Here is a 71,142-nt window from a genome sequence, read left to right as displayed (position 1 = left end):
GGCAGCTGGCACTGCAAGATACAGAGCCAGAGGCCCAGAAAGGTTAAGTGATTTGTTCAAGGTCACAGGGCTAACTTGTGCCTTCCCTCCCTCCCTCCAGTCTTCCAAGAAACCCCCTCTGACAAAGCCAGCCCCACCCCTGCATCAGGCCCTGGGGTGACTTTAGAACACAGGTCAGAAAACTTTCCCTGTAAATGCTGTTGTTACCAAAAAGCAACCATAGATAATAGGTAAATGAACATGTTGATGTTCCAATAAAGCTTTATTTACAAAACTGGCAGCCTACCCTGCTTTAGAACACAGAAATGAGTACGACACAGTCCTAGATTTTGAGAATATACTGCCTTAGTTGGGGCGGTAATACAAGTTTAGAAGAAAACAGAATACACGAGGGAACATGCTAAATGGTACAGGAGAGGTAGAAACAGAATTTGTAGAAGATCACTTCTGCGGCTCAGGAAGGAGAGAAATCAAGTTCAGGTTCTCAGAAAGGGCCACCCGCACTCCTCTTTGACCTTGGCCTGTTATTCTCTATCTAAACACCTTCTTTCCTTCCCAGCATACATATTACACTTTGTGATTATTCTTTCATTTAAATTTTTATTTGTTTAATGCCTATCTCCCTCCAGCAGGCTATAAACTCCATAATGGCTATGGATTATTTTTGCCAGCTTAAATTTATTCTCTCCTTTTTTGCTAACAGTATTTCAATTTTTCTTTGAAAAACCACCTCTTTCCCATTCTCAGTCCCAACTCAGAAGCAGCCATTGTCATGTGACCCAGACCTGGCTAAGTGATTGGCTTAGGGATGGACCAGTGAAAATCAGCCCTGGGATTTTGCTGGAATTATTGGGGAAGAGACTTGCTTTTTCCCCGGGATGGAAGCCTACAGTTGCTGGGTGCTCTCTTTCCAGCCATGTTTGCACAGCCTGCTGAGAAGCCAACATGGATAAGAAGAGACTTAGATGGATTGGAGACCAATTCTTTTGTTTTTTTCTTTCGATGCAGGGGAGCGGGGCGCGGGCCTCTCACCGCTGCGGCCTCTCCCATTGCGGAGCACAGGCTCCGGACGCGCAGGCTCAACGGCCATGGCTCACGGGCCCAGTCGCTCCGCGGTATGCGGGATCTTCCCGGACCGGGACACGAACCCGTGTCCCCTGCATCGGCAGGCAGACTCTCAACCACTGCGCCACCAGGGAAGCCCGAGACCAATTCTTGATGACATATTTAAGCCCCAGATCCAGCCCTGCCTGAAGCCCTACCTAACCCGACTTTTCAATTACATTTTTTTTTGATTAAGTCCATTTGAACTGCATTTTTCTCACCCACAACCAAAGGAATCCTAAACCAATAGATACACAAGTGCTTCTCACGCATCCTGCACAATGCCTGGCATATAGTAACATGCAGTAAATGTTTGTCACACAGACAACAGGTGGCATTGAAGGAGGACCTCAAAACATGCACATATACCCACATGAAGTTAGAAGGACCAGAGAAGCCTAGAAAGGAAACTAACTTTGAATCCAATAGGATTGTCCCAGGAATAGGAGGGAATGACTGAATCAAATTTCGGTCAGTATTTCAAGGAACAAAAAGGGATGTGTAAACATACCCACAGCATAAGAGATAAAAGAAAATTGATCTATTCAGTGGGAATTCTAGACATGTTGAAGACTGATTCAACACTATCTTTTTTTTTTTTTTATTTTTGCGGCCACACTTTGTGGCATGCAGGATCTTAGTTCCCCATCCAGGGATCGAACCTATGCCCCCTGCATTGGGAGCGCAGAGTCTTAACCACTGGACCGCCAGGGAAGTCCCCCAACATTATCTTATCCCCACCTTTCTTTCTGTTCTCACATGCCCCTGGCAGGGCGATCATGCACTGCGTCTTCGGTACGAACAGTCGGGTCTACAGACTCTGAGAAGAAATGCTGGCCAAGGTAAGGGGCCCCACGGATCACACAGGCCTTGGAAAGACTCAGGCACGGGCCTTAGGTAGCAATTAGTGAAATACAATGCTCTATGTTTAGAAGCTGTTTGATTCCATGTGCATTACCTGGTGGATGTGAAAGATGATATGGAATTGGCCAATATAACATTATTCTCTCAAAGACAGTGTCTGTCTACCAGGCCATGGTGGGCAATTATGGTGGAGACCAGCCCTGCTGCAGAGCAAAAATGGAGCAGACAGGGTGTGAAGGAACACCTCAAGTGCCTAATCCAATTGCACCTCCTCGCTGTGAATGGAAGGCCAGAAGTCACTTCTTCCTGGCCCAGGAACTATGGGGATGGTAGCAGGCAGGTAGAGGTAAGGAAGGTGGGAGGAGATTGGAGGGGGTACACCTGGGAGACACTTGCCTTGTATGGGAGAACCCTCTGATCAATCACCATAAGATCATGCAAGTTCGCTCATTCATTCACTCAACAATTGTTTACTAACACTAAACTGCAATAAAAATTAATAATAACAGCAATGGTTAACTCGTACCGAACACATGCTGAGTACCAGGGATTGCTGAGTGCTTCATATAGAATTGTCACAGGAATTCCCTGGAGGTCCAGTGGTTAGGACTCTGAGCTCTCGCTGCCGAGGGCCCAAGTTCAATCCCTGGTTGGGGAACTAAGATCCCACAAGCTGCACAGTGCGGCCAAAAAAGAAAGAAAGAAATAGAATTGTTACTCTGGTTGTTATGAGGCTCCCCAAATTATGGATCAGGAAGTTGAAGCCCAGAGAAATTCATTCCCCCAAGGGCACACAGCTTGAATCATCATCGAGCTAGGATTTGAATGTAGGCAGTCGGGCTGCAGAGCCTGCTCTCTTAAGCATTCCTGTCTCTCTGTGGGCCAGGCCTGGCATCCACAGAAAAACTCATAAGCTAGTCTTCAGAGTGTTTTGTGCAAGGAAGTTATGAACATCAGGTTTCTGGAGCACAGAGGAGGGAGCAGGCAGTGCTGCCTGATGGGGGTGTGGGTGGTGGAGGGAGGGAGAAGCTGGGCCTTGAAGGGTGATGAGAGAGAGGCTGCAGGCAGACAAGAGGGAGAAGGGAGTGCAAAGCAGAGGAATCAGCTTGGGCAGAAGTGTGGAGCAGGACCCAGGAAGGATGGTGTATTTGGGGAATGCAAGAAGGTGGGTGTGGTGTGAGCAGAGGGTACCATGGACAGAGAACAGGGGGAGCTGAAGGTGGAGAGGTTGGCTGACGTCTTGAAGGTCAGGCTGAGGAGTTTGGACTTTATTCTGGGGGCAGTGAGAACCATGCAAGGGTTTTTGGAAGGGGATGATTAGCATGAGCAGATTATGCTTGAGACAGATGGCTTAGGTTCCCTGCAGAGAAGGGACTGGAAGGGGACAGCTGGAGGCAGGGAGGCCAGTGCAGAGGCTCAGACTCTGAGGAAAGACCAAAGCAACAGCAACAAAGTCATCCCTCTGATCTTACCTCCCCAGCTCCCCTGCTTTCACTCTGCTCTGGCCACACTGGCCACCTGGCTGTTTCTTGACTGCCCCAAACATGTTCTTGCCCCAGGGCCTTAGCATGTGCTGTTTTCTCCACCAGAAACACTCTCCCCTGCCAAAGTCCACATGCCTCCCTCTCTCCCTTCCTGCAGGTTTCTGCTTAATTGGCACCTTCTTGGTGAGGCCTTTTCTGACCATCCTGGTTAAACACCCCGCACCCGAACACTCCCGCCCCCTTCCCTGCTAACCTTTCTCCGCGTCACCTGCTACAACCAAAATATTGCATATTTATTTCATCTTGTCATCTCATCCATGAATACTTCACTATGTATCTCTAAAATATAAATATTTCCAAACATAATCACAATAGCAATTATTACACCTAAAAAATAGCATTCATTCCGCCATAACATCAAATATCCAGTTAGCATTCATCTTCCTCTGACTGTCTCATGATTTGTTTTTCACAGTTTCTCAGCCCCAGGAAGTATATGTATTTGTTTCTTTTTTGAATGGTCTTAATCTCTCTATTCACTGGAATCCCAGTGCCATGAGGGCTGGAATCTTTGTTTTGTTCTCTGTGCTGTGTCCCCAACACCTAGGACCTGGCTCGGCACACAGTAGGTGCTCAATAAATCTTGTTGAATAAATGAATACAACCAATCCTAATAATAACAGCTGCTATTGAGCTTGTGGGTGTTATCTGTTTATTGTTATTTACTATATTACATCATCTAATCCTCACAACCTCTTTATAATGTAAGGGCTGTGATTGGGCCCATTTTCCAGATGGGGAAACTGAGCCACTTGGCTCAAGGACTCACAGCTAGAAAGTGGCCAGGGCCTAAGACCCATCACATGGACTGGGCATCTGTGGCTGCTGGTGGAGGCTGAGGTTTTGTGGTTGCCCAGGAACCGCCCCACATCCCACATGTATCCCCAATCCAGCCACCTTTCACTGACTTACTTCCCTCTTCCAAGCTGCCATCTTTTCTCTCTCTCTTCTTTTTTTGTGTTTTTTGGCCATGCCGTGTGGCTTGGGGGATCTTAGTTCCCCAACCAGGGATCAAACCCGGGACCCGGCAGTGAGAGTGCCGAGTCCTAACCACTGGACCACCAGGGAGTCCCCCGCCATCTTCTCTTGACTGCAGTGCTGCAACATCCTCCTGGCAGCTGCTCATCTTTTATTTCTCTAATGCCCACTCTTCATGCAACACCTAGGGGGTGGAGGCCAGGGATGCTGCTAAACATCTTATAATACACAGGACAGCCTCCTACAACAGAGAATTATCCTTCCTCAAATGTCAACAGCGCTGAGGTTGAAAAGCCAGAGATGTCCTGCACCCAGAGCATGGCAGAAGCAGATGAAAGTCAGACTTCTAGAAATGTGTTGGTGATAATAATGAGAGTCCCAAAGTTTGTAAACAAAGCTCAAAGGCCTAAACGCAAGGCCTGAAAGTATAAAACTCTTAGAAGAAGTCATGGGGAAAACACTTCATGACATTGGATTTGGCAATGACTTCTTGGATCTGACACCAAAAGCACAGGCGACAAAAGAAAACATAGACAAGTTGGACTTCATCAAAATTTAAAACTTCTGTGCCTCCAAGGACACAGTCAACAGAGTACAAAGGCAACCTACCAAATGGGAAAACATATCTGTAGATCATATATCTGATAAGGGGTTGATATCCAGAATATATAAAGAAACTGCTACAACTCAAGAATAAAAAACAAACAACCCGATTAGAAGATGGGCAACTTAGTTAGATATTTCTCCAAAGAAGATATGCACATGGCCAACAAGCATGTGAAAAGCTATTCAGCATCACTAACCATTAGGGAAATGCAAGTCAAAATCACAATGAGATACCACCTCATATCCGTTAAGATGGCTACGATAAACAAGACAAAACCAAAACCACGCAGGAAATAACAAGTGTTGGTGAGGGTGTGGAGAAACTGGAACCCTTGTGCACTGTTGGTAGGAATGTAAAATGGTGTAGCTGCCATGAAAGACAGTATGGAGATTCCTCAAAAAATTAAAAATAGAATTACCACGTAATCCAGCAATTCCACTGCCGGATATACACCCAAAAGAACTGAAAGCAGGGTCTCGAAGAGATATTTGTACAGCCACATTCCTAGCAGTATTATTCACAAAATAGCCGAAAGGTGGAAGCAACCCAAGTGTCCATTGATAGGTGAACGGATAAATAAAATGTGGTATATACACAAAATGTAGTATTATTCAGCCTTAAAAAGGAAGGAAATTCTGACACATGCAACAACACGGGGGACCCTTGAGGATATTACACTAAGCGAAATAAGTCAGTCATGAAAAGACAAATACTGGACCAAGAGTAGTCAAATTCATAAAGACAGAGAGTAGAAGAGTGGATGCCAGGGGCTGAGGGGTGGGAATGGAGTTATTGCTTCACAGGTACAGAGTTTCAATTTTGCAAAATAAAAAGTTCTGGAGGTCGGTTGCACAACCATGTGAATATACTTAACACGACTGAACTGTCCACTTAGACATGGTTACGATGGTAAATTTCATGTTATGTATACCTTACCACAAATAAAAAAGAAATCAGCCAGAGATGGTTTCAATTGTGGGGTCCAGGTATGGGTGTTTGTCGAAGCTCAGGTGACCCAAATGTTCAGACAGTGGTGAGCACCCTGCTCTGTGAAGTGTGCCCTATTTATTATTCCCATTCCCAGCACGGGGGAGGTGACTTGTGGGCTTATACCGCCAGGAAGCAGTGGGGGTGGAATTGGAACCCAGGCCATACCCGTACCCGCAGGAATATGTCTCACGTGGTAACATTACGTCTTATTTGCTATTTATGTCATCAGGGAAATTTTAAAGGAGAACTGGTGCTCTGGATACGAACATGTGAATTCCGGCTCCCACCCCACCCGCCTCCAATTTGGGGGCAGGGGTGTGCCTCTGTCCCTGCCCCCATCCGGTCAAGCCCACCTCTACCAGAGACACCAAAATCAAGAATATCCCACATCAGGGAGAGGGTAAGGCCTTATCTTAATATTTAAATTATCTATTAAAATAATGCTTAATGCTAACCCTGTGTCTCCAATAGTCCCATCCTGTAGTCTTTGGGGCCAGGAACACTCCCAAGTTAGGAGGGAGACGCTGAAGGCCTCTCACCTCCACAGCACTTCAGTTCCCCAAGGTGAAGAGGCATCCTGGAGCTCTTTTCTCACTTCCTGAAGGTCATTCACTTGGCACAGAGGCCAGATCGTGGGCTCGCAGTCCTCCCGTTCGCTGTGTGACCCTGAGCTAGCCACTTCACCTCTCGGGGCCTCAGTTTCCACAGCTGTAAGATGAGGATAATTATCCCTCCCCCGTGAGGTGACTGTGGGAATCAGATACCACAGTGCATTTAAATGCTCCTTGCGCCGCGTCAGGCACAGTGGTAGCTGCGGCTGCTCTTGTTTTTATTTTCTCCAGGAGCTGGAAATGAGGCTGACCGAGCCCAACCAGCCCTGGAATTTTTTCTTGCAAGATGATCCCCGATAGGAGTTTGAGGTTTCCCACAGGTCTTTTGTTGCATCCCTAGAAGCAGATCCTAAGATAAAGATCTGAGTAAAGTGGCTTATGTAGGAAGTGATCCTAGAAAACACTGGTAGGGGAGAGGAGACATGAGACAGGGAAGGGAAAGAGGCCAAACAGAGTGTACTAGCAAGCAAGGAACCACTGTGGGCACCTGGGGCTGAATTCTGCTGAGGAACTCTGGGGCCAGTGTGGACCATGAACCTCTGAGTTATATCCCCATCCAGGGGGAGGGAGCTGAAGTATTATACACCTTCCCCATCAGTCATCAGTTGAGGGCTGCTCCCTCCAGGTAGGGCCTTAACTCCCTCTCTTTACTGGACTCCAGACAGACCAGAGGAAGCTTCTAGGCAAAGAACTGCAGGTGCTGGCAGCTGGGAGTTGGGCTAGTGGCACTGAAAATGTAAGAGCTAAAAGGATATGGGTGGGACACTGACCATATCTTCCCCATCAGGACTGGGTCCCCGTTCTGCTCCAATTGCCTATGTGACGTTGAGCAAAGTTATGTAACCTCACCTTATAATGAGCATGTATCTTTGTATAAGAATAATGAATTTTTGAAAAGGATCTTATTTATCTGGCAGGAGAGTCCGGAGGGTTAAATGAAATGACAATTAAAAACGAAACAAAAAAAACCCCGCTAACAGTTACTGAGGGCTTTCTACGTGTCAAACCCTATTTGAAATGCTTTGCATGCATTAATTCATTTAATTCTGGTGGCGATTCAATGAGGCAGCCCCTGCTATTGCCCCCATTTTATGATTGAAGGAACCGGGGCACAAGGAGGTGCAGTAGTTTGTCACACGTCACATGGTGAGTAACAGGGGAGTCAAATTTTGAACTTAGTCCCATCCACGACAGGTTGAACTTGGGCAACCCTAAAATCAGGGCTCCCATCCAGGACACTGTCAAGTATAGGACGTACACATAGTGCTGGGTATGGAGTTGGTGCTTAATGTGTGCTTGTTCTCTTTCAGTTAATTAAGCTTTGGCCAAACTGCTCATTTGGCCAGCACTTGTCCTTCCTAAACATTTTCACAATCTCTAGCTTTTTGTAGCCTTTCAAAAACCCTTGGGAGACCAGCTGCCTAGGTATGATACTGGTCAAGCATCCTGGAGGAATGGAAATACCCCTGAACCTCAGTGAGGGTAATGGGGCGTGGGGGGCGAGGGAGGGGCAGAAAGGCCTGAAAATGGCCCCTGATCTTTCCCCAACTTGTTGGGTGACCCAGGCAAGTCCTTGAAGTATCCTCCGTGTTTCCCCTTATCAAATCAGGATACTGGATTTATGAAGTGTGGCTTCCGAGCTTTCCATGCACGATCATACTTAATCCTCCAGGCAACCCTGGGAGGTAGCTTTTATTATCATCCTCATTTACAGATTAGGAAATGGAAGCTACGAGAAATGAAATGATTTGTCCAAAGTCCAGAGCTAGGAAATGTCAGGGCTGGGAATCAAACCCAGGTCTGTGTGACCCCACAGCTGGGATTCTGAATCTCTGGCATATTGGGTTGGCCAAAAAGTTCGTTCGGGGTTTCCATAACAAAAACCTGAGTGAACTTTTGGCCAACCCAATACAAACATCCAGGATGACTGACCCGGGCCAGCAGGAGCCTCAGCCAGACGATTCATAGCACTGGAGGGGCCCCATGGATTCTGAGCTGGTTTCCCTCATTTTTCTTGATGATAAAACATGAATCCGTCCTGGCTCAAATTAAGGAAGTAGAAGCATCATCACAGTAAAGGCATGAAATCCCAGGGGGGCAGGCGGGGATCCTACAATCAACAACACGGTAACAGGGGATGTTGCCAACCAGGGGAGTAGCTAGAAGAGAGGAATTCGGTGATAATACCAATCATCACTGTGGTCACATATAGAACATTTATTACCTGCCGGGCACTGGGTTAAGCTCTTTATGCAGATTATCTCCTAATGGCCCTAAGAGGCGGGCTCCATTATAATTCCCATTTTTTAGAGGAGGAAACTAACACTCAGAGGAGGAAAGGAACTTACCCAAGGTCATATTCCTGGCAAGCAATGTAGAAATGAACCACATCTGTTGGACTCCAGAGCTGAATCTTTGTTTTTTTTTGGGGGGGGGGAAGGCTTTTAAAAAATATATATATTTATTTACTTATTTATGTTGCCTGCACCGGGTATTAGTTGTGGCATGTGAACTCTTAGTTGAGGCACGCGTGCAAGATCTAGTTCCCCGACCGGGGACTGAAACCAGGCCCCCTGCATTGGGAGCACAGGGTCTTATCCACTTGGACCATCAGGGAAGTCCCCAGAGCTGATTTAAAAATCTGATTTAAAATTCTGTAGTGGGCAAAGTACGGACCAAAGTCTCTAAATAAAGAATACTCTCACACTGGAATATAATAATAATAATTCATATGTATAAAGTACTTTCCATTTGCAAATTACATTCACCATCTGAAATCTCACTGAATTATCAAAATAGTCCCGAGAGGTGGGCACTTATACCGTCACCATTTGGCAGATGAGCTCACTGAAGCTCAGAGAGCTTGAATGAGCTGTCCAAGATTCCAGATTGAAGAAGCACAGGTTTGGGAACCAGACCAACCTGGGTTCAAACCCTTGCTCTGCCATTTTCATTCCTTCAACAAATATTGACTGAGCACTTAGCTGTGTGAGCTCTGGCAAGTGACTGCCCCTCTCAGAACTTCCATTTCCTCTTTATAAAAGAATATTAATACCACTCATCAAATCCATTCCCTCCCTCATCTGAAAATGCCAGACACGCTTTTCCAGGCTTCCCTGCAGATAGAGCATGAGCATGTGACCTGATGCCTGCCACTTCTTTAAAAAGAAGTCTGCCAGGGGGCTGCTGGGAAAGGTTTGCCTTGCAGAAAAAAGAAAGTGGCACATAAGAGGGCACGCTCTCCTTCACTGGTCAGATATCATGTGTCTGCACTTGAAGGCTGGAACTAGGTAGCCATTTTATGAGATGAGGCATCCAGCCTGAGGACCAAGCCACCTGCAGGAGTTGGAGGAGCAGAAGGACAGAAAGAATCTAGAGTCCTAATGGCATCATGGAACCATTAACACAAAACCAGCTAGGTGGAACTTTCTGTTAAGTGAGAAGATGCATCTTCCTCCTTACAGAAGCCACTCCCAGGTTTCTATCTGTGACTTGTAGCCCAAACTGGCAGATTACCTTGATTGAATTGTTGAAGGGATTTCAATGAGATAGTGCATATAAAGTATCACTAATCAGTGCCTGGCACAATGAACAGCAGCTACTCTGGAAATTATCTCAGGCTTTAGCCCTGAGACTTTTCCGGGGACCACAGACACTCCTGGCCTGGCAAATTAGTTCCCTGTTTCTCCTACTGAGAAAAGCCTGTAGTTTTCCCAGAAAGCAGAAACTCAGTGGTGGCCCAGCACTGCAATCATGTCACTCTGATGAAGCTGACCCCAGCTTCCAAACAAGAATCAACCTGTTGCCTAATGGATTTTGATTTTCACTCCCCTGATGGGGAAGACGAGGGCCTGTGCTTTGGTTTGTCTCTGTGTTGCCAGAACATCCATCAATTATTAACAGTGGCAGCTTGGTCTTCCAATACTGCTATCAGAAGGAAAGGGCTTGCTGCAAACTCAGCCCACCCAGCCATAGAGAAAGGACTCTGCTCCCTATTATTTATAACAATAAGCCCTATGTACTGTGGGTTAGGCACTGTGCTAAATTTTGACAAACATGATTTCATGATGACCCTGCAAGGTGGGCCTTTTATCTATGCTTTAGGAGGCTAGCTGGTGGGAGGCTAGAGCTTGGAGAGGTGAAGAACTTGCCTAAGGCCAGAAACTGGGGAGGGGGTGAACATGGGCTTAGAACCCAGGTTTGTCCTTGCTCTTAAATATATGAGATATGGTCATTTCTGTATCTCACAATCACCCAGCAATGATCCTCCACTTGACTTCTTATTCTGTGACCTCTGAGAAATTTCTACAGGCCTTGCTGTTCTGACAAGCAAAGCATCCAAGTTGGGGGGCTGGATGGGGGTGGGGAGGGCAAAGGACAAATGATTGAAGGAGGCCAGAGGCACAGAGAACTGGGCTGCAGGTGGGCTGGGAGGAAGGAATGACAGATTCCCAGACCCTGAGACACAGTGACTGACTGACTGCCTGCTCCATTCGTTCATTCCACGTGTAGTTATCTGGAGATCCTCTGTGTCAGGCACCACGCTGGGTGCTGGAAACAGGGCAGTGGATACCACTCTTGACTTTCATACTCTTGTGGGGGAGAAACCGAGAAACACAAGGAAGCAAGTATAATTTCAGATGGTGCTTAAACCCTACGCAGGAAAGACACTACAAGATGTGACAGAGTGTAAGGGGAGGGAGGCTGTTTTAAACAGGGGTCAGGAAAGGTCTCTCAGAGGAGGGGACATCTGAACAGGGACCAGCTCCTATGAGGAATGAGAAGGAGTGGCCAGCCGTGGGACAATATAGGGAAGAGAATTCTAGGTGGCAGGAACAGCAAGTGCAAAGGTCCTGAGTTAGGATAAAGCCTGATCTGTTTAGGGAACAGCAAGGAGGCCAGTGGGGCTGAAACTGAGTGAACAGAGGAGAGAAGAGATGAGCTCAGAGAGGTCATGAAGCTGGATTCGTGGTGAAGCGTTTGGACTTTATTCTGAGTGCGATGGGAAACCTCTCTGGAGCATTTCGAGCACGTGAATAATGTGATCCAATATACATTTAGAAAAGCTCGTTCCGGCTGCCAATGGGGAATGGATTGCAGGGGGCAAAGGTGGAAGCAGGGAGACTGCGGAGGAGGCTATGGTACTTAATCACTATGGAAAGAACAGTGCCTTCAAAATCACACTTGAGTTTGAATTTCTGGCTACTCCTGTTTGCCTGTCACACGACCTTAGGTGAGTTACTTAACCTCTCTGATCTTCCCTCTTTGTGAAAGGTGGGATAATAGTAGAGAGTTGGTATACGGCTAAATGTGTTGTTATACTCCAGACACAGTAGATATGTGAACAATGGCAGGATTTCTACACTGAGGGCCAACGAGCCTGCCTGCCTCACCATTTCAGCCTTGGCTGCAGAATATCCTAGGCCGTCGTCCATCTGCTAGGACTAGCCGGCAGCCCCAGCCTAGGATCACAGAGAGGTCATGAACCTCGTCCCTGTGAGCGGATTAACCCGAGGGAGAGATGAAGCTGTTGATTCCCAAACAGCACCTTTTGCAAGCCTGAGCTACTTGCCTAGCTGTCAGGCACCAACCCAAACACAGCCTTTTGCCTGCTTCTTCTGGGGACGTGACCCTCCCCTCCTCTGCCCCTCACTCTCTTGTCTTAGGGACAGGGCAGGAAGGAGGGGGAGTCATATCTGGGTCTACACCAGGTGTGGAGGGGAAGAACCCGTGTCAGGCCTGGAAATAGCAAATAAGTCTGTTGATCCTTAAGCCGGTTGAGGGTGAATGACTATGTCTTAAGGGAGAGGCTTTTTGGACATGAAACCTGGGGCAGGATGATGGCCAGAGGCAGCCCACAGAAGAGGAAACAGGCCTAGGAATCTCTCTGTCCTCTTTAGAGTCGACGTGGAAGAGAGAAAACCTTTGGGCCTCTCTCCACCCTCCAACCAGCCACTCAGTCCTACATTCACTCGCAAAGGCCTCTCCTTGGGCAGACAGATCTGGAGAAAGGACCCCACAAAACCCGCTCCAGACCCAGCCCTGTAGGTGGGCCTTTAGTGGGGGGCAGTTGAGCCAGGGAGCACCCACAATGAGAGGACAGGCTGGACAGGAGGCAGCCCTAGCTAATACATCATGGCTGGTATGTAGACTTCCTCTTCTCTTTTTCCTTTCGCCATGAATACATTTACCTGCCCCCCCTTCTTTGGCCCTGCACTCAGAGAATGAGTTATGTTCAACACGTCTTTCCCAACTTGGTTTTCCTGGATTTTGACATCAACACCTCTCTGTTCTGGGCTCCCCCCGGGTCCCGCATGGCCTCTTTTATAGCACTGCACACACTGTGTTGTCATTTACTCCCAAATCCCAGCACGCTGGCCTCGTGAAGACAGGCCCCCACCTCTCTGAGGCAACCCCGAGTCCCAACCTGACACAGAGAAGTTGCTCATCAACAAATGACCTCCTGGCCTGGCCTGGCCCCCACCCCAATCCTTTCTTAGTCCCTTACAGCCTCTGCTTTTTTACGTGAGAGCAGACAGGACTCCCTGGCCTACCCAGTGTGATTGAACCCATTCCTGCCTCTTTCTCCTGCTTTATTTTTCACATTGCCTCATTTTTTTTCCTCCTATTTCGAAATTTACATCCTCTTCCGACAGCCAAAGCATCTTTAGAAGCTGCATCAAACCATTCTTGGAATCGACTCACCAAATTAAGAAAGACCAAACCAGGGGTGACCCCTCGCCCACAAGCATCCACAGCCAGCTGCATGCGTCATGCACGCACACACCCACCCCCCAGAGTCCCTTTGCCTCGTTTCTCTCACTTATGCTAAAACCGCCTGACAGTATCTCAATGTCCTCCACGTATGTCTGTAAGCTGCCTTCATTCCCTTCTTGGGGCAAAATGAGGTTATAAATATAGGGATAAGTATTAAAATTGCAGGGTGACCCCCCTCCAGCCCGGGTCTGGGCCTCCACAAGGGAGCATTATGTAGAATAGACCAAACTCAACTCTACTCCATCCCAAAGCTTTATTGTCTCTCCGTGCCCTTTTTATTTGCAGTGTCCATTCTCTTGCTGTGGGTTTTCATAAGTCTCTGTAAATCCTTTTCTCCAACAAAGTTGGGGTATAAATTATTGAATGATAAAAGGATGAGGTGGCCAGTGCCACATAGGAACAGTCTGAAGGGGTTGTTGGTCCTCACCTCTGAGATCTCAGCCATAGCCCTTCCTCTTTTCTGGTCTTCACATTTGGGAACTAAGCCAGAGTCCCCCAGCCGTGGTCCTCGATCTGGGGACACAGGCAGAATGCCCCAGCCCAGCAGCCCCTAGATTTCACACTCACCTTGGCAGCCACAGAGGAATTGGGCTTCTCCAGTAAGTCCCAGAGCTTTTTCCTCTTCTCAGCGCAGCACGTGTTATCGAACTCCTCGCCCTCCCGCTCCCGTAGGGTTTCTGCCTCGCGCTTGAGCTCCTCATTCATCTGCTCCTTCTTCTGGTGGTAGCGGGCCTGGCAGCAGGACTCCAGGTAGATTTCGTCGATGCCCCAGTAGTCGAGCTCTTGGCTGAAGCTGAGCGCGCACATCTCCTCCATCATGTGCAGCCGTCCGGTGCGGTAGAAGTTGAGGATGGAGGTGAAGGCGCCCGGGTGGCGGTCGAAGAAGTACTCATTGTCGTCGAGGCTGTAGTCATCGCACACCTCCAGCAGCGAGTCGTGCGTGTTGCAGTCACGCAGCTTGCCCAGCCGCGTGCGGGGCAGGCGGTCCAGGGTGCGCCAGAGCACCTCGTGCGCCAGCCCACCGACGTTGAGGCGGACGCGCCTCGAGCACGCCTTGCTGCGCACGATCTCCATGGGCTCGGGTGGCAGCGAGCTGGTGGAGCGTGAGCCATGCTTCGTCATGCCCGCCGGCATCGCTGGTCCGGCCGCCCCCGCCCCCCCTGCCCCCCCAGGCCGCTGTCACTGGAGGGCAAGGCCAGCCGCCGCGGGGGAGGGGGGCAGGGAGCGCTGTGGGCTGCTGGGGGTGCAGGGGGCCGCGCGGGCGCGCGTCACGGCCGTCTTCTCACCTCCATCCCGACGGCTGCGAGGCAGAAAGCAGACGCAGGTCAGCAAACAGGGAGCTGTGCGCGGCCCCTCCCCACCCCTCCACCCGGGCCCCAGCCGGCCTTGACCTTCCCGGCGCTTAAGCCGCTCAGGCCTGCAGAAAGGCTGGGCGCTGTCCTTCGCGCCGGTGCTGAAGCCCGCCCCACCCCGTGGCTGGAGGGAGGGGCCGCCCTTCGGGGCGGGGAGAGGGTCCCCAAGAGGCGCCCCGGGGGCCCAGGAGGCCCTACCCCGGGCTTCTGCTGCCGGGACCCGACCCGGCCGCCTGGGGCGCTGTCCGCCCCTTCGAGTGCTGAAACTCGCTTCTCCCTAGGTCTCCCCGTCCAGTCCCCGACCTGGCCACGCGATGGGGAGAAGAGGGGAGCTGCATGAGAAAACTTTTTTTTTTTAACTGCTCATCTTTTCCTTCCCCCGCTCCGAGATAATTAGGATTTGAGGGCTTGGGGGTGGCAGCGGGATTGCTTTTTCTAAACCTTTAAAGATCGGGAGGAATTCCGGAGGGTTTCAGGTGCCCACCTGTCGGTCACAACAGACGGGGTGGTCATGAAACCCCGCTGTCCTGAAGCAACCCCTCTCCCCAAGCCACGGGAGCATCTCTTGAGGTCTCTCCGGCAACGAGGTGAACCCTGAAGACGCAAAGCCAAGCTCTGCGCGGGGTCCCCCCCCCCCCCCCTGCGCCCCCTGCCCCACGGCAGGAAGGGGGAGCAGCGTCCTGGGGATGCACCTGGTTCGTCCTCCCCTCGCTCCTTCCCCGCCCCCCCCCTCCTCTTCCTCCTCCTCCGCCGCCTCCTCCTCGCTCCTCTCCTGCGGTGGCTTTTTATAACTCCGGGTTCTGCGCCTTTCCCGGGGCTTGGAAGGGAAGGGGTGGGGGAGGTGGGAGGCGGGGAAGTGAGCTGAATTTTCTGGCCTTTTCAAAACGAGCCCTCCTCCCTCCGCGCACTGGGGATTTCAGGGGTTCCTCTGAGCCCCCAGGCATGTGAAGCTCACGCCCTAACCCCTCACCCCAGAATGCGGATCGCGCACCTCCCCGGGCCCAGGCCCTTCACCCACCCCACCCCCCAGCCTGAAACCGCGGAGCCTGCGTGGACCAACAGGCCGAACCGCGGCAGGCGAGCCCCCCTCCTGTGTCCCCCTGCGCCCCCGCCGCGCGCCCCAACACTCACCCCCAGGGTGGCCGCCTCCCGGGGCCAGGGACCGCGCATCGCCGCGGTCGCCCGGGCGCCCCCGCCCGCGGGCAGCGGCGGACCCGGGGCCGGGCTGGGCCCGGCCTACGCCGGACGGGCAGGCGACGCGCCGGAGCAGCAGGCGCTGCGGGGCCGGAGCGCGCTCTCCGAGGCTGGGGGCGCGGACGGGCGCTGGGGGCGCGGGTGGCAAGACCGGGATCGGGCGGCGGCGCCTCCTCCTCCTTCTCCTGCTCCCGCTGCAGCGGTGGCGGCTGCTTGGGCGAGATCAACAAGTCGGGGCTGAGCTTCGGCTCCGCGCTCGCTGCGATTCTGTCCCGCACTTCTGAGCGCCCAGAGTCGGGCACCGAGGCGGGACGGCGCCACCTGCGGGTCGGAAGCGTGCGCGCCGCTTAACTCCTGCCTGCCCGGGCCAGCCAGTTTGTGAGGCTCGGGGCGGGCTGGGGTCTTGGGCGGTTTGGCCCTTCCCACCTGGGCTACCTCCACTGCCTGCCTCTCAACCCCGGCTTCCTTCATCCGGTCAACAACGTGGCTTGAGCGCCTACTGTGTGCAAGGCACAAAGATAAGCATCCGAGATACAGCTGTGAACCAAACGCAAACGTCCAGCCCTTGTGGAGCTGGTTGGAAACAGACCAAAACCAAGAAAGTCAAAGAATATGTCAGACGGTGATAAGCGCAGTGGGGATAATGAAGCAGAGGAGAGGGATAGAGGCAGGGGTAGGGGGAGAAGATTGCAATTTTAAATAGCCCTTGCTTTCATGAGCTTCCATTCTAGATTCTAAAATCTAATTCTAGAATGGAAGTCTAGATTCTAGTAGGGGAAGGTGAGCAATGGATACATCAACAAATAAATATCCAGTGTGGCAGTTGCTGATAACTGCTAAGAAGAAAAATAAAGCAAGGTGACAGGAAGAGAGAGTGAAGGGTGAGCTAGCTTATAAAGCCTGGTGATTCAATCATTCATTCATGTCACTTTGGACAGCTGGTTATTGAGAGCTTCCTGTGTGCCAGACCCTGTGCCAGGGTCAACAAAGAATACATCCTCCCCTGGAGCTCCCTGTCCAGTGGGGGAGACAGAATCGATCAAATAAACTCCAGAAATGAATAAAAAACGGAAGGATTTACCTAGAGAAGTGAGCAAGGCCTCCCTAAGGATGCTATAGTTGGGCCCCATGTTTACTCATTTATGCTTTCACATACATATTTACTGCATGATAAGTAAATAGGTGCTGTGGACACAGCAGTGAGCCCCTGTTCTGGAGGAGAAAAACTGAGCAAGCCACAGTGCCCTAAGGTAAGATCCTTCCCCATCTGGCCCTTTCCTTCATTTCTAAAATTAAGGAATTCATTTCCATGGAGCTGCACATAATATTATTATATATTTTAATCTGTTCATTTCTCGTCACCTCCATCATCATGATCCGTGTCCAAGATGCCATCATCTTGTAGGTAGAGGCCAGGGATGCTGCTAAACATCCTCCAATGCACAGGTTGGAGCCCCACAATAAAGAATTCTCCAGCCCTGAATGCCAATGATGCCAAGGTTGAGAAACCTTAGATTAATTTAATAGAAGGCAAAGGTATTTCCCAGTCTGGAAATGCTATTCTCTCAACCCGTAATTAGTGAGCACCTACTATGTGCCAGGTACTACTCTGAACACTGGAAATACAGTGAGAATAAAACAGGCCGTCACTACACTCATGGACTTATATTCTGGTGGGGGATACAGTTAATAAACAAGTAAAAAAACAAACCAGATCATTTGAATTGTGTTAAATGCCATGAAGAAAAGTAAGTGAGAGGAAGTGATACAGCATGACTGGGAGAGGCATCAGCAACTTTAGATAGGGTGGTCAGGCAGGAAAGGCTTCCTGGAGGAGGTGATATATCTAAGGCAAGAATCTGAGGGCAGGGAGAAGACAACCATGTGAAGTCCTGAGGATGCAGGTACAGGCAGGGGAAACAAAACAAGCAAAAGCCCTAAGATAGAAATGAGCTTGGGAAAGGAAGTTAGAGAAGTGGATGGAACCAGGCCAGGCAGAGCCCTTTGGGGATTTTATTCTCAAGGTTAAGGAATGTTTTTGACTTTTTTTTCTTAATTGTGATGGGAAGCCATGATAGAGTTTTAAGCAGAGAAGTTCCATGTGCTGGTATATGTTTCAAAGTGATTCTTCCAGCTGCTGTGTGCATTATGGGATTTGGGGGACAAAAGGGATCGGGCGGCGGCGAAGGAAGCAGCAGGAAGACCCATCATGAGACCTCTGCAATTGTCCAGGCCAGAGATAACGGGGTTTTGACTGGGATGATAGTGGTGGGAATAGCTGGGCAATTTCATAGCTACAGGGCTCTGACAGGGGAGAGTCCTCCCCAATTCCGAGGCCAGTGCTAGATATTCCATGTCATTCAGATTTGTCACTCCAGGTGGCCCAATTCCTGCAAAGTTCTGGCTCTGGCTCCAGATTCAGATAAAGAACATCTGTGTACAATTGGATGTTAGAAATGCAGATGGTGCAAACAGTTCTGTAACTTTTAAGCAAAAGCCCTGTTGCTACTACTTGTTCATACATTTACTCAGTGCAAAGGATTCAGTGCAAACTTAAGAAGGAAGTAAGTGTTGCCAGTGGCTCAAAGAGTGAGTTCTGGAGTAAGAATGATTGGTGCCAGTTTTTGCAAAATGACCTTGGGCAAGTGGTTAAACCTCTCTGAGGCTCAATTTTTTTCTTCTGTGTAAAAGGAGGATGGAAATTATTATAAGGAATTTATAGAAAGCATTTACTCATGGCTAGCTCTCATTATCTGATAGATTGTAGGTTACCCAAGGGCAGGAGGTGGTCTGTCTTGCTCATCTCAAGTAACAGAATACTTTACTAACAGGAGCTTAAAGAATAAGGATATTTAATTATCTCACATAAAAATTTAGGATGAGGGTGGTAGGAGAGTTGATTAAGCAGCTCAGCTATGTTGTTAAGGACCCAGGCTTCTTCCATTTTTTTTTCTCTGTCTTCTTCAATATATTGGCTTTTTGTCCCAAGCTTGTTGCCTCATATTCACAAAATAGTTGCCACCACTCCAGGCATAAGCCTCCATAAAACCATATTCAAAGGCAGAAAGAAGGAGATGGCCAAGGTGGCCAAAAATAATTCCCCTTTTATGCTTTTATCCGCCCCCGCCCCCCCCTAAAATCTCTGCCAAGTTCCATATCATGGGTCACATGGCCACTCCTATATCAATCACTGTCAAAGAAAACAGGATTCACCCCTTAGGGTTAGGCTAATTACTGCCCTTACAAAATTGAAATTTATTTAACAAGGAAGAAGTGAAGATTAAAGTTGGGTAGGCAACCAACAGTGTCTGCCACACTGTTCCCATAGTGCCCAGCACAATGCCAGGTACAGAGTAAATGCTCAATAAATATTTATTGAATGAATGAATAAATCCTCTTATATGAAGGTATATAAGAAACTTATGAATAAGACACACCTCTGACTCCAGGAGTATCCAATCCTATTGGTGAGGGTGGGGGCAAGGTATATAAGAAATAAAACTGGCAAAGAGTTCTCTTATGGGCCCCCTCTCTGACTTCAAGCCTTTCATGAGGAGACCCTCTGAGATGCTTCACAGTCTCAAGTCAGCTAAACTGATATTTGTATACATCTTTTTAAAAGAAATCGTTAGTATGTAAGCAGTGTTCAAGTCCTCTGGGCAATCCCCTGAGCTAAATAGCAGAGGTCATGAGCTGGTTATCTGCAGACTTTTGTTGTGTGGCCATCACAGATTTTTTTTTTTTAGTTAATATTTAAATATCAGAGGGATTTCCGTGAAAATCTGGATTTCTGTTTTCTCTTGAAAAATTAGAGGAACTGATTAACACTGGCCCACATTCCTGTGTAACATGGCAATTACAGCTGGCTCAAGAGGAGTGGCTGGCCTTGAACCACAGCCACCCCCTTCAGGCAGGATGTGCTCTCTATTATGCTACAGTCTCCACCTCTGCCTAATATTCCTCACTCAAGACACTTTTCTTATTTATGTTACTTTCCTGGCCTTGGTATAAATTTAAGTTCATGCTTGTTGCACACAAAGGCCAAGGAAGTCCAAAGAAGATGTCTTGCCGCTCTCTGTTTCCCCAGGCTCTGCATAGTGCCCAATTTAGAAATTTTATGTTCTAAATGAAAAGACTATAAATTATTTGAAAGCACCTGGTCTTCATTTCTTAGAATTTTCCACCGTCATAAGCAGAGAGACTATCTAGAAATAAAGCCAATAGAAGGGATTGTAGAGCCCAGAGATTGAGATACTGAGTCCTGTCAATGTCATTAGAGCTCCTGGATCCAGCCATGCCTGAAGGCAGTGCCTCTGGGTTTCCCACTTATGGGAACTAGTAAATACCCCTTCTTACCTAAGCCAGATTGTGTTGTGATTTTGTCATTTAAGTCCCAAAGAGCCCAACTGATTCAATTCTCTCTCCACTAACCAGAATTTTACCATCTCCTTATAATGTACTTATAGGAAACAGTGCAAAAAGAGTAATAAAACTTAGAATGTTCTACGGAGAAGGAGCCCTGCATTGAGTTCAAGTATAACCATCTCATTCTACAGACGGGAAAACTAAAAAGCTCGTCAGGAGGTGCAGTAAGTATCCTGATGGTCAACCAGTAAGTAGGCAGCCAAGTACCAGCACTAGGTCACAAACCATCTTCTGCTCAGGCCCTCTCGGCAGACTTCCCACTGAGAGGTGTTGAGAGTTTTCTCCGAGGCTGAATGAGGTCAAGTCAGCCCAATTCATCCATGTAAATACAAGTGAATCCCCATCTAAGCTGGGCTGGCAAGAGACATGTCCACCTGAAGTCAGACTTTTTTTCTTGGACTCCATAATACCAGGTATCACTTATTTATAATCCCACTGAGTATCCTACTCAGGTGTCTCAGCACTTCTGGGCACAGACCCTTGGGAAGGAATAATTGTTTTCGGTTATGAGGGTACCCAAAGGCTCAAGGGATATAATTGACATCTCTGAGTGGCTGTCACTCAGGACAACTGCTCTATGCGGTGGCCTTGCCCAGATACAGTTCCAGTAGCCCCAGGGATTTTTCTAGCAGCTTGGAGTCCAGTCTTTTTGCCCGTTTCTCTTTTGCCCCAATAATAATAATCATAGTCATGAGTAAAATGGGGTTAATGATAGAGTCTACCTCCCAGGGTTGCTGGTGGGACTAATGAGATAAGGCATGTGAAGTGCTTAGCACCATACCTAACACTAGCAAGTACACATTAATATAACTTTAGTAACTATACTGACAACCACAGTAACAACAGCTAACGTGGATTAAACAGTTACTATATGCCAGGCACTGTACCTATTAGCTGTTGGATGGTCTTTGAGTGACCAGATGTCTGATTCTAGTGCTTTTTCAATCTAGCCTGATTACCTTTATCAAGCCCTGGGGTTCCTGGTCCAGGTTCCTGAAAGTGGGTGAGCTTGATTTTCTGACCAACCCAAACATTTTTCCATTTTTATTTTCATCTTTTGCTCACCACCTACCCATCAACCCAACCACCCATTCATCCATCCATATACTCAGCCACCAAACTATCCATCTATACTTATCTACCCACTCACCCGTCAATCCATGCACTTATTCACTCACTCATCCTTCTTTCCATTCATTCACATATTCTATCCACTATCCATCTTTCTACCCACTTATTCACCCATCTATCATTATCCAGCCATCTACCCATCCATATACCATCTGTCTTTCCATCCACCTGTCTATCTACCCATTCACTCGTCCATCTATCCATCCATCGATCGATCAATCTATCCATCCATCCATCCATATGCCCAATCACTTACCCACCTAGTCACTCATCCACCTACTATCTACCCACCCATGCATCTACATACTCATTCATCCCACCACCCAATCGCTCATCCAGCCCAAATATTCATGCATCTACTCACCACTCACCCATCCACCCAGCCACCCTACCCACTTTCTCAGCCATTCCCACCCATCTACCACCTAACATTTTGGGGTGTTTCCTACACACAATGCTCTGTGCTAAGCTGTGGCATGGTCTCTTGAGCTCCCTCCCTGGGAGGAAATGTGGACACGACCAGAGGGTCCCCACAGAGGGAGATAGGTAAACCTGCACATAGTCCGTTGAGCCCCTTCATGGCCTGGACTTTGCCAAAGCCACTGGCTTCCAGGGTCTGTTGTCAAACAATGATGAAATACAGGGTGAGGATGGACTGAGGCATGAGCTTCCAACAGAGCAATTAGAGGTAAACTAATACCTCTTCCCCACAGAAAAGCCTGGGAACTCCAAGACGCAGTAGAAAAGGAGTGAGTCAGCAAAAGGAGGAAATAAAAGCCACAGAGATCAAGGGCTAATTAACCGATTCTCCTAAGATATCATTAAGTCCAGCCCTCCTGCCCTTTGGAGACTGATCACTCTCCTACTTCCTTTCCATCGCCCTTGTCCACTCTGTCCTGACCTCATCTGCCTCCTCTCTCATCTCCCTTCCCTCATTTTATACTTCCTTGAATCCAACGTCCCTGCTGCAACCAGGGTTGACCTTTAAAGGCACAAGTCTGACCACATCGCTCCCCTACTTATAATGCTTTATGACTCCTCGCTGTCCAAGATAAATGACAATGTCTCCCAAGATGAGAAAAAGGCCATTCTTTCACTTATTAGCACATATTTCCCAAGCACCTATTAGGTGCCAAGCTTAGGTTGCATGTTGGGAATCCAACAGTGGTGAAACCAACCTGCTGTCCTGGAGCTCCCATTCAAATGGGAGACATAACCAGAGACATTTAAAAATAATCTAATATTGATACTCACTGTGAAGGAAATAAGTAAAAGTGTGAGAATAAGGATAATGGGGAGGAGAGGCAGCGACTTCAGCTCAAGAACTTCCTGAGAGAGTGATGGTGCTGATGAGTCTTAAGTCAGAGTGACCACCAAGCCATAAATATAGAAGGGAGAGCAGGTGCAAAGGCCCTGGGGCAGGTGGGAGGGTTGAAGGAGATGGAAGACAGCAGGTGTGGCCAGGGCAGAGTGTATGAGGGCAAGAATGGGCTGAAAAGGAGTAGGAAAGAAAAACAGAGGAGGAGAGAAAAACCGTGTAGGTGAGGGTTGTCTGGAGGTTTTTGGATTTCATAGCAAGAGCATTGACGGGTTTTAAGCAAAGAAGTAGTTGACCTGATTTTTAACTTCAGGATATAAAAGGCTGTTTTAGAACCTCTGAGGTCTCCGTTTCTGCTGTGCTCAGAGCCTCCAAACTGGGCACAATACATGACAAGCCCCTCATACCTTTTAGTAGTCACTCTTTATTTCTCCCCATACCTCCCGCCCCTTAACCCCTCGAAACTGCTAACCTACTTTCTGTCATTATTGATTTACCGATTCTGACATTTCACATAAATGGAACCATACAATACGTAGCTTTTTGTTACTGGCTTCTTTCGCTCAGAATATGTTTTCAAGATTCACCTGTATTGTACCATGTACCAGTACCTCATTCCTTTTTGTTGACAAACAGTATTCCATTGTATGAATGTACCACATTGTGTTTATCCACTCATCAGTTGATGGACATTTGGGTTGTTTCCACTTTCGAGCTATTTAATACCAACTCTTGAGTGGTTGTATTAATTCTGATATGGAACCTACCTTTCTGTGTTAGGGGTATTCAAATGTCCTTTCATAGATTGACAGTGGAAGCAAATGACAAATGTATTTCTTAATGTCCTTACCTGGCAAAATAAAACTCTGGAGTCTTTCTCTTGACTTTTATAGTACAGGGGTCTGAAGGGTCAAAGTCCTGGAGCTGCAGACCTCTGATAGAAAGTCAATGGCTCAGAGAAGCCAAGTGTTGTCCCTTTGGCCCTGCATGTGGCTCAGACCATGACTGGTAAACAGAAGAGCATAACGCAGCACTTGTCAAGCTGGGGTGCAGTGCCCTTCTGCAGGCACATATTGGTCTCCTGGAGAGAAAGACTACATTTCCCAGCCTCCTATGCAGTAAGGAGTATCATGTGACTAAATTGTGACCAATGGGATAGAAACAGGTTTTCCCCCTCTTTCCTTCTCTCCCCTTCCTGCTGGCTGGAATGTGGACAAAATGGCTGGAGCTCAAGCAGCCACACTGGTCCCTGAGGTGGAAAGCACTGGTTACAGATGCTGGAGGGACCAAAGGAAGAGGCCTGGTGACTGTGGAGATGCCACACCACCTCTGATCTCCTGCATCTGCATGAGAGAGAAAGAAATGTCTGCTGTGTTGAATGTAAACATTTTAACGTATAAAATGTTGCTGTGTTACTTTGTGCCTCCATGGCCCTCCACAGATGAAGGACATTTGCCTCTGGACACTTTTTTTTTTTTTTTTGGCCAAGCTGAGCGGCAGGTGGGATCTTAGTTCCCAGACCAGGGATGGAACCTGTGCCCCCTGCAGTGGAAGCACAGAGTCTTAACCGCTGGACCACCAGGGAAGTACCAGGACATTATTTTTACTCAAAGATTTGAGAGAAAAAAATGATTTTCCCTTTTCAATTTTTCCCAAAGCTAATATAATTCATTTCTTCCTGGGAATTCCCTGGTGGGCCAGTGGTTAGGACTCCGAGCTTCCACTGCCGGGGGCTTGGGTTCTATCCCTAGTCAGGGAACTAAGATCCTGCATGCTGTGCGGTGTGGCACAAAAAAAAAACAAAAAAAAACTTCTCTTCTTTTTAATATTAAAATAAATGCATATATCTGCATGAAGGATAGGTAACATTTAGTGAACTTGTAAGACACTTTTTTGCTTGCCTTACTTTGGGCTGTGAGCCTCTTCCCCAAAATCCGCTAAGGGTACCCGGTCCCTCCTCTGCCATCAGGAGGATTGTTGATAGAAAGATCCTGAACACGGTCTCAGGAAGCAGGGAGGCCTGCATTTGAATCCCGTGTCTACTACTTATTAACCACAAGATCCTGGGCCAGCCACTTCACTTTCTGACCCTCAGTTTCCTCCTTTGTAAAAATGGAGATAATAATATATGGTCTGGAGGGTGGCTGGAGGTGCGACTTGATTCTGTCCACGAAAGGCCCTGTCCCAGAGCCAGGCACATACGGACTCTGTGCTCCCTTCCCAGGCACTAACCTCGCTATTCTGGACACAGCCAACTCTCAATCTGAAACACACTCAGAGGCAGTTCCACAAACAAGGGTGATTTAATGTATTTCAGCACATTTCGACTCGACAATATTATATAAAAATAGAATTCTTTGTTAAAACAGCAAGGTGGAAAAATCACTGCTACTCACGAAACACCGTCTTTAAGAAACAACAAACATACAAATCAGTGACGCTGAGCCAGACGATTCATCTCTCCAAGCTTGTTTTTCCATCTGGAGAATGGGCAGGTGGGATGTCCCCAGCTCACTGTGGGCGGGACCCACTGGTGGCAGGAGATGACCCTGGGCAGCCCTCGCACCAGGCGTAATGCACGCCCATGTGGTGGGCAGCTTACTCCTCTTTCTCTCCCTTCCCCCCACCCCGTGACTGTCATGGACAGAGTCTCAGGGTGGTGCTGGTGTGGCCTTAACGCCACTCAAACATGTGTTTGTTTCATTTTGTAACAGAGAAGAGACAGAGCTCAGGCTCCAAGCCTTGGTGACGCCAGCGCAGAGGACCCCTCCCCAGCGGATTTCTTTCTCAGTCACTTTCTATTTCTGGCAGCAAGCGATACATGTTGTTACCGGCAGAGGAAAAAAAGTCCCCTTTTTAAACAAATTTAAGTTTAAAAAATGAGACTGTTTAAAGGAAAATACCTGGTAAATAACAATACAAAATATAGCAAAAAATAATCATCACGATGATGGTAAAGAAACACTCCATTAGGTCAACCTAAGAATATTTCTGACATAGGTCCTGCAATTTCGTGATTCTAAAACAAGGTATGAAGAAATACAATGACATCTGGGTACCTTCCTAAATAACCTGTAGCAAGGAGCTAACCCACTCATCTCTCCCTCTTTTCTCTATAGCTTATATTTTTTAAAAAGAAGAAAGAAAAAATAATAAAGATTGAAACAAAGGTGGGTTTAAAGCATTGTCTCCCAAGCTGTACTTCAATATCTCTGATACCAGCTGGAGCTGCCTGGCGGGAGAATCGTCTCTTCCTAATGATTGTGGCTCCAAGGTGTCACCTTTAAAGGGAAAAGGCCCTTTTTTGAACACAGGTGAGAATCTAGTCTCAGTGACAAAGCAGCCCTGATTTGGAAGGGGGAAATCAGAAGGGCTTTTCCCCAGCACACCAGGGTAGCAGCCACGTACAAGAGATCTTCCTGGAGCTATTTCTGCGGCCTCCTCCCTTCCCTTCCAAGCCAGGAAGGAAGAGGCAGCCGAGGGTTGCCATGGAAACTGGCTCCGTCCTCCCACAGGAGGCTGCCAGCCCTGATTTCCTGCAGAGTTAAGAAGCAGGAGGCAGTGGGGGTCACCCAGGCGTGAAGATGGGTTTCCCTGGGGATATCCCGCCTCCTGCCAATCACAGTGCCTGTCTGGGAATCCTAGGGCCGCCTGGAGACTGAGGGCCAGGGAAGCCCCCAAGCCCCGGTGCCGCCCTGAGAAGAGACTAGCCCCTGGAACATTCCGAGATCTCAGGTCCTCTCTTCTCGCTCCAGCTAAAGCTACAGGGACCTAGCTATATGTGTGTATGCGTGTCCACATCTCATGAGATGCATCCACCCATGGGTGTCTCTGGCTCTGTCAGCTCTCTGATGCCAAACAGAACTGCCGGTCCACCACCCCATTGAGCCCAAAGAGCACAGAGCCACCCACCTAGCATTTGCTACTGGGACAGTAAGTCTGTTTGCAAAATTCTATCAGCTTACAAGCTGTGCGACTCTGGGCAAGTCACTTCACCTCTCTGAGCCCATTTCCTCAACTATAAAGAGGGCATAACCATCCTCTCTTTGCAGAGATGCCGTGAAAAGTAAAAATACTATATCTACTGTTCCTGTCACAGGCATTTAGAGGGTCCTCAATAAACAGGACCTAATATTAATACTTGTCATCATAATAAAAGTTTCCAGGCAATTTTTCTTTTTGATCTTTTTTTTTTTTTTCCTAAAGCTGATGCAAAGGCAAGTTTTCATCACTGATCTGTTTGATCAAAGGGTGGTGCACCCAGGATAGGATGGACCATTGGTCTGAGAATCAATCAGCAGGTTCCCACCACCTCCTACAATATCACCTCTAAGAGTAGGAACAGGGTTCTCAAACTTGGGTGTCTTCGGGGGACAGGAGGTGCTGTGACTAGAAAAGCAGACCAAGTAGAAATCCTGGTGAACCAGAGCCCACAGGCCCCCGATAGGGAGGCAGCTGCTACTGAGGTCTGGCCAGTGGTTGCCCTTGGGAATATGGGCCCAGTGTGGACAGATCTTTCAAGTTTTCAAGAGAAGCTGGACATTTTGAATCAACTTTCCCAAAGATGACAAGATAACACTAATGTATTTTTTTTTTTAATGTAGGACAAACAAAACAGGCCTGCAATCTGGACGGTGCCCACAGCTGGAGCTTCTAAGCTAGAATGTAGGAAACCAACACTTCCTCTTCTTCGGCTTGACCAGTCCCAGGAGCCCTGGCCACTTCCTTTCACTGGGGCCATCCAGTCGGGGCTGTGTCTTGCTAACTCCCTGCCTGAGTCCCAGCGCTGGGAACACCCACCCCGTCTGGAGCCCATAACTGTAGCGCACAGAAGCCTGGTCCTCAGAGCCCATCATCTGGAGGCTGCCCCCACTCCACACTGGGGATGCACGAGCATCGGGAAACCCTCCAGCATTTTCTCAAGGATCGGTGTGAACGGAGAGATGGGGGAAGTGTCTAGCAAGTGGGGTGCCTAGGAAACCAGATATTGTAAGAGACTCTTCGGCTTTAGGTAGTTTAATAAAAATTTGCGGACAGAGTTTATTTCAACAGACGCACTGCTAGGCCCAAATGGCCTTTTAGTGGCCAGCATCTGCTCTGACTGGTTAGGGTCTGGACGGCACCACCGTCAGGGCCTTCCTTGGACGGCAGCCCGTGGGGGCTGGGGGCAGAGCAGTGGGGTCTCCTAGTTGTGCCCCGTCTGCCCGAGCTTTAGTGGGTATCCTAAAGGTGAGAGGGGCAAGAGGGGCTGGGAGCGGAAAGAGCCTCATTTTGGAACTTAACCTTTGCAGCAGATAATCCGCAGAGCTTTTGGTGTCTTTTCTTCACTCCCCTTCTTTCCCCTCCCCCAGACACAGCCTTCTAGGAAAAACAGTAGGGAAGGGATAACGCTTGGCACCGTTGGGTGTTCAAAGCTCTGTACCCAGGCCGAACGCAGGCACAGAACGTTGGGCGGCTAGGGTCAGGCTGGGTGCGTGGAGTCCCATCTGCCCCGGAGCTCAAGGCCGGATGCGGTAACGGACAGGCACGTCGTGTTCTGGCTGCATCAGCCCGAAGCCGTACCTGCTGAGGTCAAACAAGGGCATCTCCACGTCCGGGCTGATCAGCTCCAGGTCAAAGCGCGCCAGCACGAGGAACACGAATCTGCAGAGAGACAGTGTTGAAGGCGTGAAGGGGGAGAGCAGGAGGCCTGTTTGGAGTCAGGCGGGAAAGCGATGGCGTCCTCCTGGGTCTCACCCCAGCTCTCACTTTGGTTAAAGTGGGAAAGGAGGGCGAGAGAGCAGAGCACAGGCATTTTCTGCTCACCAGTCCAGGAGCTCCCGAGTCCTGGCTGACGGCCTGTGAGCAGGAGTGACGTGGGTCAATTCCACATCAAAGCATTTCCGAGCCAGTGCCTGACTCTCCAGCTTTCTCTACTGCCTGGCAGCTGTGTGGGTTCCATGCTGAGATGATGGAGTGGGAAGATGGGAAGATCCTGGCCCCTGAGTCCCTGCACGGAGGGGAAGAGCCCCCCCAAACCCACAGCCAACGTTGTGTGAGTGGGAACTAAACCTTTGTTATACGAGCCACTGAGACTTGGAGGTCATTTGACACAGCAGAGCACAGCCTAGCTTGTGATTAACACGGACAGTGACCCTTCCTGATTCTTCCCACCATACGCAGCCCAGACCCCCACCAAACTCCTGGAACCATCTGCCTCGTCTGGGCTGCCGCTGAGCCACAGCTGCCTTTGTGAGATCAGAAGCAGGCACCCCTCCCTCCAGATATCTTACTGCTGTCTGGGGAAAACTGTTAGAATATACCAACTTTGCAAGAGCAGGCAGGCACTCTTTACTGCCACCTTCTGGAAAGCTGTCCTAATAAGTACACAAACCACGTGATGATGTAATCAGTGGGCCCCTAAATGTGGTGGCAGCCCCACCTGATGTGAACTGGTTCCACCTGCCTTATCTTACCACCACCTGTGTTAATAAAGGTCAGGCTGGATCCTCTACTACTTTGGACCTTACCACCCGCTCCCACGGCGAACCAGATGCCCAATGCCAGACAGAATGCATGGCAGGGATTCTTTAATCTTATTGAACGAGTGAAAAAGAGGGAAGATGAGGACACAGCAATGTCAATGTTCTGGGCAGGAGAGCTGGGCGCACACCTGGGCTCTGCCTTTTGTTTTTTGGCCATGGGATCTTAGTTCCCCTACCAGGGATCGAACCCATGCCCCCTGCAGTGGAAGCACAGAGTCTTAACCACTGGACCACCAGGGAAGTCCCTGGGCTCTGCCTCTTAAGGGCGTGTGATTCTTCCCACTCGGGGCCTCAGTTTCCCCATCTGGTCAAAGAAGGTCAACAAAGTGGGATGTATCCATTCCAGCTCTGAAGCTGCAGGATGGTAGAGGGTGAGTTTATATGGGTGGGGTGGGGGGGTGGAAGGTATCTGTACCCACACCTGGATTTGGATCCTGGCACCTCCACTCACCAGGTGCCTGACCGTGAGGAATGATTTGACCTCTGGAGTCAGTGATAGACTGACCAGCTGGCAGGTATCATGACAATTAACTGAGATTAAAATAATAACAAATTAGCTCAATTATTGAACACTATGTTCCAGACACAGTGCTAAGCATTTCATATCCATTATCTCTTTTTATCTGTCCAAAAACTTTATGGAGTGGGAACTTCAGTTGGTTCTGCTGCAACACTTGTTTTGAACATGTGCATTTGTTCCAGTGGGGTTGATCTATTAGGGCAAGAATGAAGCGTAACACAAATTTCACATTTGCTTGTGGTCATTTCATCTGCAAGAAACACTGGGAGAATGAAAAACTGCACCCAGCTGAACCAAGCTGAGCAGGAATTCACAAAACGCACACACCAGTGGGTGGTGACCCACACCATTCTCTTCAGGCGTCCGACCTCAGATAACCCTCCTCCCAAGCTTCATCGTAACTCACAGCTCCATCCAATGCCCACTTGCATGGCAAACATCAGGTCGTTTTCAAAGTAAAGCACCATATTTATTGGAGCACTTAGGTATTTCTGTTTATTCCATTTAACATGTGTACACCTATACTACCGTATTTTCCTAGGTGCATATCTTTTTGTGTGTGTGTCACTGATGAAGTTTTTGAGGGTTGGGCCCCAGCCCTATTTCCCCCATAATCCTGTGGTTTTTACTTTGTGACTTCCCATGGTGCGGGGATTTTTAGCAATGCACATGAAGCGTTAGAGCAGAACCAACTGTATTATTATCTCCATTTTACTGTTGAGAAAGCTGAGGCCAAAAGCTTAATGTAATGTGCCCATTCACTAGCATAATGCCTAAACATTAATAATAGTAATATTAGTAATCACAAATAATAACTTTTATCAAATACCTACAATGAGCCAGGCAGTGGCTAAAGTACGTAGAAAGGTCCACTTCATTTGTCCCGACACCCCTGAGATGTAGTATGGTCAGTACTCCTATTTTACAGTTGAGGAAACAGAGGCACAGAAGGTTACCCAGCTGGACAGAAGGACAGGCGGATGTCATAACCCCTGGTCCAATCTGTTTGTGATCCGAGGGCCAAGGCTCTTGGGGCCCAGGGAGGAGAATTTATGAGGCGCTCGGCTCCCCGTGCCCGGTACTCACTGTTTGATGCTGCTGATGGCATAACCCCTCCCCAGGCACTGGTTGTGCCCTGCTCCCCATGGCATGCTGTAATTCTTCAGTCGCTTCCCATCCTTGTAAAAGTCTTTCTTCTCTGATCCATCAGGGTTCAGGAATCGGTTGTATTTAAATACCTGAAATAGGAAGAAGGTCCCTTTCTGATGCCACCCCCAAAATAGGCATGGACAAAGAAAAATGTATGAGGATGTTCATCACAGTCTTGTTTATAAGAGAGAAAAACTGGAAATAATGTAAAGCCCAACTGATAGGGGATTGGTTAAAAATTATGGCAGCTCTTTATAATGTTGAGCTTGGTCTGTGTGTGCTGACATGGAAAGAACTTTTAAGACTGGTTGTTGAGGGCTTCCCTAGTGGCGCAGTGGTTAAGAATCTGCCTGCCAATGCAGGGAACACGGGTTCGAGCCCTGCTCCAGGAAGATCCCACATGCCGTGGACCAACTAAGCCCGTGCGCCACAGCTACTGAGCCTGCGCGCCACAACTACTGAAGCCCTCACGCCTAGAGCCTGTGCTCTACAACAAGAGAAGCCACGACAATGAGAAGCCCACGCACTGCAATGAAGACGCAATACAGCCAAAAATAAAAACAAATAAATTAATTAATTAAAAAAAATAACAAAAGGACTGGTTGTTGAATGAAAAAAGAAAGTGTTGGAATAACATGTATTGTGTGATCCTATACTACACACCTGCCTATTCATATGTGTGTGAGTGTGTTGTGTATATGTCTGTAAAGGCATAAATATTATCTAAAGGACACACTCCCAACCACTGTTAGAGAACCCTGTGGAACTGGAGAGGAAGTGGAATAAAGACAAATTTTTACTTTTAAATATATATGTCTATATTTCTATCTTATAAGTATATATTACTTTTGCAATTTAAAATAAAAGAAATTAAAATTATTTTTAAAAAAGAGAATGCCAATTTCCTTTGGTTACATTGTAGAGTGGTAATGTGAAGATTGTGTCTGAGCATAGGGCTTTGTTGTACAGAGTAGGTGCTAAATGAAGGATGGGTGGAAGGATAGGTGAATGGACCAGTGGATAGACAGGTGGAAGAGTGAGGTGATGGATGGATGGATGCATGGATGGATAGATGGATGGATGGATGTTGGGTGGATGGATGGATGGATGCATGGATGGATGTATGGATGGATGGTTGGATGGATGGATGGATGGATGCATGGATGGATGTATGGATGGATGGTTGGATGGATGTATGGATGCACAGCACAGAACCTGGCACACAGTAAACATCCAAATCTGTTAGAAATTGTAAAAGTTTGCTCCATCTCAAATTCCAGGGAGAGGTAAAAGTGCTGGGAAGCTGACATTATAACATTCTGAAAACAGGAAAAATTGCTCAGCTGTCCCCTGCAAAGCGCTTAGTGTGTGCCAGGTGCTATGAAGATCTTGGTTACATGATCACATTTAATCTTCCTGACAACCCTGTGAGGCAGGTGCTATTCTGAGATCCATTTCACAGGTGAGGAAACAGAGATACAGAGAGATGAAGTGATCGGGGCAAGGTTCCACAGCAAACAAAGAGCAGAATTGGCTGCCACTCAGGTAGGACAGATCCTGAAGCCACTCATCTTCCCCCACAGCCCCTGGTATGCCTTTTACCTCTGGGTCTGTGTAGATCTCCGGGTCCTTCTGGGGACTCAGGAAGGGGAAGAGGAGGAGGCGGTCGCCACATCGCAGGGTGAATTCCCGTCCATCTGCCATGGGCAAGGCCATGTCCACCACGACCTCGCGGGTGATGAAGGGTGCAGCGGTGAGCCTGAGGCTCTCACTCAGCACGCTGTCTGCACAGGGCAGGTAAAAGGGGGGTTCAGCACCGTCCTCTTCCCCACTCGAATGCCACCCCCAGCTCTCATTTTACAGAGGCAAGTGGGAAGGCTCAGAGAGGGTGCATGACTTGCCCACCATCACAAAGCTAGACCCAAAATGGCCAAGTGATGAGATGTGATTGCTGCAGTCTTCAGAGACTTTGGACATGAAGGTTTGGGTCTGACCCTAAAAGAAGCTGTGAGGGAAGGTATCTTCCAGGGAGATACCAGAGGAGGCTAGGGAAAGAGCAGGGCCATCCATATTGGTTGTGTCTGCCTGTCCAGCACACATTCCCTTTCTGGAAACAGTTCCCTGCTTTCTTCTGGGGACCATCCCCTCCCCCACTCTCAGGGGTTGGGTTGTTGATTTCACTCCCAACACCTGGGATTGGGCTGGGATTGGCTAATCAGAGCACCCATGATTGGCTCCAGATGGGCACACGACCCAAAGAGAGCCAAAGAGACACATTCCCGGGGCTCTGGGTAGGAACGTTGCAGAGAAGCACACCCTCCCAGAGCCGGGAACACATCAGCCCGGAGCCACTGGCAGCCATCTTGCCAGCCTGAGACTGGAGTCAACCCAGTGGAAAATGAGGCTGAGGATGGACAAAGACCTGATGGCATTGCTAAAGCACCTGGATCTACCTGTGCCTGAAGCCAGTCCCTCTAGACTTTTTAGTTACCTGCCCCACATGAAGTCCCTTTTCTGCTTCAGCCCATTTAAGTTAGGTGCTTTGCCACTTGCAACAAAAAATCTCCCACTGAGACCATGAAACATGGGTAGTGGAGACCAGGGCATGGAGATGCCAGGTCTATGAAGATAGGAGGCCCAGGGGGACCCTAGGTCAGAGGACACTGATGGACCCTGGATGCTGGGAACCCATGACGGGGAGGGCGGGCTTGGGGTCCCATGATGCCCTGGCCTTTGGGGCTGTCTTGGGGGGTCTGACTGTCTCACCAAGCACAGGCATGCTGTCCAAAACCTTCTGTGGGAGGGCGGTCATCTGCGAAATGGGCTGCTCTACTTGCAAGAGCATAGGCTCAAGCTCTCCGCGGACAGCAGCCAGGGCCTCGGGGGTCCTGAGAAGGAAGAGCAGGACCCAGAAGGCGGCAGGACCCATGTTCCCCTGAAACGAGAAGGCGCCCCCGTTACAGCATCAAGAGCGCAAAGCTGGGCTGGGAGCTCACCAGTCTGTGCCACGGACACAGCCTGGGCCAAGGCACTGGGGCCGGGAGGCCTGGGTTCCCACTCCTGAGGACCCATGTCTATCTTCGGCCTCAGGACATGGCCCAAATATGCTTTGGTGGCTTTGGCCTAGCCCAATGCCTGCTTCAAGGCCACTCTTGGCATCCCTGACCTTGAGCAAAATCATTGATCTGAGGTCACACAGGAAACCTCCATAGCTAACCAGCGAAAATGTCAGTACAAAGTGTATCAGTTAAGATTACTGTTAACATCTTCCTTAGCCCCAATTCCCCAACCTGCCCTGCATGCAGGCTTCTTACTTCCTCACATTAAAGGGGCAGAGCGTATTTCCTCAGCCCCTTGGATTTGGGCTGAGCCATGTGACCTGCTTAGGCCAATAGAACGAGGCAGAATTGACAGAACAGCAGTGCTAAGTCTAGGCCTTAAGAGACCTTGTGAGTTTCTACTTGCCCGGCTAGCTGGCTGGTCCCAAGAGGAAGATGAGAAACACCCGGAGCAGAGCTGAGCTGTCCAGCCGAGCCTGGTCTAGACCAGCTGACCCCCAGCAGACCCACAGACAGGTGAGTTAAATAAACGCTCATCAAGGTATGCCATCGAGTTTTTGTGGTTGGTTGTTATGCAATAATAAGAAACTGGTACAAAATCTGAATGTTTGCTTTCAAATATTTGAGTATTGTGTGCCTATATAGCAAAGCAGCAATAATCAATGATGACTGTGAAAGCTATTAGTTTCTTGAACAAAAATTATGTAAAACTTCCCAATAGGTAAATAATTAGGAAAACGGATAAAATTTCTTGCCCCAAGACTTCAGCCTTGGCTCAATATTTTAATACTCCGGTATTCAGCATGTGGCTAAGATATGATGGGGTATCCTTAAATGAACTCTAGATATGGTTGGAATACCAATTAACCTCAATTTGGAGGAAGATTTTTGTCTACCATAAATGACTATCTTATCCAATCTTAATAATGGAATATTAGGAAGTCATCAAATATCATGTTTACCCAGAAATTCAATTACAGACACTATTGCACATGGACGAAAGGACATTTGCACAAGGATATTTCTCACGGTGCTGATGTAACAGGAGAAGATTGGAAGCAACCTCAACAGGAGATCAGTGTGATAAATGATCCATCCATAGGATGATGACATCGGAGGTTGCTAAAAAGGAGCTGACTTTGTGCGTGCTGATATGGGACAGTAGCCAAGACGCACTGAAGCAAGATGCGGGACGGGGCCTCATCGTGCTACCATTTGTGTGTACATTTAAAGAGGGATATATATGAAGAAGCACAGACCATCTCTAGAAGGAGGTTCAAGAACCTGGCAACTGAGGTTTCCTCTGGGACAGAAGCTGGGAGGGGAGAGAGGCAGAAAATAAATGCACAAAGCATCAATGATGGTGAAACAGATTTTCTTTCTCTTTAGCTGCCGTGAATTTAGAGGTGCCAGGTGCCCTCATTCAATCTTCCTATCAAGCAGGCACCGTTATCACACCTTCTTACTGAAAAGGAAAACTAAGCATGCCCTAGTCCCTCCCCACTGCCCAGCATATTGTGGGGGGCTCAATGGTATTTGTCAAATAAACATCTATGTTCCTTTGGGCTGGGGACCTCCAAGGCAGCCTTGGAGGTGAGCCCACTTCCCAGCTCACTTCCTGTGACCCTGGACAAGCCACTCCCCTCTCTGGGTTTCAGAACCTCCCTCTTGGTAAAATGGGAATAAATACGTGCCCACTCCTGGGGCGGCCCCAAGGAATACAAGTGACTCCCACAGGCTGAGCACACGGTAGGTGTTCAGAAGTGGTCTCCCTCTCTCACCAGCCCCTCCCTCGGGTTCGAGAACCGATGGAGGCCTTGGACTCTCTCTGAGATTTCCTCCAGAGCCTCAGGTCCGGCTGAAACAAGCAAGGTCACTTGCTGTCCATCACTTAAACAGCCAGGGGAATGCAGGCGATAAATAATTCAGCTTTGGGTTAACTCAGTGCCAAGGCCATTTTACCTGCCCAGATGGTCAGATGGGGGCCACCACTCATTAATTACAAAGCAGGAGTGGGAAACAAGGCTGCTCGGTTAACTTTGCTTTCAGGAAGAAGCTGTGGCAAGTTAGGGAGGTGACGAAGACTGCTTTCCGCCCAGCTGCACCGATGTGTGAGCCTGCATGTGTGTATGATCACACAGCCATGAGATCTTTAGTCCACTACCCTGGAAGCTGAGTGTTCTCCCACAGGACCTTGCCTCAGTTTACGAAGACACTTCTGTCTAACCTCCCTCCCTCCCACTGCAGCAAAAGTCCACCACCCAGCAGCGCCCGTGCTCTGTTCTATCTTTTCTGTGAACGACGGTATCTGACCTCCAGAGGGCGCGCACTGTGAGCCAGACCCGGTGCTCAGCGGCTCACGTGCGCCACCTTGTGGCCTCCTCTCCGTACTGTCAGTCAACTGGAGTGGGGACACCTGCAGCCCTGCCTGCCCCGCACCACTCCCCTGCCTTTGGGTAACAGCAGCCCATTTTCCTTCGGACAACTACCTCCACTTCATGTGAAGTCCAGTGGATTGTCTGGGGCGAAACTACCCCCTCCAGACCTCAGGTGTGACCATGTGACCCCAGCCTGGGCCACTCAGTCAGTGACGGACTCAGATGGGACAGGTGACCTGGGCTGGGCCAGTGGGTATCAGACTTGGGGTTTGTGCTGGAATTCACGGGAGAAAGAATCCCTCCTCCATGGGGACTGCCAAGTTGCCAAGAGCTGCTGGTGGCCTTTGCTGCCACCACCTGGGAAAGCCCATCTGAGGCGTGAGAGAACACAGAGGTGAGGGGTGGGAGATCACAGATTACATTTATTTTCATTTTTTTGTGATTAAAATTTTTTTCTAAGGGAATAAAAGAATACTCTAAGTGCAAAGTAGATCCTGGATTGGATCCTGGAAGAGAAAAGGGACAGTAGTGGAAAAACTGGGGAAGTCTGGATAAAGTATGGACTTTCAATTAATAGTAATGTACCAACGCTAATTTCTGGTTTTCCCACATGCACGGTGGTTCTGTAAGAGGTTAACACTGGGGGGAGCTGGGCGAAGGGTATTTGGGAACTCTCTGTACTATCTTTGCAACTCTTCTATAACCTAAAATTATCTCAAAATGAAACTACTGAAGGGGAAAAACCCAATTCTGTGCACAGCTATTATTCTTATTACCTCCTCCTTTTGGATGGTGAAATTGAAGCCCAGAAAAGTGAAGTGATCTATTCAAGGTCACACAACTAGTCAGTGGCAGAGCTGGGATTCCACCCGAGTCTGTCTCACTCGAAACACTGCTTTTGCTTTTCATCCTCACGTTGCAGTGCCTCCACGATCACGATCGCGATCATCTCCACTGAGCATCTGAGCATCTGTAAACCCCGTGCCCATGCAGCTCCCACAGTCCGCCTCCCCCCACTCAGGACCACCCAGGAGTTCCTGCAGCCATGGCTGCTGAGGCCAAGGCAGACGTGGAGAAGGAAGAGAAGAATGAAACTTGACTGATGGGGCCGCGACAGTTAGCGGTGTCAGTCCCAGCACTACCGTGGTCAGCAGAGCCACCCATTGCCTGACAGCTCAGAGCCGGGAGAGCAGCCCGGACCATGATGGGCCCGCAGGGGCAGGCCTTTGGGAGCTCTCCTCCCACCGCCCACTCAGCCCACCCCAACCCGGCCCACGTCCCCTAGGAGCCAGCCTCTTCCCCTGCCTGGACCTTGGATCTCAGCCCACCAGGCCCTCCTCTAGCCCCTGGATGCTGGAGACCCCCTGACCCCTCCATCAGCCTAGACCCCAGGTCTGGGGCTCTGGACTCACGGAGGCTTTTCAAGGATCCTGTGAGATGATGTTTGTAAAGTGCTCAGTCGGGTGACTGGCACAGGGTAAGCGCTCAACAGTATCTTTTGAAATGATTACTCCTCACTCAGATCTGACGACAGCAATCCCAGCTACCATTTCTCAACCCCTTGGAACACTTTCTGCAGCCGGCCTCTGGGTGGCGCTCCCTCCGAGCTCCCCTCCCTGGTGGCTCCTCATCTCCCTTGCTGGCTCTCCTCATCTTTCCGACCCCCACGCTGGAGAGGCCCAGGGCTTGGCCCGCTTCTCCATCCACCCTTGAACAACCATCTCTGTGCTGTCAACCCCCCAACATGTCCAGCCTGGACCTTAACCCTGGACCCCAGACTCTTCTTTTCTCCAGGCGCTCCTACCTGCCCGCTCTCCACCTAGAACTCAACATGCCCCAAACAAACCCCCGACTTTCTCCCCAAAAAGTCACTCCTTCCACCATCTTCCTCAACTTCAGCCTTCCTGCTACTCACGCCCAAGCCTGGAGTCATCCTGGTTGACATCTTCTCCTAATATCCCATCCAAGAGCAAAGCCTGTTGACTCTACCTGGAAATATGTCCAGAAGCCAATCCCTCTCCCTTCTGCCCTCTGGTCCAGCACCATCCTCTCTTGCCTGGATATTGCTGTGGCCTCCTCCCTGGTCTCCTTGCCTCCACTCCCCCCACTACAGTCTATTCTCAGCAATGCAGCCAGAATGGCCCCTCTAAAGCAGAAGGCAGGCCATGTCACTCCTCTGCTCACAGCCTTTAAAGGGTTTCCATTTCAGAGGAAGAGCCAAAAGTGCTCCCCATGGCCTACAGGGTCCTGCATGGTCTGGCACCTGCTACCTTCCTGCCGCATCACCCTCATCCCCACCTCAGGGCCTTTGCACTTGCTGCCCACGCCTCCCCCATCCTACACAGCTACATGGCTCACTCTCTCACTTGCTTTGAGGTTCTGCTCAGATGTCACCCTCTTGGTGAGGCCTTCCTTGACCACTCAAAAAAGCAGGCCCTCCTCGCTCCTGCCGCCATCCCCTTTCCCTGCTTTATCTGTCCTCCACAGAACTTATGATCTGTAATACATTTTACATACTTACGTGTTTAGTAATTGTCTTCTCCCACCACGATGTCAGCTCCTTAAGGGCAGGGGTCTTTGTTCTGCTCACTGCTCTCTTCCCAGCTTCTAGAATGGTGCCTGGCACACAGTGGGCCCTCACTAAGTATTTCTTGAATATGTTTATTGAGCACTAGTTACCTGCCAAGCACAGTTACAGGATTTTACATGGATTGCTTCCTTTCATCCTCCCCACAACGCCTTGAGGAAGGTCCTGCCGTCTCTATTTTATGGAGGAGTAAAGCGAGGCACTAAGAAGGGACTGACTTGCCAAGTAGTGGTAAAGTCAGGATCCAAGTTCAGGCAGGTTGTCCACAGAGCCTGTGCCCCAAACCACTGGGATACCCAGCCTCTTGGCCCTACTCTCAAAAGACTCGAGATCTTGAAGGGTCTTCCACCTGCCTGAATTCTGGACGCTGCCAACAACTCAATCTCAGAGGACACCCTGACCCCAACTCTTGCCCAGTTCTCCTGGCCCCGCCAAAGGCTGTTTGCCGGGCTTGCTGCCACTCAAGCCCCTAGGCCAGCATCCAGTTCTGCTGACAGAGGTCAATTTCCATAGGGGATTATGGGGACAGTTTGGAGTCCCAAGTCACTGCCCATAAATATGTTATTAGATACTAATGGGGCCCCAACTGCTGATTAAACCCAGCCCCCAACCCTTCCCAGCCTCTGCCTGCAAGGATAGTTAATGGCTCTGGGAAAAAACTAAAAATAAGTCGTAAGTCAATGGGAGAGGAATTACCCAGAAATGTCAGCCTGTGTAACTGTCACTGCCGAGATGGGGCCCAAAGAAGGAGGGGGCTCAGGGCTGGGGCGAGGGCAGCAGCCAGGCCTGGAGGTGCAGCACCCTCAGCCTTGCTTTCTCTCACTCCAATATCTAGTCCTTCACCAGCTTCACTGGCCCTGTCTTCCCTTGGTTTCCAGAATCTATCCACTTCTTCCTCATCTCCATGGCCACCACCTCCCCTTCCTGGAATACTCTATCCCCACATCTTCCCCCAAGTCCCCAAATCTAGATCTTTCTTATCATCCAGGGTTCAGCTCAGTCATCTCCTCCTCAGAGAGGCCACCCTGGCCAGAGTAGACCCCCAGGACCTATCTAGTCATGACCCTGTTTTATATCCTGCATATCAGCATCTAAAATCACCCTATATCTCTTTCCCTGATGTCTGCCCCACCCCTGCCCCTGGCTGAAACAAAAGCAACACAGAGCAGGGTCTTTGAGGTCCGTGGTAAGTACTCAGTGGAACTTTTAAATGAGTCTTCAAGATAACTGGTCTGCATACTTCAATAATCTCAAGGTCGTGAAAAACAACTAAAGGCACCAAAACTGTTCCATATCAAAGAAAACTAAAAAGGCAAAATGACTAAATGCAGTGTGTGATCCTGAGTTGGATGCTGGACCAAGATGAGCCATAAAGAGTATTATTAAGACAACTGGCAAAATTGGAATGTGGACTGTATATTAGATAATGATCCTCTATCTGGGTTAACTGTCCTGAATTTGATCACTGTGCTGATCAAATGATGATGTAAGGGAATATTCTTGCTCCTGGGAGATGCACGCTGAAGTAATTAGGGGCAAAGAATCATGATGTCTGCAACTAATTTGCAAATGGTTCAATAAGATACGCACAGTAGGAGACAGAGAGAAAGCAAATGTGGTCAAATGTTTAAAACTGGGGAATCAAGGTGAAGTATATATGAGTTCATTAAACTATTCATACAGCTCCTCTGTAAGTTTGATGTTTTTCCAAATTAAAAACATACATATCGAATGAATGATCCTGTTCATGAGACTGTTTGACAGTTAAGAGAGTCAGGGAACTGGGGCAGACAGCTGGGTGTGTGCACACCTACCCACAGCCATACTCACAGTGGCACACTCTCACACATGTACACCTACATGCACCCAGATGTGAGCGCCCATGCAGGCACATGCATATGTGCTCGCAGGCATGTGCCTAAGTGTGCCTGGTGGCACACACGCACATGAGTGCACACACGACACACAAGCACTCATATGCACAGCCTCACGTCCACACCTGCACACACCCACCTGTGTGGCCCAGAGCTGCAGCACCAGAGCCCGCGCCTGCATCTCCTCCGACACGCCCATCTCCTCCAGGTGCAGCAGGTAACTCTCCAGCCATTTACTCCGGTGGGCCCGACTGGCCAGCCTGGCTGGGGACAACAGCTTCCACAGGCGACCTTTGACCCTGCACACCTGGTCCTTATCCCCTGCAGGGATGGAGCACAGAGGATGAGGGTTACAGATCCACCTCCAGCCCAGGGTCACCCAGCCCTGACCTCCCATTAGGCCAAGGGTCTTCCAGGTGTCAGCCCAGGGGATGGGGAGTTCCTGTGGGAAAGAGGCGACAGGGACCCAGCCCTTAAATGCTGGCCTGGCCCAGAGGAGGTACTCAATCAACATTTGCTAAATGAATGGGCTTCTCAGCACAGCAGGGGGAGGGGCAGGAAACGGGGAGCCACATTCTCCCTTCCTGGGGTCTGATCCCAGAGGAACACCAGCCCACGTGGGCGGGGAGACCCTGAGAGCACACTCAGCACAGCGTCACTCAGGGGTAACAACCGAACTGACCACCAAGAGGGGACAGGTTGGTCTGGGGTCTCAAACTCAACTACTTGCAGGAAAGGCAGGTAAAGTGAATGAGGGAGGAGGGACAGGAAGGGGCCCAACGGGAGGGTCGGGTGGCTCCACTCAGCTCCACCGACCAGCCCAGCCCAGCCAGGGAGCCTGGGTTTCTAGAAGAAACTGAAATCCAGATGTTCAGGGGGAATCTTCTCATGTGTTTTAAAGTTAGCATCTCTGTAAGAAATTTTTAATCACCGCACAGGCCACAAAAGCATCTCAAGTTAAACTGGCTCACGGATCACCAGTTCGAAAACACCATTAAATAAACGATGGCGTGTTTACATTCTGGAAAACCGTGAAGCAGTGAAAACCAATGAGGAAGTTCTTTATGTCCAGCCCTCACCGGGCTCACACGGGCAGACCATTGAAGGAATAAAGTCAGATGCTTATTTATTTATTGTATTAATGCTACAAGATGATGCTGTATTGACATATATATATGTGCAAATATAAGATTTGTTTGTTCCAAAATCACTCCTTGGAAAAGGCGGAGTCACTTGGATTGCTACAAAATTCCAAAGTACTAGAAACTCTCTCATTGACTTTTCTGAGCCACAAAGCAGTGTTTCAGGAAGGTCCATCCACCCAGTGGCTCTAAACCAGGCTGCATGTTACAGGATGTAAAACGTAGGCGACACTTATTCAAGTGCATTAGTTACGTTTTCAAATAATATGCTCCCTATGCTTTTCTTCAACCTCTAGACACTTTCAGGTGACATACTTCTCAATTTAAACCAGTGAGGCCAATTGTTATCTGAAATACATGATTTCCCTCTTTCCCAAATTTTCAGGTACTGGAGCATCACCAGGCAGGTTTAAATCTCTGGCTGCTCAGGTCCCCACCCAACCCCCACCAATCTCATCAGAATCTCTGGGGGTGCGGCCCAGGCACGCGGAGATTTTAAACAGGTGGGTGCAGGGTGCAGGGTGCAGGAGGTGCTGAAGCCACCTCAGTTGTTGCTGGTTCTAGATGCTTACTTACAGGACCGATCTGATGAGATTGATAACAAAAGGAGGTAAAGGGCTTCCCTGGTGGCGCAGTGGTTAAGAATCCGCCTGCCAATGCAAGGGACACGGGTTCGAGTGCTGGTCTGGGAAGATCCCACATGCCGCGGAGCAACTAAGCCCGTGAGCCATGGCCACTGAGCCTGCACTCTAGAGCCCGTGAGCCACAACTACTGAGCCCACGTGCCTAGAGCCTGTGCTCCGCAACAAGGGGAGCCACCGCAATGAGAAGCCCGCATACCGCAACGAAGAGTAGCCCCTGCTCGCCGCAACTAGAGAAAGCCCACGCGCAGCAACGAAGACCCAATGCAGCCAAGAACAAATAAATAAATTAATTAATTAAAAAAGAGAGAAAAGAATCAAAATAAAATTAAATTAAAATTTTTAAAAAAGGAGGGAAAATTTAACGCAGATTTAGAAATGACTGGCATTTTTTAAGGTCTGACAGCACAAGTGCAGGTCTTGAATGTCACTGTAAATACGGCTTTTAAGGATGACTTTCAAAAGCAATGCAGTATGCAAAGACAACCGACAGAATGGGAGAAAATATTTGCACATCATACAGATACTTGTATACACCCATGTTCATAGCAGCATTATTCACAATAGTCAAAAGGTCGAAATAACCCATGTCCATCAACAGATGAATAGGTAGACAAGAGGTGGCATATCCATACAATGGAATATTATCCAGCCTTAAAAAGAAGGACATTCTGATGCATGCTACAGCATGGATGAATCCTGAGAACGTTATACTAAGTGAAATAAGGCAGACACAAAAAGAGAAATATTGCATGATTCCACTTATACGAGGTACTCAGAATAGGCAAATTCATAGAGACAGAGAGTAGGATACAGGTTAATAGGGGTGGAGGGAGGGAGAGATGGGGAGTTATTATTTAATGGATACAGATCTTCTGGTATGATGAAAAACTTCTGGAAATACATAATGGTATGGCTACACAACACTGTGAAGTTTATTTATTGAATTTTATACTTAAAATGGTTTAAATGGTAAATTTTATGTTATATATATTTTACCACCACTAAGAAAACAGGAAGATATGTGAATGTCATTTGGCAAATGAGCCAAAGATTGTGGTGTATAATAAAAAATTGGATTGGCAAAAAAACAAGTAAAGAAAAATATAGCAGTAATTTGATCAAATCTGCTTAACATTTGGAGAGCTCTTAGAACGGTGCAGGATACACGAAATCTTACACAAGAGTTAGCTATTGCTACTCTACATTGTTAGAAAAAGGCAAAGTGTCTACATCAGTGTGTTTACTATGCACTTGTGGGCAAAAGAGAAAAACAAGAATATAGCACATTTGCTTGTATTTGCGTAAAGGAACTCTGGAAGGATCCACGAGAAACTAATAAAAGCAGCCAATTGTGGAGAGTGGGAATTGGGTGGAAGGAGGGATGACAAGAAGGGAGGGGAGACTTTTCACTGTTACTATTTTATATTTTCAATGTTTGAACCACGTGAAACATATTCAAAATCTGGCACCACCCCCATCCCTGTAAAACATTTCCAGCGAAAGATCACAGATTCATAGACTCACAGATTCAAAAAGCTCATTCTGTATTTCAAACAGATGATCGGGAGTGAAGAAGAGGGGTTCTGAAAAACTGAGTTTGGTGACTCCACCTGGGGATCCCGCTGATGGGGAAGACGCAGGTGTCAAAGGTGGAGTCTGAATAAGCCAATTCCTGAAATGTGAGCATGGGAAGAAAGCAACATTTCTAAACGGTTAGTTTATATAACATGTGAGCTTAACGAGGGATGTTCAACAAAATCAATAAGGAGACATCGGGGCTTCCCTGGTGGCGCAGTGGCTGGGAGTCCGCCTGCCGATGCAGGGGACACGGGTTCGTGCCCCGGTCCGGAAAGATCCCACATGCCGCGGAGCGGCTGGGCCCCTGAGCCATGGCCGCTGGGCCTGCGCGTCCGGAGCCTGTGCTCCGCAACGGGAGAGGGAGAGGCCACAACAGTGAGAGGCCCGCGTACCGAAATAAGTAAATAAATAAATAAGGAGACGTTATTTCATTTCCAGTCCTAATTATTTCCATGTTTAGGTTGACCAAAAAAACAAAGCAAGACAAAACAAAAAAACTTTCCCACTGGGAAAACCAGGGTTTGCTGTGTATTTAGATCAGAGTATAATTGGGGCTCGTACTGTATTTTACCACGTGGAGAAGGGTCTAGAACTGCTCTGTCCAGGAAGGAAGCCACAAGCCACATGTGCTTACTGAGTACGTGAAATGTGGCCGCCTGGAACTGAGACATGCTATGAGTAAAAAGTACACCCCAGATTTCAAGTCTTGCATGAGAAACAAAATGTAAAATATCGCAAGAATTTTTATACTAATTACATGCTGAAATGCTAATATCTTAGATACACTGGGTTAAAGAAAAAATATAATATTTTTTATATTTTATAAAATTGATTTATATTTTATAAAATTGATTTCACCTCTTCCTTTTTTTTAATGCGTCTACTAGAAAATTTAAAATTACATATATGACTGGCATTCTATTTCTACAGGATAGCACTGTTCTAGCAGGATAACACCAAACTGATAACAATGGTTACCTTGGTGATAGATGTAGAGGGAGTGTGGTCAAACGAGAATTTGCCTTTTCTGTAATATTTGATTTTTTTTTCCACAAGAGGCCGGGGAGCCAAGTTAACAGCCCAAACTCTGGAGCAGAGTGCCTGACCTTGAACAAGGCACCTCACCTCTGAACACCTCAGTTTTCTTACCTATAAACTGAGGTAAGAGTACTCATCACATAGGGTTATACAGGGATTGAATGCATTAACATATAAAGTCCAAAGAGGGATGCCTAGCACAGGTCTAATAAACATTAGCTATATTATTAAACAAAGCTTAATGAATGTTAGTAAATTATTAGTCCAAGGAGAATATATTCATGTATTATTTCTATAAGTAAGAAATAATAATAAATTGTGAGGTAACGAACACCCAGTTTGCAGCCATAGAGACCCAGGTTGAAATCCCAGCTCAGCCCCTTCCTAGAAGGATGATCTTGGGCAAATCACTTTGTATCTCTGAGTCTCAGTTCCCCATCTGTAAAATGGAGGAAACCTGGCTCACAGGATCATTAGGGGGACTCAAAAAGATCACACACAGAACACACTCTGTACTGGCAGGGGTTTGGTAAGTTGTACTTGCTACATTCCTGCCATTTTTTTTTTTTTTTTTTTGTGGTACGCGGGCCTCTCCCGTTGCGGAGCACAGGCTCCGGATGCGCAGGCTCAGCGGCCATGGCTCACGGGCCCAGCCGCTCCGCGGCATGTGGGATCTTCCCGGACCGGGGCACGAACCCGCGTCCCCTGCATCGGCAGGCGGACTCTCAACCACTGCGCCACCAGGGAAGCCCATCCTGCCATTTTTATAAGGTATTATTCATCAGCCCCAGTGTAATGACTCAACGCTGTGAATCAGAACTGGCCGGCTCCTGTGACAGGTAACTTGGTCAGAGGCAGGAGAAACAGGTTTGATGTCAGACCTCCCATGCTGTGTGGGCTTGGCTGAGGCCCTGTCCATCTCTGGGCCTCAGTCTCTCCATTTGTAAAGCAAGAGGACTAGGCATGGAAACACCTCTGACCACTGGAGACCTGAGGGTACAGTTCAGAGAGGCCCCCAGCGGAGACATGTTTTTTTGTAAAAGCCTTGTGTTTTACCTTTAAAATGCATTTGATTTTTGCATTAGACCCTGTGATTCTTTAATATAAGAATGCTTTTTTCCCCCAAACAATATTTAAATAATAATAATCCAGTGAAATGATTATTCCAGAAAGAAGCAGTATGCTTAGCTTGGGGCTCTAACTCCCTACTGCCCCCCAACTCCCTCCTGTATGAGAAGCACCAGACTCAGTGGTCTAAGGGTCTCCAAAAGGGTCAATTTTCTTTTAAAATGTTTACATTTCTAAAAGCAGAGGAGGAATAATGCATGTAAATGGTAAACAACAATAATAATAAAAGAAAAAGAAAGAAAGAAACTCTAAGAGTTCAAATGGGTGTAAGATTCTCTCCATCCCATCTCAGCTTTCCCAGAGGCAAAAATCTATAAATGTTCCCACATTTAAACACAAACACACACACACCCCCATACCCTCTGTTCTGCACCTTTTTCATAACAGTAGATTTCAGCCTATAGCAGTATATCCCATTACTTTCTACAGTTGCATAGCTTTCCTTTGTGTGAAAGCATAATTTATTTCATCAGCTACTACGGGGGACATTTAGGTTGTTTTTAGGGTTTGCTAAAACAAGTGACATGCTAATGAATATCTGTGGATCCGTAGACACATGCAAGCATTTCTGTGGGGTAATTCCAAGAAGTGGAAGTACAGGATCAAAGGAATGTGTACTTTATATGTTGATAGTTTCTACCAAATCACTCTTCGAAAGAAGCTGCATAGCCTCACATGCCCACAACCAGGTCTGAGGGCCGTTCTGCACCTCAGCCTCCAGTACCTAGCTGAGAAACCTTCCCCAACATCGCCACCTGCTGCCCATACTGGGAAGTGCAGCCTTCCCATACCCAGCCCAGAGCTGCTCCCAGAAAAACAAGGAGAGTTCCCCTCTGCATCTACACAGACTCCCCTGCAGCATCTGTATGGAGGAAACGGCAGCAGAGAAACTACTCTTTCCTGGAGAAGCAATCCATGCCGGCACGTGTCAGTGCTTTATGCACTAGCTTTTGCAAGCAGACGGACCAAGTTTCCATTTTGCTGGCTCTGCCACCTACCAGCTGTGTGTCTATGACAAGTGACTTCACCTTTCTGAGCCTCAGTTTCTTTACCTGCAAAATGAATTTAATAATACCAACTTTCCAGCACTGATGGCAGGATTCAATAAGATAAGGAGTTGTCTCTAAAAAGACATTAAGAGTCATGAACAGGCAACTCACAAAGAGGAAAAGCAAATGGCTGGTAACACTAAAAGATGTCTCATACAGTAGTCAGGGAAATGCCCATAAAGCCAGATGCCCTTTTTTGCCCATCAGATTGGCAAGGATTTAAACACCGATAATTGCACGTTGACAAGGTGGTGGGGAAATGCAAATTAAAACAACAAGTTACCCACCTCTGTCCATTAGATTGGCAAACAAATGGAAAGACTGAAAAAATCTGGTGGGGAATGAGCAGACTCCTTTCCTTTGGGTAGGCGTATGAATTGCTCCATGGTTTTGGAAATGATGTGACAACAGCTAATAAAAATTTTAGGGCTTCCCTGGTGGCGCAGTGGTTGAGAGTCTGCCTGCCAATGCAGGGGACACGGGTTCGTGCCCCGGTCCGGGAGGATCCCACATGCCACGGAGTGGCTGGGCCTGTGAGCCATGGCCGCTGAGCCTGCGCGTCCGGAGCCTGTGCTCCGCAACGGGAGAGGCCACAACAGTGAGAGGCCCGCGTACCGCAAAAAAATAAATAAATAAAATAAATTTTAATGTGCATGCCCTTTGACCCAGCAAACCCACTTCCAGGAAACTGTTAGAGAGAAATAAAATCACCAGATGGTAGAAGAGATACAAGTACAAGGAAATACTATAACAGTAACACACATGAAAAAGGAAACAATTATAAATATCCATTGGAGGGGGATGGCTGCCTAAATATTGACCTCTACTTTGCTATATTCATTTTTGCTTGAGTTAGTTTTATCATAGATTTTCTGGGGTTTTCTGGGTATAGCATCAGATTATCTGCAAATAGGGATACTTTTATTTCTTCTTTACTCATTCTTATATTGGTAATTGATTTCTCTTATCTAAGTGCATTGGTTAATGCCTCTAGACGTTTGTATTGACAAGGGAGACTGTATATCGTTAGGTTAAAAAAATAAGTTGCAGTTAATAGATATAATCCCTTTCTATAAATACACAGTGACACTTTAGATACATATATTTGTCTCCATTTTCAAAATAGAGTATCCCTACAAAACACTGTGAAGGGATACATCAGCATGTTAACGTTGGTTTCCATAGGAAGCTGAGCTTGGAAGACTGAGTATTATTACTTTTTACTGTCTACATCTACCACAAGAATATGTTTCTTTTTTTTTTTTTTTTTTTTGCGGTACGCGGGCCTCTCCTGTTGCGGCTGTTGCGGAGCACAGGCTCCGGACGCGCAGGCTCAGCGGCCATGGCTCACAGGCCCAGCCGCTCCACAGCATGTGGGATCTTCCCAGACCGGGGCACGAACCTGTGTCCCCTGCATCGGCAGGCAGACTCTTAACCACCAGGGAAGCCCTCTTTTTTAGTTTAAACAATCTAATGTGTTAAAGTTTCATTCTTAAAAATATATAAATAAATGAAATGGGGTCATGAGCTGTTGTGAGCACTGAATGAGACAATGTTTAACCTGGTATCTGGCACCAAAGAAAATGCTCAACAAGTAGCGTTTTTTCTTTATTACCTCAGCCAATCCTAACAGCCACCTTCTAGGAAGATCCTACTGTTCTTCCCATTTTACAGATGGGATCACTGAGGCACACAGAGATTACATAAGAGCCAGTAAACCACCTCAAGCCACCTGAGCCCAGAGTCTGTCTCGACCACTGCCTTCAACTGTCCTCCGGAAAAAAGACCTAGGGCAAAGAGAAGTTAAGTAGGGACTTCCCTACTCTTAATTTCCCTATTCTTAACAACTGTGGCACAGTAGTTAAGAATCCGCCTGCCAATGCAGGGGACACGGGTTCAAGCCCTGGTCCGGGAAGATCCCACATGCCACGGAGCAACTAAGCCCATGTGCCACAACTACTGAGCCTGCGCTCTGCAGCCCGCAAGCCACAACTACTAAGCCCATGTGCCACAATTACTGAAGCCCGTACACCTAGAGCCTGTGCTCTGAAACAAGAGAAGCCACCGCAGTGAGAAGCCCGTGCACCCCAGGGAAGAGTAGCCCCTACTTGCTGCAACTAGAGAAAGTCTGTGCGCAGTAACAAAGACCCAACGCAGCCAAAAAATTTTAAATTAATTAATTAAAAAAAAAAAAAGAAGTTAAGTAACTTGCCCCAAATCACCAGCAAGGAAGCAGCACAGTAGGGATCTGAATTCAGGTCTTGTTGCAAGTACCTGAGACCAGGACACACAGTTATTTCTCAGCCTTCCTACAGCACCTGTCATACATGCAGTGTCCCAGCCTCACTGGAGATTCAGATTCAAATGGACCATGATGGGGCTGGGTGACTTGTCTTATTAACAAGGACCCCAGAGGATTCTTCTCACTGGGGAAGTCTGAGACACAGTGGCCAGGGAAGAATGCAGTCCAGTGGTTCCTATGGCCCTGGCACTCTGAATCCAGCAGGAAGCTCTTTACCAATATTGAGTCCACAGAAATGAATGACGTGGGTTTTTACAAACCGATGTGGAAAGTTCTAGATGTGGAGTTCAGTGAAAATGCTAAGTAGCAGAACGATGCCTCTCCAGTGTGCTAGGTCGATGTTATAAAAGCACAGGGCTGATAACTAAGAGAAACGAAGGCATGTGTGCTCAGAAAGACATGCTCAAGAATGTTCGTAACAAGCTAACCAAACCAGAAACCAGAACCCACCAAGATGTCCATCAACCAGGAATGCATGACAAACTGTGGTTATTACACTAATGAAATACTTCACAGCAACGAAAAAGAACAAACTATAGATACATTCAACCTGCATGAATCTTACACACATGAAGTTGAGTGAAAGAAATCAGACATGAAAGGGCACATGTTGTATGATTCGTTTTAAAGGAAGTGTAAGAACAGGTAAAACTAAGCTGAGGTGAAAGAAATCCATACAGTGGCTAACTCTGGGGGGTGGATATTGACTGGGAAAGGGCATAAAAAGTTTAGATTTACCTCTAAGCTGTGCATTTAGGACATGTGTGCTTTCCTGTACATAAATTATACCTCAGTAAAAAAGAGAAATTAAAAACCTTAAAAATAGAAAAAAAATGACACACAACTGTGTGTGTGTGTGTGTGTGTGTGTGTGTGTGTGTTTAGAGAGAATTCTGCAGGATATACTCCAAGCTAGTAATAATGGTCACCTCTGTGGATGGGAGTGGGAGTGGTGGGCTGGGATGGGGAGAAGTTGGAGAATTCTTTTATTGTTCCCTTTAAATTATTCTATATGGCTTGAATTTCTTATAATCAGCATAAACTACTTATAAAAAATTCTAGAGCAAATTAAATCATAAACTAGAAAAGGAGCATACACACACACACACACACACACACACATACACACACTCAAGGTCCCCAGGCCCCACTCTAGATGTGCTGTATCAGAATTTCCACCAGGAACCCCAGCTCTAGTCCAAGCCCTGCCTCCCCACCACTCTGCTCTTGCATACCCCAGTGACGGGGATCTCACTACCTTTAAGGGCATTAGAACATCTTTCCTCCTATGTTGTCTATGATCCTCCCTCTCTGGGTCCCTCCATTAGCCCCACCACCCACCAGGGCCCCCATGGCGCTTACCCACTGACAGGGAGCCACGTGCCAGTTTGGGGAGCAGCAGGTCAAGCTGGCGGAAGGTGTGGAAGACGTCGGCTGAGTGGACGCGGTCCTGGGCCTGGCTCTCCTGGGTGTGTGGCGGTGCCTCAACACCGTACAGAGTCAGGTAGCCGGCTCTGGGGGCGGCAAACAGCTGGTCAGGGGGTTGTCTTTGGATACTCCCGGCCGAACCCTCCCAGGGCTGCCTACACGTTTTCTTCATTTGTACACCTGAGGAGCACCTGATTTTCCTACCATGTGTCAGGGGCCTCTCTGGGCCACAGCGTCAGCAGAGAAGAAAACAGACAAAACCCTCACCCACCCATGGAGCCAACACTCTAATGAGGGAGACAGACATACAGAGAAATGAGTGGATGAGTCATAGGTCAGCTGGGGCTCAGAGGGAGGGACAAAGAGGGAGGGGGTGGGGAGGGGCTCTCGGTGAAGGATGAGAAGGAGCCAGCGTGGGAGGAGCAGAGGGAGGGGCCTGAGGCGCAGGGAAGAGCCAACCTCCTGCGGCGGGAAGGAGGCAGAGTGTGGAGGCGCTACCCGGAGGCTGGCGAGCAGAGCAGAGTGAGGGGTGGACAGTGGGGCAAGATGGGGGCACCGATCAGGAAAGGAGGCTCCTGCCCCTGGAGCTGGAGTCAGGGTGGGCTCCCTGGAGGAGGCAGGTCTAAGCTGAGACCTGCAGGATAAGCAGGGGAAAGGGGTTCGGGCAGAGGGCACGGTCCCCGCAAAGGCCCAGAGCCAAGGGAGCAACCACAGCCAGGTCAGGGTGCTGCCAGGTACTGCCGGCCCAGGTGCTGGACTGGAGAGTGAGGGGCCGGCGTGGAGCACCCTGGGAGTCTGCACACACACACTCAAAACACAGACACACACACACACACACCGCCTGCAGGAATGCTCTCAGAGGAAATGTTTTCACCACCAGCCACTTTTTTTTTTTTTTTTTTTTTTGCGGTACGCGGGCCTCTCACTGCTGTGGCCTCTTCCGTTGCGGAGCACAGGCTCTGGACGCGCAGGCTCAGCGGCCATGGCTCACGGGCCCAGCCGCTCCGCGGCATGTGGGATCTTCCCGGACCGGGGCACGAATCCGCGTCCCCTGCATCGGCAGGCAGACTCTCAACCACTGCGCCACCAGGGAAGCCCCACCAGCCACTTTTTAATGCTCCAGGAGTCCAGCCCCACTGGCCTCAGTCCTGGGAGGAAAACCACAGGTTTTCACTTTTTCCACGTGGTGAGAGGGGCCAGGACTTCTGAGAGAGACACCGTGAAGCCCTAATGCAGCCCCCTCAGGCCCTCCTGGGTCTCCCAGGACAGAGATTTTCCGGAGAAGGAGAGGAAAGAAGCAGGAATGAGGGAGGATGGGGCTGAGAAGGGCCTGTCTGGTCCCCACTTTGTCCCTCATTCACGCAGTGTAGACACGTAGTAGGTCTTCAATAAATGTTCTATCCATGGACGAATGGATGGATGGGAGGGAGGATGGGTGGATGGATGCATGGATAGTTAGAACTTAATCCTGAGAACACTGATCTTGGAAGAAAATATGGGGTCACCACGATTCTGAGCTCAGTTATCCAAGCTACTGTCCCACCTTTTCCCTGCATCCCACTCACCTTCCCCTCATCCAGTTTTGGCCTCCATGCCCCCCAGAGATGGCGAGTTCAAGACCTGCCCATCCCACCGGACTAAAAGGAAGCAATCCTTCCTTCAGAACAGCTGAAACGAGCTACCTGTAGAGTCTAACCCGTCGGCCCTACTGATGCCTCTGCATCAGCCCAGAAGGAATTCCCTCCTCCGTTTCCTCCAGACGTGTAAGCCCCTGGATCCCTCTTCTTCAGAAGAGTGTCCTCAGTCTCCTTATGGCAGAAGTTGTAAAGGCGCAGCCTACAATCTAGATTCAGTCCAGAAACGTGTTTTGTTTGGTTAATAGAGTTTTCCTAAAAACAACCGGATGCGTATTTAAACATTTGGGGAAATTCATACAAAATCTGGATTTCCCCCTCCATCTCATTTTGAAAAAGGAGAAAGGCTGACCACTGGCAGCCTACAGTCCCGCCTGGCAGCCCTGGGCAGAAGCGGAGTCACGGCCACCCCTCTTAGACGGAAACAAGCTGGCAGGGTCAGACGGTCCTCCCCAGGCCCTGCGGTCTCTGTGGCACTGCAGTTAAACACCTGTCACCATTTGTCATCCTACTTGCACTGGTTTTTTTCTTAAAGCAGAAAACTAGTTCCTTAGATAAAATATCTACCAGAAATAGGCGATGAAAAATAACCCCTCCCCAAAAGACAAGAAAACCAGGAAGACCACGAGGTTTCACACTGTGGACACGAAGGCCCTTCCTGTGGTGCCTCCACATCAAAATAACACCTGACACAGCTGAAGACAGGCAATAAATAATTACACGACCTATAAATACACACATGACCTACAGGTGGCGCTAGGAGCCATAAAGAAAAAGCTGGAATGGGCCGGGTATTGAGGGGGCCATCATATTAAATGGGGTGGCAGGAAAGACCTCCCTGAGCAGGTGACCCTTGAGATGAGACTTGAATGAAGTGAGGCGGGAGCCATGCCGACATATAGGGAAGAGCATTCTTGGGCAAGGGAATAGAAACTGCAAGGGCCTTGAGTTGGGAGCATGCCTGGCCTGTTCCAGGGGCAGCAAGGAGGCTGGTGAGACACCAGTGGAATCAGAGTTAGAACTCTGGATGTGACTGAGTGAGGCAGGGGCCCACACAGGACAGGTTGGAATCTCACGGTCTCGGGCTACGTGAACACACACCTCTGTACCCGTGTGACTGTCATCCAACTTGCCCACTGCCTTTCTATTTCAGGGGCTGCAGGTGGCGATGAAAAGGCCCAAGGAGGCAGGAGCTGCAGCCCAGGGCTCAGGCCCTGAAGACACAGGGATCCATTTACATCTGCCCTCCTGCACTGTGCCTGCTGTTACCATGAACCTAAACGGACCCAGCTGCCACCGCGTGGCCCCCACCTCCCCCAGTGCCTCAGCTTCTTCTCTGACTTCTTTGCCCGCACAAGGATACGGGATGGCAGGAGCTAGGAGACCTGGGAGTGCCCTGCTGTGAACTTGCTGGGTGGTTTTAGCGGCCCCTCTCTGGACCTCAGTCTCCACACCATATGACAGGGTAGACCAGACCTGCATCACCCAGACCAATCACAGCCCTTGATGGTATCTGCACCACTCCAGGGTGAAATGAGAAAAAGGCGACACACCAAGGGTCGTGCTTGAGAGTGTAGGCTCTGCAGCCAGCCCTGCCAGGACCCCAACCATGGGACTCTGGGCAAATGACTTAGAATCTCCAGGCCTTAGTTATCTCATCTGTCAAATGGGGTTTGTAAAGAACCCGCCCACAGAGTTGTTGTGAGGATTAAATGTATTAGCGCACACTGAGCCTACAAGAACACACACACGTCATAAATATTCCTGTGTGCCCATATGTGTCAGCAAATGCCTGTCCTTTATCCTCAAACTGTGTTGCTGTAATTTTTTGGAGCGGTTGAAATGTCTCGCTTGTATGAGATGCTGGTCATTAGGGATGCCACCAAAAACTACTGGCTCTCCTTCCCTCACTGCCTGTGGCCATGCTCCTCCATCCCTGCCACCACGCAGTCAAATCCACCAGCAGGTCCCACCGACCCCATCCCCCAAAGCTACCCGAATTCTCGCCACCACCTGGTCCAGGCCACCATTCTGTCTCACCTGGGCAACTAAAACAGCCTCCTAACAGGTCCCCCTGCCTCCCTTTCATTGCCACCCACCCGAACTATGGTCTAGTCTCTGTCTGGCAGCCAAAGAGAGCTTTTAAAACTCTAAGTCCGGGTTTCCCTGGTGGCGCAGTGGTTGAGAATCTCCCTGCCAATGCAGGGGACACGGGTTCGAGCCCTGGTCTGGGAAGATCCCACATGCCGCGGAGCAACTAGGCCCGTGGGCCACAACTACTGAGCCTGCGCGTCTGGAGCCTGTGCTCCACAACAAGAGAGGCTGCGATAGTGAGAGGCCCGTGCACTGTGATGAAGAGTGGCCCCCACTTGCCTCAACTAGAGAAAGCCCGCGCACAGAAATGAAGACCCAACACAGCCATAAATAAATAAATAAAAATAAATAAAGGAATTCCCTTAAAAAAAAAAAAAAACCAACTCTAAGTCCAATGGTGTCATACCCCTGCTTAAACCCCCAATGTCACTCATCTCACTTAGAATAAATTCCAAAGCCTTCCATGGCCTTGAGGCTCTGTGAGACCCGGTTTCTGCCAGTTTCTCTGACCTCATCCCCCCGCCCAACCTCCTTGGCTCATTAGGCTCCAGCCACACTGGCCCTCTCACCAAGCATCTGGGTGACCAGCAAGGCCCCTTTTCTGGCCTGTGTCTCCTTTACAGCTCATAGGCTGAGTCAGGCGACCACTCAAGAGTCCCAGATACAAAATGTCGCCTTGCAGCCTTTGCTTTGGAGCATCCCGAACTGCTTCCCCAACCACAAAGTCCTCCTGGTTCCCCTGGCCACTATTAATGGCTGGTCCAGAATGCTGGGCTCACCTGAGCAGGAAGCTGTAGGAGAATTCGAGGAGTCCCATCTCATGCCAGCCACTGCCTGCTTCCATGGTGTCACCCAGCAGGACAGTGTGGAGGTTGGTATACATGGCTTCCGTGAGCGCCTGGAGCTCTTTGTGGAGGAGAGTCCTGGGGCAAGGAACCAAGGTGTGAGAGTGTAGCTTCCAAAAATATATATATATGCACACAGGCACCTCCTTAGCCAAACCTCAGAGTCCCAGGGCTCCAGTGCCTCAGTGGCAATGAGGGCTTTTGGAAGATTGGCTTAAACAAAATATTATTATTTCTATCATAATCCACAATGACGATAGTTACTATTTATTTTGCCAAGCACAATGATCTCATTTCATCTTTTGACAGCCCCAGGGATAACAGTTACTATTATGATACCCATTTTACAGATGGAGAGACTCAGGGACAGAGAGGAAAGTGATTTGCCAAGGTCACCCAGCCAGTAAGTGATACAGCTGGGACTGAAACCCTGATCTGCCCAACTCCAGAGTCTGAACTTTTAAACATGATAGCCATCCCCTCTCGGGGCACATGAGCTTGGATAAGGAACCCACAGACTTAGAGAAGAGAGAGAACTAAGAAACCAGCCCTTTCTCCTTGAGATCCAAAGTTAGGGAGACCTGTTTGGATAAAGTGTCCTGGACCAAGGATTGCTAATAAACATGACTCCAAGTGAATGCTCCATGAGGAATAAGGGAATCTGGCTGGCGATCTGGTCTCGTCGTTGAGTACCTAGGAGTCTGAGGAGAGGACCAGTTCTGGGAGAGCATGTGGCTGAAACCAGAAGCCCCTCTGTACTGAGCCCCCACAGTACAGTCAATATTGAGCCATGACTGAATGTATGATTAGAAGCCAGGAAAGATGGGATCTTCTATCTAAGTTTAAGGCCCCTCTACACTGCACAAGGATCTAAACCGTAAAGGACCCCACTGCATCGAGCGAAGCGTCCATGGGGTGGTGCAGAGCCGATGTTCAACAGCGACACCTTGTGGCAGCAACAAGACCAGTGCTAGTGTGCCCAACCGGTGCTCTAGCTCTCTGTCGCCACCTGCTGTTTGGACATAGGAGGGACTCCTTTAGACTGAATAAGCCCCTGGGTTCTTGGATAATTCAAGACGGGAAAGCATCCAGAGGGGTTCCGTGAACTTCCAGGTAATAAATGCTTTGGGATGTTTCACTGTTGGAAAAACAATAGATACGACCCATGTGAGATAATGTGTGTGAAGGGCTTAACATAGTGCTTGGCACATTGTAAGTGCTTAATACATGGGAGCTGACACAGTGATCAACCCTGCTCCAGCTGTTCCCTTGACTCCACTCCAAGCACTAGTCCTTGACAGAGACAGTAGCGCCCAATAGATGTGGCAGCCATGCCCAGAAGACCTCATGCCAGCTTTTGAGAAATGCCCAGAAACTCTCGAGGGTAGACACTGGAGGAAACTGGGATCCTCCCTGGGTAGGGGGGTAGGATGCAGTGAACTGTGGACTCTTGTTGCTAATGGAACCCCTAGAATAGCAGGACCCAGGACACTCAGGCTCAGGAATACTCCTAGCAGCTGTCCCACAAAGCCAAGGTCAGACTGAGCATTGTCTCTCATCCATGTTCACCTTATGAGGCTGGCCTTTCCTCAGCTTTAGCAGTCCTGCAAAACCCGACCTTCTAGATGCTTTTCTTGACTCCAGGAGGTGAGTCTTCCTGGAGAGAGATCACTAAAGATGCCCATCAGACCGTGTGCACTCTTTAGGGAAGGATGCAGAGTCTTACTTCCTCAGTATCTCGGTGGGAGGAGAATGGGCTGTGGAGTCTGCAGACCTGGGTTCAAATCCCAGCTCTGACGCTTACTAGCAGTAGACCTTGGGTAAGTCACTTCACTTCTCTGAACCTCTGTTTTCTCATCTGTAAAATATGGATAAAAATACCTACCTTTGAAGCTGTTGCACAGATATGAACACGTGCCTATCAAACACCTGGCATTTGGCAGGTGTCTTCAGAGGGAGGTTGGCGTCATTCTGTGCTCCTGCATCTAGGATGGTGACCAGTGTATGAACGAATACAGGGTAAATGCCCTCACAGGTCCTTTTGTAAGTATTACTTATGTTTCAGGACCTGCACCACTTCCTAGCTGTGTGACCTTGGGCAAGTCACTTCTCTTCTCTGAGCCCCGTGTTCTCATCTATAAAATAGGGCTGTAAGTTACCCTCCAGCATTGCTGTGAAGACTCATGATGCCTGGCACAGAGTATGGACTCAAAAACATTAATCACCCCACCACCTCCCTTTATTTGACAGATGTGGAAACAGAGGCTCGGTGCGGGGGTGTGGTTTGCCCAAAGTCACAAAGCTAGGCAGTGGGAAAGCTGGGATTTGAATCTAGGTCTAGCTGACCCCAACCCTGGTCTCCTTCTACTAAAATCAGAGCTGCCTCTTGGGAAGTAAAGAGTTCTTCTTCAGCCCAATTCTCTAGGGTTGTTTCTTGTTTTGTTTTTGTTTGTTTTCACAAAACGAAATGTCTTTACTGGACACCTGTTGTGGAAACAAGCTCAGCTCACACAGGACTTGAACTACGCGGGTAGAAGCCGATCGCCCACCCTGGCCCACCCATGGGTACCATCTGCAGCCACTCACGGTTTCATCTTGGACTTTTCTTCACTGGGGCTGTAATGCGGAAGCTGCACGTCGAAAATCCTCTCCATGAGGAAGGCGGCGTAGGCGTGGAAGTCCAGCCTGGTGCGAGGCTCCCACACCACCATGTCATAGGAGTGTGGGTCCAGGAGGACAGTGACATACCTGCCCCCCACCAGCACCTGGGAAGTTGGCAGGGATGCAGTGAGGAGTCCGACTATGAACAACAGCAGTTCTCTGAGGTCGACTTACCCCGTGACGGGCAGTGGCCCCACCAGCTACTTAACAGACAATGTCCCCTCATCTACCTCTCACAACCACCCTGTGAGGCAGGGACCATCATTCACCCATTTATAGCTGAAATGTGATAAGGCGTATAACGTGCCCAAGACCACACACCTGAGAAGTGGCAGAGCTGGGAAAGGAATTCGGCACTTTTTCTGAACCAAAGGTTATGCTCTTAACCACCTCACTTTTAAGCATCTTCCATGGTTATCTTGGTTAATGTCATATCTCCAGCAGCCAGGAGAGAGTCTGCCCACAGAAGCAGCAGATGGATGTGTGTGCATCGTAGGTGGATGGATGGATGGATGGGATGGATGGATGAATGTACAGATGGATGGATGGGAGGATGTCGGTGGATAAATGGATATATTATAGGTATGGGTGGGTGGATGGATGGATGAGTGGATAAATGGATGGAAGAAAGGAAGGAAGGATGGATGGATGTTGTTGGATAAATGCTAGTGGATGTGAAAGCAAAACCTTCTTTGGGAGGCTGAGCTCTGTATGTAACATGCTGCTCAGGACAGGAAGGAGACAGCACTGGAGAGCTATAATCCTGCAGTCAACAAGGGTGAGGGCATTTTCCCTCAAATGCGTGTGGAGGGGGTCACACAACTCCAACTACCCACTGCCTTAGCCTTGTTTTCAAAATGTGGTCTGTGAGTCATGGTCATCAAACCCTCTTATAAAATACAAGCCAATATCCAAGAAAAATGCTGTTGGATGGATGGTTAGATGGGTGGATAAATGGAAGGATAGATCATTGAATGTATGTTGGATGGAAAGATGGATGGATGGGCAGCTAGAGGGTGCTTGCAAACTAAATGTATGAATGAATGTTGGGTACATGGATGGCAGGATGCTAAGTGGATACTGGGTAAACAGACTGAAGGGTGAATGTTGGATTCACTTCTAACCTCCAAGTTAGAAGGAGACGTGGAAGGTGGGTGGATGGAGAGAGATATAAATAGATGTATATAGAGTGGACAGACATTGGATATTGAAAGGATAGATAATCAAATGCTGGGTGGTGGTGGCAGATGGATGGAAACATGGGCAGATAAGCAGAAGAATGGAAGTTGGTGGAAACTGAATATATGGTTGAAAGTTGGACGGCTGCTACGTCCATGAGTGGAAGAATGCTGGATAAATTGGGTAGACAGGTAGAGGAACAGATGATGGACAAGTGGATGGAGAGACAGATTTTGGGTAGATATTTAGAAAGATGGACGAATGAGTGGATAGATGGAGGTTGATGGAAATGGAATACATGAATGAATATTGGATGGATATTAAGACGGAAGAAGGCTGCTTAGATATTGGGCAGATAGGCAGAAGGACAGATGTTAGATGGATGGGTGGATGTGGGACAGATGGAAGTTGAATGAATGGATAGAGGTCGGTTAGATGAACACACAAGGATTGGATAATATTAAATGACTGCATAGCTGCATGCTGGGAAGACGCTAGAGGGATAATGAAGGGATGAATGTTAGATAAACGTTGGATGTACAGTTGGATAGGCATATAGAAAGTTGGCTGGACCACTGGATGGTTAGTGTATGGATGGGTATTGAAGAAATCAGTAAACACCAGGTTTAATAGGCCCAGCTGCTCATCCCCTTCCCTCCCAAGAGGCAAAAGAGGCACTTACAGTAAAGATATCACCATGCTTCTCCTTCATCCTAGTGAGGAAGCTGGCGGCATCCTTTCCAAACTCCAAAGCATAGCCCAACCAGGGGATACTTCCCAGGTCCAAGGGGGGCTCTCCAGGTCGCCTGCAGAAGCCACAGCACTTATCACCATTTGATAAACCAGGGAAGAGGATAAAGAGTGTGGGGCATGGCGTGAGATTTTCAGTGGAGAGGAAGGCTTCCCTGAGGAGACATTTGACCAAAGACCTGAAGGCGGTGAGGGAGGGAGCCACATGGATATCTAAAAGAAGAGCTTCCAAGCAGAGGGAACAAGTGCAGAGGCCCCTAAGCTGGATCATGCCTGGTGTGTGCAAAGGACAGTGAGGAGGCCAGGGTGGCTGGATGTGGGAACAAGACGTGTACAGTAGAAGGTGAGGCCGGAGCAGTAACAGGGGCCAGACCATGCAGGGCCTTGTAGGCAGCTCTGAGGACTTCAGCTTTTGCTCTGAGTGAGAGGGGAGCCATCGGAGTTCGAAGCAGAGGAGGGACAGGGTTTGGCTTTGGTTTTTACAAGGGGCTTTTGGCTGCTGAGCAGGGAATAGACCACAGAGGGCTGAGAGCAGAAGCTGGGGTACCAGTTGATGTTCGTACATACTGGGGGGTCCAGTTAAGGTGGTCACCTCTCTGCAGGTAGGAGAACCTTCCAGAACCCAGTAGTGTTAGGATACAGAGTTCTCTGTATGAGCCAGCATGGACCAGGGTCCTGGTCATCTCACACTTCCTCTCATGCCCACCGAGAAAGGGTAAGGCTGGAGAGCATGGCTGGATAGCAGGAGGTGGTAGAAGAACTACCCTGTCGCTGACCCCTGACTGCCCCTCTCCAGCTCAGAATCTGAGGTATCTCAGGAGGCCAGACGCCATGCCCATGGCCTATGGGGATGCCGCAGGGGTACAGGTAGCTCAGCCAGGGGGTAGGAAGGTTGTGTGTGATATTCAAGGTCAAAATCTCATCTGTGAGAGCAGAGGGACTCCTCTGAGGATATAATAACATATCTACACCTCACTACGGTGGATGGAATTCTAATATGACTACAATGACCTACAACTGAGTGAGGGAGATGGTACAGTTGACTTTGAGAAAGGATGATTCTTCTTAGTGGACCTGACATAATCAGGTAAGGACAGGGCTTACAAGGGGCAGGGATCTTCCTGGCAAAAGAGACTGAGATTTGGCATAAGGGAGATTCTTTGCTGCTGGCTTTGAAGATGGAAGGGGCCACGTGGCAAGGAATGCATGGGGCCTCTAGGGGCTATGAGTGGACCTTGGCTGACAGCAAGCAAGGAAATGGGGACCTCAGTCCCACAGCCGCAAGGAGCTGAATTCAGCCAGATTCTTCCCTGGAGGTTCCTGATAGGAAGGCAGCCTGGCCAACACCTTAATTTCTGCCTTGTAAGACTCTGGACAGAGAACACAGACACACTGTACTGGACTTCTGATCTACTGAAGTGTGAGCTAATAAATGGGTGTTGCTTCAAGCTCCCAACTATATGGTAATTTGTTACACAGCAAGAGATAACTAATATACTCAAACTGACATTGCACTTGCACTGGGCCCTGCCCTCGGCCAAGCATTTGATATATGAATGTCTCATCTCATCCTCCCCAACCACCCTCTGAGGGAGGGGCTACATTCACACCTTCACCAAATATTAACTATGAAGCAGGCATCGTCCTGGGTGCTGGAGATACAGGAGTGAACAGGGAAGATGAGGTGGAGGGCCCTGACCTCACAGGGCTTACATACTAATAAGCGGAGACAGGCAAAAACAAAGAAGCAATATCATTTCAGAGAGCGAGAAGTGTGATGAAGAAAATAAAGGAGATAAAACGTGACAATGAAAAGACAAATAACCCAATTTAACAATGCACAAAAGAATCTGAATGGACAGCTCTCCAAGGAAGATATACAAATGGCCAGTAAGCACATCAAAAGATTCTCAACATCATTAGTCATTGGGGAAATGAAAATCAAAACGACAAGCAGTACCATTTCAAATCCACTAAGATGGCCATAGTGTTTAAAAAAAAAAAAAAAGGAAATAAGTGCTGGGAAGACTGTGGAGAAATGGGAACCCTCATGTATTTCTGGTGGGAACGTATAACGGTGCAGCTGCTTTGGAAAGTCTCGCAGTTTCTTGAAAGATTAAAAGAGTGACTATGTGACTCAGCGATATACCCCAAAGAACTGAAAACATAAGTTCATACATAAACTTATACACTATTGTTCACAGTGTCATTAATCATAATAGCCCCAAAGTGGAACCAACCCAAATGTCCACCGACAGATGAATGTATAAACACAATGTGGTGCATTCATACGGTGGAACATTATTCAGTCATGAAAAGGAGTGAAGTACTGATTCACGCTACAACTTGGAAGCACCTTAAAACCATCATGCTGAGTAAAAGAAGCCAGACACAAAAGGCCACATAGGGTATGATTCTATTTCTATGAATGTCCAGAGAAGGCAAATCAATGGGGACAGGAAGTAGAGTCGTGGTTTCCAGAGTCTGAGGGGAGGGTGGAATGGAGAGTGACCGCTCACGGATACCAGGTTTCTTTTTTAGAGTGATGAATATATTCCAGAGTTAGATAGTGGTGATGGGTGCACAGCCCTGTGGCTATACTAAAAACCACTGAATTGTATATTTTAAAAGGGTGAGTTTTATAGTATGGGAAATACATCTCATTAAAGAAAAAAGAAAGAAGGGTGATACGAGATAGTGGGGAGGCGCTAGTTTAGAGAAGGTGGTCAGGGAGGGCCTTTCCAAGGAGGTGCCATGTGAGCAGAGACTGGAAGGAAGAGTGGGGAGAAGAACCTTACAGGCAGAGGGAACAGCAAGTGCAAAGGCCCTGGGGCAAGAGTGCACTTGGTGATGTTCTCAAGACAGCAGGAGCCGCTGTGGCGGGAGTGGAGGATGTGGGGGTGAAAGACTGGAAATGACCTGGGGACCAAGAAGGCCAGTGGCCGAGGACAGAGTCTGGCTTTTATTACAAGTGTGGTGGGAACCCTCTGGAGGGTAGGATTTAGGAAGTGATGTGATTTAGGAAGTGATGTGATTTAGGAAGTAGGATTTAGGAAGTGATGTGATTGTGCTTTTAAAAGGTTGCAAGAGGGAATTCCTTGGCGGTCCAGTGGTTAGGACTCCACGCTTCCACTGCAGGAGGCACAGGTTTAATCCTTGGTCCGGGAACTAAGATGCCGCAGGCTGCGCAGCGCGGCCAAAAAAATAAATAAAGGTTGCAAGAGCGAGAGGCGGGAGGGAGATGTGTCAGGAGACTAAAGCAATTACAGTGGGAGTGGAGGCTGTGATCCTCCAGGAGCCAGGCCTAGCATCCGACTCGTCCACTTCCAGGTTGGGGGTTTTTGTGCCATCCCCAGAAGTCCAGGGGGGACCACCTTCCCTTCATCCTTCTTCCCCTCCCTGTCTACGTTCTTCCACCATGGCCTCCTGCCTCCTCAGTCTGACTGTCCCCCAACATAACCCAAAGCGGGGAACAGGTGGTGGACAGAGAGACTGGCTAGATTTGAGGGCCAGAGTTTGGGAAATATGGAAGCAGAACCAGAGGTGAGGGTTGAGGGCATTAGGAAGTGCCTCCCCCCACCCACTTCCTCCTCTCGCCCCACTCCCACCCTGCCTCTGAGCCCATCATTGAGGAGACTCGCAAAGGTGCAGCTCGGGGATTCCAAGGGGGTGCTGGGGACGTGCCAGGACCCTTCCTTTCCCCTCGCCTCTCTGTGAGCCAGCTTCTTCTGAAGGCTCCGTTTAAAGGCTGGCACAGCACAGGGCTGGAGGAGCCCAGCGTGCACCAGCCCTCTTCCAGTCCAGGTCTGAGCCCAGAGACAGGACACAGCAGCGGCGATTTTTGCACAAGAGGCAGGAGGGCAGGATGGTTGTTATGAGCCTGACTTTAGCACCACACTTCCTGGCTTCAAATCTCAGCCGTGCTTCTTGCCGGCCGTGTGACTTTGCTTCCCCACGCCTGTTTCCTCACCTGTAAAAGAGGAGTGATGACACTACAGACTACACTGGGCTGTGATGAAGATGAAAGGGGCTATAGAACAGTGCTTGGCACCTGGCAACCGGGGAGCAGCTGGGGTGGGTCTGAGAAGCAGGACCAATATGACTCCCGGGTGCCATTTCTTGAGCAACGGCTATATGCCAGGTGCAAAGGTTTCCTTGCTTGGTAATGATGGCGGATACTTGATGAGCCCTGACTGTGTTATCCTTTGAGGAAGGAAGCATTGTATTTCTATCAAGCCCATTTTACAGCAGATGAAACTGAGGCACAGAAGGGGCTGAGCCACTTGCCCGAGGGCCCACCGTGGAGGGTCTGGGTTTCTAACCCAGGCAGGCCTGGCTGCAGAGCCCACACTCTTGATGCTACCCTGGCCCCAAGTCACCCCAAGTGGACATCTGCACAGCCACTTTGCAGGTGAGGAAACTGAGACACAGAGAGGTTCCAGCGACCTTCCCAAGCGCAGGGCCTGAGACCTTCCCCTAAGACATCTTTGGGGTGTGGGTGGGGCTTCCTTCCCCTGCCTTTCACTCTGGCTGCCACCAGAGCTCCCCAGCGAGCCTGGTGTTATTTCTGGCAGCACTCATCTTTCCCCTGAAAAGTTCCAAGGAGCTGCGGACAAAGGCAGGAAGCTGGGAGTCCAGGCGTCTGATTCCTGATGTGCCAGAGGCTCCTTCAGCCCCCGGGCCCTGAATCCAACTGAGGCCCAAGTCACATTCCAGGGTGACTCAGCCAGAGGCCAGCAGGGGCGAAGGAGGCTCTATTTTGGGGTCTGCAGTCTCTAGCCTCCCTCATGGACACTCTCACTGTTCTAAGGCAGGGAGGCAGGGCGTGACCCTCTCATCCCCAGCTGCTGCCCACACGGCTGATCGCTGCCTTCCCTTCCTCCTCTGTAAAATGGGGGTAACAAGAGTGCCCCCATCTCCAAGTTAGGAGAAAATGAGATTGGGGGCCTAAATTCCGGCCCCTGTGGGGTCTCCCAAGGGTCCACGCAACTCTGCCCCCCCAGGGTCCACACTACCACCCGCACAACTGTCAGTGACCCCCATTCCCACACTTCTCCCCAGTACCCCACCTGGTGAAACTGCTAAGCTGCCCACAGGTATAAAAATCAACAACTCACCCTCAAAGACAAATTAGCTCTCTGGATTGACAGTAAGAATTAGCTAAAATAATGTTTGGCATTCCTTCTAATCCAGCAATTCCACCCTCACCTACTATTATCATCATCATTCCCTGTTTTGTTTTGTTGGGGTTTTTTTGGCAGTGCCGTGCGGCCTGTGGGATCTTAGTTCCCTGACCAGGGATCGAACCTGTGCCCCCTGCAGTGGAAGCACGGAATCCTAAACACTAGACTGCCAGGCAATTCCATCATCATTCCCATTTTAAAGACTGGGAAACTGGACTTCCCTGGTGGTCCAGTGGTTAAGACTGCGCTTCCACTGCAGGGGGCGCAGGTTTGATCCCTGGTTGGGGAACTAAGATCCTGCGTGCCGTATGGTGTGGCCAAAAAGAAAAACAGCATAAAGATTGGGAAACTGAGGCAGAGAGCAGTTACTCAACTTGTTCTTATTCCTGGAGGCTGGGAGTTTCCATATGCTAAGCACCCAGGTACCCAGCCTCCCAGAATCCATGTATTCTGTGGCTGCCCTCATCTGCCCCAGAGAAAAGCACAGACTAGGAGGCCCCACAGGATGAGCCCAGCACATTGTCTGAAATAGCAAAAACACTGGAAACAACTTGAGTCCCTCAATAGGGACAGGAATAAAAGGGAAAAAAGAAACCTGCACCTATTCATACTATGGAATACTACACAAAAAATCGAAAGAATGAATTAGATCTCCACATAGCAACATGGACGGATGTCAAAACGAAAATCTGGAGTGAAAACAGCAAAGGTACAGTCTGAAAACAATTCTGTACAGAGTTTCCAAAAAGCCTGACAACTTAGGAAAAATAATTTATTTCTCTATAAGGAAACTTATCTGTAGCCTTTTTCGTTTTCATTTTTCCAGGCAAATGATTGAATGTATGGTGTTAAGTTTCACCTGGAAAGGTGTCCAGAGGTTGAAGAAAAATATCGTGAACTCACTGTGTGGAAATTCAACTAACACATTGTTTAAAAATAAAAGGTTTCCAGAAAATTTCTGGAATTTTCAGACACTCTGATTTAAACACACACACACCACACTTCCACTGCCCTGTGTTATCTACGAGCTAATGTCTATGCGTATGAGAATAATTTTTAAAACAGCTGGGAGGCTGAGGAGATATGACAACCAAAGGCAGTACCCTGGGTGAGATCCTAGCACAGAAAGAAGACGTTAACGGAAAAACTGATGAAATTCAAATAAAGTCTGGAGTTTGGTTAATCGTAACAGACCAGTGTTGGTTTTTTTAGTTTTAATGACTGTACCATGATGATGTAAGAGGTTAACAATAGCAGAAACCGTGAGGGGTATTTGGGAACTCTTTGTACAACTTTTCTGTAAATATAAAACCAGTCTAAAATAAAAAGTCTAAAATAAAAAATCTTTTTAAAAGATCTGGGAGGTTCCTCTCAAATTAATCAACAGTAGAGGTCCTGAATTGTCGGAAGAGTGGTTAGAAGGGCTTCAGTCTTATTTACAATGGGATAAATGCTTAAGTCGAATGTATTCCTTGTGCAATTCAAATTAATTTTTTAAATATTTTATAAAAAGAAAAAGATCTATACTGCCATCTCCTTGATTTGAGATAGGTGAGTTTTACTTTTCTCCTAAATCGCAGATTCTCAATGGAGCAGGAGAACCTTGGGGACTAGGAAGCTGAGGCGTTTGGTTCTGGTTCTACTCTGCCCGAGTAGACCTCAGCAGAAGGGAGACCCCTTTGTGGGCCTGAGTTTCTCTGGCAGAGGGAAATACCGAGCCTACTCAGCCCCTGCATCCGGATCGGGGAATCCTGTGGAAGGTGGTTCCAGGGCCGGTAAGAGGGCATCGTTCAGGGCCTCTGCCTTCCCCAGCCTCAACTCTGCCGTCTGTGTAATGGGGGTGAGAGCAAGCCTGGGGGGCGACACCGAGTTGGTGCACGATCCAGACAGAGGCTGAAGAGCGGGACGGGGCTTCTTCCACCGGGGGTCACACCGAGCATGTCCACGCACCCACTCTGCACCCGTGACTCTCGGTTCTCACCTGCAACCCCCTTGCAGGTCCCAGGCACCGCTCTCTGGGCCAGGCCCGGGCTTCTCGCGCCCCGGCCGAGCGAGTGTGTGCGGTGGATGAGCGGCCCTCTGGGACTCCTGTCCCTGCACCTTCCCGCGCGCGTCTCCCCAACTCTGAGCCCTCTTTAAGCTCTCTGCGCCTGGCCCCCTCGCCGGGGCGGGGGAGGGGCGCGGAAGCCCCTTCGGCCGGACACTTGGACTCCCACCTCCAGGCTCGCCCGGGGGGGTGTAGGGGACGGTGGGAAGAGGATCCCCTCCTGCCCGGGGGACTGGAGCGGGGGCTCCGACGTGGGCCTGCCGCTGGCTCGGCGACCCCCTCGTTGCAGCCGGGGCGCGGGCCTGAGCGGAGACGACCCTTTGTCTGGCCGGGGGCGGCGCTGGCGGGCGGGGGTGGGGGGAGCCGGGGGTAGGCCGGGCAGGGCACTCACCGCGTGCGCCGGCGGGTCAGCAGCAGCAGCAGTAGCAGCGCGGCCAGAAGCCCGAAGACCACGGCCCAGGACATGGCAGGCCCGGCGACCAGGCTGCGGCTGCGGAACGCCGGAGGCGACCGGGCTGGCTTGGGGGCCACGGGGGCCCAGTCCCAGAGCCGACCCCGCCCCCACGCCCCTCCCTCTCCCCCCGCCCACCCGCATACGGGCGGGGGCAGGGCCTGCGATCCCTCCCAGGTCCAGAGGGGTGGGTGGGGTGGCTCTTGGAGGCTCCGTTCGTCTCAGCTTCTACGGGACGGGCTCCGACTCCTGGCCCAGGAAAGGGTGGGAGGGATGTGCGTGGAAAATGTGGGTGCGGGGGACGGGAGGGATGGTGTAGGGGAAAGGGAAGGGATGTGCAGGGAGGGAGGGGTTACGCGGGGGTGTGGGGGAGGAATGGGGGATTTGGGGAAGAGGAAGGAAGGGAATATGGGGGGACGGAGGGGTGATGGGGATAGAGAAAGTGTGAGGATGAGAGGTCAAGCGGTGGCAGAGGAGGGATTGGGGGTGGGAGGGGACTGGAAGGGCCTTTCCTCCACATTCCACCTAAACAGTCTCCACCACTCTAGCCGCCCCCCGCCCCTCACCCATCCCATCCCCACCCCACCCCGGATGGGCTAGAGTCCATTAGTTTTCTATTCTGTTGGTCTGGGCGGAGTGGGGTTGTACCGCCCCCTATTTTACCTTCAATAACTACAGTGGAGGGGGCACAAGAGCTCAGAGCACCCCGCTCTGAGTCCCTCATCTGCAACTGCTGTAAGGGACAATAAGTGTACATCACCCACGTGTACCTGCAGCACAGCAGGGGCTCAGAATATGGTGGACATTGTCACATTACCTGGTGCTTAGGGTGTTGGCCTCTGGTGCCAGTGGCTCTGCAAGAGACCACTCCTGGGCACTGGCGAGAACCTGGGCTCCCAGCTGGAAGCGTCTGGACCTCACTCCACCCTCTCCACTCCCTACACACACCCCACCCCACTTACACCTGGGAAACCTTGGCCAGGGAACTTACCCTCTCTTAACCCGCTTCCTTATCTGGGGACAGAGGTCAGACTTGTACTTTACCTTAGGGGGTTGCTGTGAAGAATTGATGAGAGCTTGTCAGTAGAGGGAAGTGCAAACTAGGAGTGCAGGGCACATGTGAGTTTTGTGAGGCAGTGAGCAGAGTGTGGAGCTGGGACCCAGAATGTCTGATTCTAATCCTTGGGCTGTTGCTCACTGCTGGGTGAATTGAGACAGGTTTCATTTCATCTTACCAACAGCCCCCAGGCTGAGCTGTTACTCCTCCCTGGTCTCCTGGCTTCTGCCCTCATCTCTCTGCAGTCCATTCTCCCCGCAGTTGTCAGAAGAATCCTGCTAGAACCTAAGTCAGATCCTCTACTGAATCCTGCTCAGAACCCTCCAGGGCTCCACCTCACTCAGAGCACAGCCCAAGTCCTTACAAGGTCCTGTAAGGACTTGATCTGCCCCCTCCCACCTCTACCTCCCTGCCCTCATGTCCTCCTACTCTCTGCCTCACCCACTCTGCTCCAGCCACACTCATCTCTCACCCTGCCCCAAGTGTTCCAAACTCACTCCCACCTCAGGGCCTTTGCACTTGCTATTCCCTCTGATTGGAACACTCTTCTCTCATATACTTGCACAGCTGGCTTTTATCATCACATCCCTCATCCCTCTGTCTCTGCTCAGTTGTCAACTGCTCAGAGAAGCCCTTCCTGACTGCCTGGTCTAAGGCAGTCACATCAGCCCTGTCTATTGCCTTGAACTGTTTTGGGGTTTGTTTTTTTTTTCCTTGACGGTACTTAACATTTCCTGCTATCATATTAGAGCTTCATTTATTTGTCTATTTAATGTCGGCTGTCAAGGCAGTTGGATGACCCTCATGTGGCCTCAGCAGACTGAGAAGAGCAAGAGGCAAAAGGAGTTTCTTGAATCTCTTGTTTATTTATCCAGCTTACCCACCAGCAAAGCTGACAATCCCAAAAAGGCCACAGAACAGGCCTGGAGGATTTTCTCCAAATTTGGGGAGCCCCACGGGACAGCCTTCTGGCAGTGGGGTTCACAGTCCGGCTTGGCCAATACTAAACCATGTGACCTCAGGCAGTCTGCTCCACCTCCCTGAGCCTAGGTGCCTCATCGGTGAAATGGGGATGCAGTGAAGAGTAAATGACCTAATCCAGGTGACACACTTGTCAGAGTGCCGGACGCACAGTGAACTTTAGTGGGGGTCAACTGCCATTAGCACTTAATTCCAATCCAGCCTCTCACCATATGTGTGATCAAGGCTTGGTCTCAGTTTTCTTATCTGAGAAATGGGGAGAACAGTTCCTTCCTCACAGGACAGTTGCACCCAGCATGGGGCCTGGCACACAGTAGGTGCTCAATAAATGTTAGCTCTCCAATCCCACACCACTGGCTTGAGTGCAAACTAGCATCACCTCAGTCCAAGTCCCCCCCAAATAAAATGTCCCTCTTCCCCCCTCAGCCCAGGGGCAAAATCCCGCCCCACCCCCCCCCCAGGGAAGGAGGCCAGCTGCTCACACACCAAAGAGGGAAGAAGGTTTTGGGGCCCCTGGATTCTCCCTTGCTATCAGAATCTGATTTTGTTCACGAATCAAGCAGGTGTTTAGGAAGATGGCCCCACCCCCTTCCCACAGAATGAACCAGCGTTGGTCTGAGCCAGCCAGGGACATCCCTCTTTGCTAGGGATTGGTCCAGTGGTGGCCACGTGAGCACCATCTGGACATTTGTTGGGGGCTTCTGGGAATTTTTCCCCTCCCTATTCTCCTCCTTTTCTTTGGGGACCATTGTGTAAGGATGTGATGGTGGGGATATCATGAGGGAAGGCCAGGAAAATGGCAGAACCCCAAACCAGAGCTGCAGAAGAACCATTCCTGGAACCACTTACCCCCAGACTTATTGTTTAATGAGATAATCAAATGCCTTTGTTGCTGAAGACACTGTGAGTCAGATTTTCTCTTACTTGCCGCCAAAAACTTTCCTAACTAAGATGACTTCCAGTTAT

General features: G+C 49.1%; 2 protein-coding genes and 1 non-coding gene across 4 annotated transcripts in view; all 3 read right to left on the bottom strand.

Annotated features, from left to right (window-relative positions):
- KCNB1 (potassium voltage-gated channel subfamily B member 1) overlaps positions 1–14,775 on the bottom strand; it is a 101,653-nt gene extending 86,878 nt beyond the window's left edge. Inside the window, exon 1 of the mRNA XM_029219425.1 lies at positions 14,043–14,775. Within this exon, the coding sequence (XP_029075258.1) occupies positions 14,043–14,609 (567 nt within the window). The 5' untranslated portion in view covers positions 14,610–14,775. The remainder of the gene's footprint in view (positions 1–14,042) is intronic.
- TRNAE-CUC lies at positions 4,509–4,580 on the bottom strand. Its single transcript has one exon. It is a non-coding gene; the product is annotated as a tRNA-Glu (tRNA).
- Positions 14,776–28,208: 13,433 nt separating the features above from the next.
- On the bottom strand, positions 28,209–68,218 carry PTGIS (prostaglandin I2 synthase). Of its 2 annotated transcripts, XM_029221643.1 has the most exons (11): positions 68,079–68,159; positions 60,390–60,513; positions 58,454–58,632; positions 55,802–55,945; positions 51,229–51,380; positions 41,126–41,307; positions 33,855–34,023; positions 32,691–32,872; positions 31,026–31,177; positions 30,773–30,856; positions 28,504–28,538 (listed from the first exon to the last, which is right to left on the bottom strand). In XM_029221643.1, exons 1-10 carry the CDS (start codon positions 68,150–68,152, stop codon positions 30,814–30,816), a joined length of 1,401 nt encoding a protein of 466 aa, XP_029077476.1. In that variant the 5' UTR covers positions 68,153–68,159; the 3' UTR covers positions 28,504–28,538; positions 30,773–30,813. The 2 variants fall into 2 exon arrangements, with proteins under 2 accessions (XP_029077475.1, XP_029077476.1); XM_029221642.1 differs by lacking the exon at positions 30,773–30,856 and having other exon boundaries at positions 28,209–28,538; positions 68,079–68,218.
- Between the last annotated feature and the right edge of the window lie 2,924 nt (positions 68,219–71,142).

This window comes from Monodon monoceros, unplaced genomic scaffold (genome assembly GCF_005190385.1).
Source record: "Monodon monoceros isolate NGI ecotype Baffin Bay Population unplaced genomic scaffold, NGI_Narwhal_1 Super_Scaffold_13, whole genome shotgun sequence".
Taxonomy (NCBI): domain Eukaryota; kingdom Metazoa; phylum Chordata; class Mammalia; order Artiodactyla; family Monodontidae; genus Monodon; species Monodon monoceros.
Note: the sequence above shows the minus strand (reverse complement) of the source record. Positions and strands in the feature narration are given on the sequence as shown.

Excerpts from the sequence above, each read along its gene's own strand:
- PTGIS (XM_029221642.1), bottom strand. The coding sequence starts at position 68,152 with ATGTCCTGGGCCGTGGTCTTCGGGCTTCTGGCCGCGCTGCTACTGCTG. Across the intron at positions 32,873-33,854 it reads GGACAGCATGCCTGTGCTTG|ACAGCGTGCTGAGTGAGAGC; the intron begins GTGAGACAGTCA and ends TGCCCTGTGCAG. Across the intron at positions 28,539-31,025 it reads GCCATCAGCAGCATCAAACA|ATTCGTGTTCCTCGTGCTGG; the intron begins GTGAGTACCGGG and ends GTCTCTCTGCAG.